Source organism: Tauraco erythrolophus, chromosome 21 (assembly GCF_009769465.1).
Source record: "Tauraco erythrolophus isolate bTauEry1 chromosome 21, bTauEry1.pri, whole genome shotgun sequence".
Taxonomy (NCBI): Eukaryota; Metazoa; Chordata; class Aves; order Musophagiformes; family Musophagidae; genus Tauraco; species Tauraco erythrolophus.
The window spans coordinates 12,663,048-12,731,732 of record NC_141485.1 but is presented as its reverse complement, the minus strand read 5'-3'; the positions used below and the strand labels follow the sequence as shown (position 1 = coordinate 12,731,732).

At 53.6% G+C, this 68,685-nt stretch overlaps 1 protein-coding gene across 3 annotated transcripts; it reads left to right on the top strand.

The window, feature by feature from the left end:
- Nucleotides 1–9,365: 9,365 nt before the first annotated feature.
- Nucleotides 9,366–62,599, top strand: ATP2A3 (ATPase sarcoplasmic/endoplasmic reticulum Ca2+ transporting 3). 3 transcript variants are annotated; one of them, XM_086624851.1, is made up of 22 exons: nucleotides 9,366–9,483; nucleotides 30,451–30,468; nucleotides 30,905–30,987; nucleotides 33,888–33,992; nucleotides 34,738–34,876; nucleotides 37,964–38,044; nucleotides 39,054–39,139; nucleotides 39,678–40,142; nucleotides 44,652–44,740; nucleotides 46,602–46,704; nucleotides 46,952–47,083; nucleotides 49,370–49,495; nucleotides 50,542–50,760; nucleotides 51,241–51,576; nucleotides 51,669–51,889; nucleotides 52,634–52,836; nucleotides 52,938–53,023; nucleotides 53,659–53,792; nucleotides 54,207–54,324; nucleotides 54,961–55,078; nucleotides 57,037–57,109; nucleotides 62,115–62,599. In XM_086624851.1, the coding sequence occupies exons 1-22, from the start codon at nucleotides 9,366–9,368 to the stop codon at nucleotides 62,185–62,187; spliced, it is 3,126 nt and encodes a 1,041-aa protein (XP_086480977.1). In that variant the 3' UTR covers nucleotides 62,188–62,599. The 3 variants fall into 3 exon arrangements, with proteins under 3 accessions (XP_086480977.1, XP_086480976.1, XP_086480974.1); XM_086624850.1 differs by having other exon boundaries at nucleotides 62,112–62,599; XM_086624848.1 differs by lacking the exon at nucleotides 62,115–62,599 and having other exon boundaries at nucleotides 57,037–57,212.
- Nucleotides 62,600–68,685: the final 6,086 nt, after the last annotated feature.

Genomic DNA, 68,685 nt, shown 5'->3' with positions numbered 1-68,685 from the left:
TTTTTTTGGCTAAAAAAAGCACCAGTAAAGCCATTGCCATATTCTCCTGATTTGCAGAGAAATTCGCAGCCCGAACTGTCTGTCCCAAAGTTGCACAGAAATGTGCTGGGTTGGTTTTTTTTTCTCTTGGGCTTCCCTGCCTCAAAGTGGAGGGGTTGGGGAGGTTTATCTGCTTTTCCTTTGTTCGGCGCTCCCGAAAGAGAAAGAGGAAGGAAACCCGCCGTTGCTCAGCCTCACGCTCGGTTAAAAATAGCGGGGCTGGCCATGCCGGGGCTGCCGGCCGCGCCACGGGGCGCTCCCAGCCCCGCCGCCGAAAATGTGCCACTGAATGTCCCCTTTGGCACCTTTCAGATGGTTTGGAGGTGGTGAAGAGTGTGTAGGATGCTCACTGCCCAGCAAAGCTCAGCTCCGGGCTGCGCTCGGGTTTTATTTTCCATCCTGGTGAATCACGTCCAAGGTCCCTTCCTCAGCGTCAGGCTCCGATGTGCGCAGGGGAATCTTCACGGCTGAGGAGCTGAATCTCGCGTGTCCCAGCTCCCTCCTCCTGCTGTGAGGAGGGCGTCCCGCTAGCCCATGCACAGGGCCTGGCTCCCAATGCTTTTCATTTTTATTATTAATTATTTTTAATTTTAATTTTTGGTTTTATTTTTAATTTTAATTTATCTTTATTTTTATACTTATTTTTAATCTTAATCTTTATTTTTATTTCTATCATCATTTTTATATTTTATTTTTATTTTTATGTTTACTTTTTATATTTATCTTTAATTTTAAATTTTTATCTTTTTTTATTTAAAAAAATTCAGATTTTAGATTTTTTTTACGTTTCATTTTCTTTTATTTTTATTTTCCCCTGTGCAGTTTGGCTGCTGTCTGAGATCAAGGCATTTTCAGCAAGGCCTTGGTGGCTCACAGGGGGACAGGTGGCAGGAGGAGCTGGTGCAGAGCAGGGACCAGCCTTCAGCATTGCTCAGCGCCAGCAGCCGCTCCCCAATCTCCTAGGAAACTGCGGGAAAGACTTGGTGCAGCCACGAAATCCCCGGTTTCCCCATTTCCCACCCTCCAGACCTGGGAACCAGCCTTAAAAAGAAATTACACAGGAAAAAAAAAAACAACATCTCCAACAAATCCTCCCACGCATTGTCGAATGCCGACGTCCCCTTCACTTCCAAAAAGGCTGCTCAACGCTGCCACGGGCACCTTCCTCCCAGCCCCACGGCACCCACCCCTCCGCGGGGTGCAGGAGGGACGAGGACACCCCTCCAGGCAGCGCCGCGGCCAGTTTGTGCTGCGGGTCGCGTCGCTCCGGCTGGAGGGGCCACCTCATAGATTCATAGATTTCTAGGTTGGAAAAGACCTTAGAGATCATCCAGTCCAACCATCCCTAATCCTCATTAAACCATATCCCTAAGTAGTTCATCCACCCTATTCTTAAACACATCCAGGGATGGGGACTCAACCACCTCCCTGGGCAGCCTATTCCAGTGGCTGACAGCCCTTTCAGAGAAGAAATACTTCCTAACATCCAACCTGAATCTCCCCTGACTAAGCTTATACCCATTTCCTCTTGTTCTATCACCCAACACTGATGTAAAGAGCCCTTCCCCTAACTCCCCACCATCTTTTCTCAAGTATTTATAGGCCGTAATCAGGTCTCCCCTCAGCCTCCTCTTCTCCAGGCTAAACAGCCCCAACTCCCTCAGCCGCTCCCCGTAAGTTTTATTTTCCAGCCCCTTGACCAGTTTAGTCGCCCTTCTCTGGACTCGCTCCAGGAGCTCAATATCTCTCTTAAAGCGAGGGGCCCAAAACTGGGCACAATATTCCAGGTGCGGCCTCACCAGTGCCGAGTACAGGGGCAGGATCACTTCCCTGCTCCTGCTGGTCACACTATTCTTGATACACACCAGTATCCCATTGGCCTTTTTGGCCACCTGGGCACACTGCTGGCTCATATCAAGCTGGTAGTCAACCAACACCCCCAGGTCCTTCTCCGCCAGGCAGCTCTCCAGCCACTCCTCCCCGAGCCTGTAGCGATGCTTGGGGTTTTTATACCCCAAGTGAAGGACTCTGCCCTTGGCCTTATTAAAGCTCATGCCATTGGCCTCAGCCCAACGATCCAGTCTGTTCAAATCCCTCTGAAGGGCCTCCCTACCCTCGAGCAGATCGACACAGCCTCCCAGCTTGGTGTCGTCCGCAAATTTACTGAGGGCACATTCAATCCCTTCATCCAGGTCATTGACAAAGATGTTAAACAGAACTGGACCCAGCACTGAGCCCTGGGGAACCCCACTGGTGCCCGGCCTCCAGCTGGATTTAGCCCCATTTACCACCACTCTTTGGGCCCGGCCATCCAGCCAGTTTTTAACCCAAAGGAGGGTGTGCCTGTCCAGGCCAGCAGTTACCAGTTTCTCAACCAGAACACTATGAGAAACTGTATCAAAGGCTTTACTGAGGTCAAGGAAAACTACATCCACAGCCCGTCCCTCGTCAACCAGGTGGGTCACCCTGTCATAGAAGGTGATCAGGTTTGATTGGCAAGACCTGCCTTTCATAAACCCATGTTGACTGGGCCTGATCACCCGGTTAACCTGTATGTGCTCACTAATAGCACTCAGGATAACCTGTTCCATGACTTTGCCCGTCACCGAGGTCAGGCTGACAGGCCTGTAGTTCCCCGGATCCTCCTTCCGCCCTTTTTTGTAAATGGGGGTAACACCCGCCAGCCTCCAGTCCAGCGGAACTTCCCCAGTGAGCCAAGACTGCCCAAAGATAATGGACAGGGGTTTGGCAATGACATCCGCCAGCTCTCTCAGGACTCTCGGGTGGATACCATCAGGCCCCATAGACTTGTGGGCATCCAGGCGAAGGAGCAGATCCTTGACCCGTTCCTCTTGGATCACAGGAGCTTCAATCTGCTCTCCCTCCCTGCACTCAGACACCGAAGGCCAGCTCACCTGGGAACTGCTGACCTTATTATGAAAGACTGAGGCAAAGAAGGCACTAAGGACCTCAGCCTTGTCTTCATCCCTAGTGACTAACGTACCCCCTGAGTCCAGTAGGGGCTGGAGGTGATCTTTAGCCCTCCTTTTGTTATTAATATATTTATAGAAAGACTTTTTGTTGTCCCTTACAGAGCAGGCTAGTCTAAGTTCCAAGTGGGCTTTTGCCCCCCTGATTATCTCCCTACATGCCCTAACTTCCTCCCTGTATTGATTCCTGGATGCCTGCCCATTCTTCCAAGACTTATAGACATCCCTTTTTCTTTTGAGATGTTCCCAAATCTCCTTTGTCATCCAAGCTGGTTTTCTACCCCGGCGGCTCGACTTCCGGCACACAGGGACAGCTCGCTCCTGTGCCTCCAGAATTTCCTTTTTGAGTAGTAACCATCCCTCCTGCGCCCCCTTACCCTTGAGAGCTGTCTCCCATTGGACTTTATTAACCAGACTTCTAAACAGCCCAAAGTCAGCTCTCCCAAAGTCCAGCTTGGCCGTTTTAGTGCTCCCCCTCCTAACTTCCCCTAGAATTGAGAATTCTATTATCTCGTGGTCACTATGGCCCAGGCATCCTCCAACCTTCACATCTCCCACAAGACCTTCTCTGTTCACAAACAGCAGGTCTAGGGGAGCATCTTCTCTAGTTGGTTCACTGACCAGTTGTGATAGGAAGTTGTCCTCCACACACTCCAGGAATCGCCTAGACTGTTTTCTAACTGCCGTGTTATACTTCCAACAGACATCAGGCAGGTTAAAGTCACCCATAAGGACAAGGGCTAGTGAGCGCGAGACTTCCCCCAGTTGTTTAAAGAATAGCTCATCAGGCTTTGAAGCCACCACGATGGGTTTGCCCAACGGTGGACAATTCCCACTTGTTGGGAAAGAGAAAAGGCGCCGCAGCTGTGAAGGAATCATGGCAAAACCCCTGGGCTGGCAGCAGAGCACCCGGCATGCCCACCAGCCTCACCCTCCCCGTGGGGAACGTCGCAGCTCCACGGATAGCCAGAACTGTTCATTCTGCCTGGTTAGAGCCAGATCAGTTTTTCCATTTTTTGCGCTGGAGGGAAACATGGAGGGAGATTGGGGAGATTGTGGGTGTAGTGAGAGGGTGGCATTAACCCCCCAGGGTGGCAGCCCAGCCCCAGGCGCGCGCAGGCCTCCGGGCAGGCTCGGCACAGCCTCAGACCCTCCTCTTGGGTTATTTGCTTTCGCTGTTTCCTAAACTCCAGCAAAAACCTCGGGAATGACACAGTGACACATCACAAAAGCAGGTGTTTGGAATTTTTTTCCAGGGGGTATTTTGGATCAGAGGAAAATCCATGTGAGTGTCAGAGCGAGGGGCACGGTGTTCCTCTTCAGTGGAGATTAATGTATTTTCCTACTTTTGAAAGGGATCAGAATACAGGGGGTTTTTTTAAAAAAAATAATTGCCCAATACTGGTCTGGATTCGTACACAGAGTCTCCTGAGTGTGCTGCTGCCGTCTGCGGGGAAAATGCCAGGGAGTTTGGGAATGCTGCGGGATTCTCGCTCACATCCTGCCCGGTGGACCTTGGGTGATTGCTCCAGAAATGCCCCAGCTTAGGAAAGCCCCATTTCCAGCTGAATTACAGACACAGCCATGGAAGCAGAGGCAACCTCAACGCATACACTTTATTGCCCGACACCAGGAAGCCAGTTCCTTGTAGCCATTCGCGGCAGCAGCAGAGCTGGAGAAGAGGGTGACCGCCCTGTGCATCACCTCCCAACAGAAAAGCCGTGTCCGTACGGCCCATTCCTCCTCATTTTCTCCAGACGTAACCCCCCCGCCTGCCTCAAAATCCTGTGCTGGCCAAGTGGTTCCAGGATCTCCAGCTCTCCGCAGCCACAGCCCCAGGTGGACTCTGCAGAGTTGGGACCACCACAGCCCCATCCTGCAAATCTGCATGGTCTCCAGCGGGATGCACAGCAGGGCTGGTACTTCCCTGACACCTTCAATGGCTGCGTTCGTGCTCCGAGGAACCGAATCCCGATGGTAACCATGCTCTTACCCCACCTGAAGGTGCACGGGATGCTTGGCAGAGGGTCTGTATTTCCAGCGAGGGTGGAAATACCAGAGCTCCAGCCCTGAGCACCGTGGCAGTGAGGATCGGGGTTTCAGTGTAATCTCTCTGGATCCAGCCCTTGGGGAGCAGGATCGGCCCGCGGCTGCTGGCAGTCCTGGCTGAGGGATTAAAAATAACCCCCTAAGCCTGGCTCCGAAAGGTCGGCCGGCGTGTAATATTTAGAAGAGCCTCAAACTGTTATTTCAAGGAGTATTATTACTATTATTTTTTTCTTCATAGGAAAAGCAAATATCAAAGCTGCTGTGGCAAAAAAAAACAAACAGCCGTTCCCGGGTCTCCCTGGGGATGGGGATTCACCGCACGTGAACTGAGGGGATGCAGTGGGAGGAAGCCTGGGAGTGGGATGGTGAGTGGCACTGGCACTGGCACCTTTAATGAATGGATGGCCTCATGTGTGATAGCCCCAGGGCCCGGGGAAGGTGCTGGGGCTGCACCTGGGCTGCTGCCCGTAACCCCAGGTGGGTTTCTGAAGGTGAGAGGTGTCGGCAGGATAGACCTGCACCTCCTGGTGTGGCATTAGCCTCTCTCTTTGGGGCGGTTAACCCTGACTTTGTTCTTTTTAGGCTCCCAGCACCCCTCCTGGGAGCACCCAGCACAGACGGGCTGCTGTCCCAGCCTTCCCAGCAAACATCATTTTTCCCTCGTCTCTGAGGAAAGCAAAGTGGAGACAAAAGATTAATCTTCCACAGACTGTAAAATTCTCAGGGCGACGAGCGTGGCGTGGGCTCAGCGTCGCTGGCTGCATTTCTGCTGCCTCCGATGGGTTCTGGAGCTGCTCTGGCCATCCCGCTCCCCTCACCCCCGGCCCAGGAGCACAGCAGCGCGAAGCCAAAGCTTCCAGCAGAATTGGTCCTAATTTCCTCTTGGAGAAACAAGATCAAAATCAAAACCAGCTGTGGACTTCCATGCCTTGAATGCACTCGGGCATCACTATGGGCCCTGCTCTGCCTCCTACACCACAGCCATGGCTACAAAGCCTCCGCAGAAGCTTGGGAGGTGTTAAACTCCCCCCTTTTCTTCTTTTTATGACCCTCTTAAGCTTGTCCACCTCCAAAAATTATTACCGTGGGGGAAGCCAAGATAAATAAGGAGGTTTGCCTTTCATCTCAGGGCTCACGTTCCGCAGAAGGGAATCCCCCAAGTCTGGGCGGCTGCCAGGGATGAAGCCTCGCTCTCCCCAGCCCAGCTTGCTCCAGTGGCCACGGGCCCTTCACTTCCAATATTGAGATTGTTTTTGCTCCAGACCATTTTCCTTCACTGCTCATTGTTGGACTACCTAATTCATGGCTCCAAGTCGCTAATAATTTTAATGGATCGGTTAATTATAGGCGAGTTGGATGGTGCTGCCTATTACTAGGGCTGCCAGGTGTTGCCTTGGTAGCTCTGTTCTCAATCACTCCCAACTTTGTCAAAGCTTACCTTTTGGAGCTGGGACATCGTCTTCTCACTCTCTCCCAGTACAAGGACTGGCATCACCTGGTGAAACTGAGAAGAGCAGGAACAACAGGAGTGGGTCTTCACACGGTGCTGAGCAGAGCTGCAGGATGCTCTGCCTGGGGGCACAGCGTGGGCAGGAGGTGGCACGACCTCGAGGGCGACTGAGACAAGGGCTTGGAGGTTAGTGAATGAAGTGCTCAACGCTGGGAGGATGCTAGTGGGAAACACCATAGGTGCCTGCCCATGCCTTGCCCGGTGATAGGGGCTCAGGGTTGGGGGAGTCACTGCTGGGGAGCCACTGCCAGGCTGGAGGGACTCATGGTCTGAACCACTGTGGCAGCAGAACATGACAAAGGTGTCAGGAGATGCTGGGGAGAAATATGAAGGTTTTCTGGTTGTACATACAAGGTCATGGAACTTGACCTTGGTGTGTCTTGCCTCTGTTCTTCACCTGCACAATGAGCATTAAATCAGACCCCCACCTCCTCGAGTGCAGGTGCAGGTGGTTTGTCAGGCTGTGGTGTTGGGAATTCCCTAAATCACACCCAGGAGGACACCAAGAACTCTCTTCCAAAACCCCCCTTGCTCTAGGGGCAGCACATCTGCCCTGAGATGGGGAACAAGGATTGGGCAGGTGCCCTGCAGCGGGGTCCCACCCCTGCCACTGGCTGGATGATGCTGGAGTCTGCTCCAACCCCCAGCTAAAGCATCTGCTTTGAGGGCAGTTTCTGAGTTTTCGGGATGATCTATTGCATTAAGTCCTCCACGCACCTTCTTGAGGGCACATCGTTTGTTAATACCATCAGATCGCATTGGTTCTCCCCAGGCGCCTGGTGGAACTGCTCAGCCCTGTGAGCTGGAGACCCCCGGGCAGACCCCGGCCAAGCACAGCACTATTGCCCAGGGGGCTCAGCAGCAGAAACATCGCTTTTCCCCCAAAAAAAGGTCATGAGAGGCAGATGAATACAACGACAGAGCTTGAAGTGAGGCCAGCCCACAGGGCTGGAACTGTGCTTCCTGCAGCACCGCCTGGGGGGGGGGCCGCAGGCGGCAAGTTGGCGAGAGCACCCCTCCTCCTCCCACGCGTTGGCTGCGGTGAACTGAGAAAAAAATTAGTTTAATGACCTAAAAAAAATGCACCTATGTTTCCTTCAGGACCTCCGCTCCAGCGGGAGCTGCAAAACATTGTCTATAAATGAACCTACATAGAAATAAATAAGCCAGAGCTCCTCCCCGAGATGTCTGCTGCCACTTCCTTGCGCTCGCCGCCATCTCCGGGCTCTGCTTTGGGTATGTTTCTGCAGAAATTGAGTTCGTCACCCCCCTAGCTGTCTCACCTCTCAGCCTGTTCCTGCTTCCCATGGCTGGAGAGCCGCACTGGTTGCTGTCAGCTTCTTCCAGCAGCGGCTGCAGTGGGAAAACTGGAAGTACCTGAAAAGTCAGAAGTTGGTGTTGACGTGGGGACAGTGGCTGGGAGCGAGTTTTGGCTGGGTCACAGAAAAACTGCTTGATTTAGGGGCACCACGTGGAAAAATCCTGCAGATTGGGGTGCAGTGGTTGTCCTTAGCTGGGTTGCACCCATGGATTTTAGGGGCAATCCTCCTTTTCCAGATCAGGGTAACTCCCCACGTTGCTGCTGCTGGTCTCTGCTGCATGGGGGATCTGCTAGAAACAGTCATTTAAGTAGCTTGTTCTGAGCACGTGTTGCAAAAGAGGGATGTAAAGCGCTCATGTTGTGTAACCAGGGCACTTGCTGCTCTGGAGCCGAGCAGGAAGGGGCTGGAGACCTGGTTAAAAAAGGGTGGCGAGAGGGATCGAGGCCAGCCCTGCTGTGCTGGATTGTTGGAAAAACATGAGTGTCTCCAGCACAAGCCTGTTGGCTCCAGCGCGGATGCTCTGCCTTGTGCCGTGGGGACGAGGAGCACCCAGCGGTGTGCAGTGTGATGCCCTGGGGTGTCCAGGGCACCCACAGTGAGCCTGATGCTCGGGTTTTACCACGTGCAAGGTGCCCCGGTTCCTTCCTGCGTCTCCCCATGGTGACATTTTATGTTTCGTGTTTCGAAAGACACAGGCAGCGCAGCACAGCTGCCTCGCTCTGGATACGGTGCATCCGTGGGGACAGTGGCAGTGGTGGTTTTAACAAGTGTCAGGCAGCAGATTTCTGTTTCTGGGGACCCCGCTGCCATTGGACACTGCCCCTGATCCCTCAGAGGGACCCGGCCCCGGCCCTGGGCTGCTTCCAACAGGGCAGGAGCAGTGGAGCCCAACGCTGGGCCGTGCTCCGCTGGGAAAGGGGCGACGGAGGGGACACGCTTTGCCTGGCGGGAGCTGAGCAACCTCTACCCGTATCTCCCAGCACCTGAAGGAGCAACTAGCGACCTGGGGATGCTTCCCCTCGGGCAGGAAGGTTTCCCTAGCCGCCAGCATCACTTCGGAGAAGTTTGGAAATAATTTAAAGAAAAATATTACAAAGCAGGGGGGAAAGAGGCACTTTTGGAGTGGCCCAGCCTGGGCTGCGACGGGGCAGGCGCGGGAGTCCGGGGGGCACCCCCACTTCGTTCCATCCCCCCGCAAGGCCAGCGCGCTCCCCGAGGCTGCCCCGCGGGGGGCGGCGCTGGGCGCGGGCGGGCGCAGCGGCCCCGGGGGAGGCGGGGGAAGCGGCGGACAGGGCGGTGCCGCCGGGAGGAGGCGGGTCTGGCGGCGGGGAGCCCCTTCCCGCGGCGGGCGGAGAGGTGCCGAGGCAGCGCCGTGCGAGCGGCGGCCCGTGTGCCCTCCGTGCGCCCCCCGCCCAGCAGCCCTCCCCCCAGCTGGGCCCGGGCCGCCGCCGGGGCATGGAGGCGGCGCACAGCCTCCCGGTGCTCGACGTCCTCCGCCGCTTCGCTGTAACCGAGAGCTGCGGGCTCAGCCCGGAGCAGGTCCGCCGCAACCGGGAGAAGTACGGCCCCAATGGTTAGTGCGACGGGATGGAACGGGACGAGACGGCGGGATGCTGCCAGTGGGGACGGGAGGGACCGGGGAGCCCGCGGGGAGCGGGATGCGGCAGCACCGACGGGACAGCGGCATCCCGCCGGGGGCGGCTGGGACCCTTTGTCGAGACCCTCCCCGCCCGGACCGGGACCGGGGAGGGCCAGGGTGCTGCCCTGGGTTCCCCTCGGAGCATCCTCTCCCCGCCCCGGGGGTTGCGGAGAAGCCGCGGGGATTTGCAGCGGACACCTGTTGAGTAGGGGGTGTCTGCCGGCTTCGGTGGAGGGGTGATTACTGGGGGTACGGGCAGCACCGACAGTTAGCGGTGGTGTTAATTCCTCCGGCGGTGTCTGAGAGCGGGGAGGGACGTGGGTATGAGGCGGGGGAAGTTTCCCCGTTGCCTGTGGGTGAAGGAAGGAAGCCCCAAAATCGGGGTGAGGGGTGGCCGGGGGGGGGGGGGCACCCTTGCTCCCTGCTCGTCGCAGCCCTTGGCTGGGCTGTGGGTGTGGAGGAGGAGGAAGGGGTGGCGGGGGAGGTGGAGTGCAGGGGGTGTGTGGCTTTGCTGCGGGCCGTGCTGCCCCGGAGAACCCTCTTCAAGCAGGTGGGTATCTCCTTGCTTTTGATAGGAAGAATTTTTAAACTCGTGATTTATAAGTGCTCAGCGTGCGCGGTAGGGATGCGCTGCGCTGCCCAAAATTACCCAAGTAGATAGTGGTGGTGGTTGGTGAGGCTGTGAGGGGACACGGGTGGTTAACTCTGTATGCAGAAACTGGAGGGTTTTCGGGCGAGTTTGCTCCAGTGCTCTGGAGCAGCAGGTCCTTGCTCGAAATGGTGCAAGGAGCTAAGTGTGGAAACTCCCTCCAGAGTTGGAGCATGTTGCATCTGCTTTTCACTTCATCCTCATGGACGAGGCTAAGGAAAGCCTGCCTAGGTGCTGATGGGATCGCGGTCTGCGTCCTTATTCCTTGGGAACGCTGTGTTGGGTGGGATGGGAGAGCTGTGCCTCCTCCAGGCAAACCCTGCGAGCAGCAATTCTGTGTGCTGGGCTGTGCTCGGAGTCCCCCTTCCCACCCACTGTCCTCGGACCGGGCAGCTTCTGCTCTGTTCCCTGGGTCAGCGTGGTTAGGGCGGGATTGGGAACTCTTACCATGGAGCATCTACACAAGACGTGAGCAGTGGAGCAGCACACCTGCCCCTGCCTGACCTGACTTTGGAGGAGGGCAGCTGGGACCCATCTGGTGAGCCAGGAGGGGAGTGAACCCTCTGCTTTGGGGGGCTGAATGCAAAATGCATCCTTCACAGAGGGGTGTGCCGGGCTGATTTCAAGGTGTACTTGCTCCCAACATTTCTGCACCGTCCTGCGGGCACGACGGGCCGTATGGGCGGGCTGTGCTGTGCAGCAGCGTGTCACCTACAGGCATCACCGTCGCGGGGCTCACGGTGGCTTTATCCTCCTGTTTGTCCAAGTGAATCATCGTTGCTGAGTCAGGCACATTGGCTACTTGTTGACACCAGGGTCTGCCTTGAAAAAGGGAGCTTCAAAGTATGACGTAGGTGCAAAGCAAAGAGCGGTGGCAATTAGGTTGTCTATTTTTTTTTCCTTCTTCCTTCTGCCTCTTTCAAGCAACAGCTCTGTGCTTGCCTCTCTCTGCAGTTTTGCTTCCTGTACACCGTGGTGCTTCGTTTCTTGCAGGCTGTTGATGTGCAAGAGCTTCTGTCTTTGGGATATCCCATGGCTTTCACCTTCAAAGCAGAGCTCTGCCTCTCCTGTACAGCGCAGCTCGCAGTGACATGCACGGACGTTGAGAAATGTGTGGGCAGCACAATCATCAGGGAAAACACGGTCGAAGATTTTTAAGAATTCTGATTTTTTTGTGATTTTTGTGCAGTATTTCAATTTTTCTTGCGGCACAAGTATGATACGGACAGATTAGCACAGCTTAAAATCATGCAGAACAAGACCCTGTGCAGTTTGTTTGGTTTAAAACCTCCATGTTAAGCAAATAGGCTTTTTTTCCAGCACAGTGAGAACTTGCAGGTTGCATTGCAGCGGCAGGAGCCGGGGTGCCCTTGGGTGCCCCGTTTGGGAGAGCTGCTGCAGGTGAGGGTGCTGTGGGGAGCAGCGTGGGACGGCGAGCTGGGCTGGTGCCGGAGTGCGGGTCTTGAAGATGACCCGTATTAACCTGCCTTTTAGTTTAGGTGTGGATTAAACTCAGGCAGCAGAAGTGCAGAGCAGTTTGGTGACTCGCTTGAGCTCACACAGAAGGGGGAAGAAAATTCAAATCTTGCATGGCGAGACATGTTGAACAGATCTTCAGCTCCAGCAAGTTTCATTTTCGCACCCTCCTGTCTCACATTCATTCATTTCCCTCTAAACCTGAAATCAAACTGCCAGTACGGTCATGAATCACGATCTAAAATACATCATCTTTCTTAAAAACTGCTTCCCGACGTACTTGAGAGAGCTGCTGGCTGCTTTTTTTTTTTTTATTTGTGTTGGTGCATTTAAAAAATACGAGCTGCAATGAGCTCCAACGTTAAGTGAGAAGCAGTGGCCGTTGGCATGTTTTATATTGAAAAAAGTATATATTTTTTTGACGGGAGTATTCTTTTGGAGCCTAAAATTGCTTTTTCAGTTCCAGTGCTTGCATTTACATTTGCAGGAGGAAACAGAGCAATACTGATTATTTAATATCTCCAGTTCGTGGCTTGGCAGCCAAGCAGTGAGATATAGATTACTGGACTGGAAGGAGATATTTCTCCGTTAGGAAGAGCTCGTGTTCTAGTTTCAGATCTGTCATCGGTGCTGTCAGCATGGTCCTTTCGTTTGCCAAGGAAACTAGAGAAGCCGCAGAACGTTTTGGTCTCACCATGGCGATTCTTAAAAAGCTCCTGAATCTCCAAAGTCAGTTTTAACTAACAAACACTTTGGATGCTCCACGTGTGCTGGGCAGGCGCTTCCCTATCCCTCCTCCCAGCACTGAGCTCCACAGGTTGCTTTTAGACCATAACACTTGGAAAAAAAATTAAAATACAAGGGCAAAAAATGTGCATCTCTTATTTTATAACAGATTGAGCAGGAGGATTCAGGCTGGAAACATTTTTCTTTCTAAATTTAAAAACCAGGGGCACAATTTACCCTGAAAAGATTTTGGTTTTGCCAAGGAATGACAGATGCAAACAAGAGTTGCCTCGTGGACAGTCAAGTGATTTTTCCGTTTTAAATATAACGCTGATTTCTCTCTTCTAAATGGATTTCCACGTGTAAAGGAGCATACGTTTCAGGCAGGATATTGCCAGCGTTAATGCATATGCATAATTTTATTTGCTTCATTGCTAACCTAAATGGACTGTGAATGTCAGCGGAGTCAAGCGCTGGGCTGGTCACAGCATAGGGGCCTTTAGCTCTTCTTGCATTTCAGCTCTTGACTCCAAAGCAAAAGCCCAGCTGCTGGCTGCGGTCGGAAACGCCACCGGGCAGGATTGGACCCTGCCCATCAGCCCTCCTTGATCCCCTCCTCTACCCTGGCTGCTCCTGGGGCTGACCCCCCATTGTGGTACCTGATGCTCCTCAAAACCTCCCCACGGCAAGGTGTGATGCTAACAGCATCCATGTGCTGCTTGAAGTGTTATTTGGACCAGCTTCAGCACCGGGCGACCTCACAGCCCACAAGGAAATCAGGTTTTCTTTTATAGCACACCTCTCCATGAGCTTTGTTTCAGGGTCTTGGAACCCTCGTGTATTTTTGCCCGTGTGTGCCTGAGCCTGCCTGGGCAGGAGGAGGAGGAGGAGGAGATATCCCTGAGCCTGAATCCAGCCCGGGATGTGTTGCCGCTCTCCCGAAACCCACCAAGGCTCATTCACGAGGACCCTTCTGCTCTTTGGCGTGAGCACGAGTCTGAGCCCCTGTTTTGCCAGAAGCAGCAGCAAAAACCACGGATGTATTATTTATTTCCGTCCTTTTCCCAGCCTACAGCCAGGGCTCTGTGTGTATACGTCTGTCGGCGTACACGCGTGCGTCTGTGTATACGTCCATCAGCACACGCGTGTACCCGCACGCGCCCCTGCGCGTACTGGAATTGCAGTGCGTTACTTACCACCCGATGAGCTGCCGGCGGTTGCTAACCAGCCGGGGTTACGCTCCAACCCTCTCTTGATAATAAGGAAAATAATAAAAGGAAAGAAAATTTTTATTTCATGCTGAAATGTTGGAGATGCCGGTAAGGAGAGGAAAAGCAGCATTTTCTGACTCATCTAACTCTGCGCTCTGTTCCTCGGCGCATCGCCCACCTTTTCCACCCCCGAAACACACGCTGAACCGTCTGATTCATAAACATGCTACAGGGTTTGGTTGGTTTTTTGCTTCTCCTCCAAATCCTTTCCCTTAGGAGAAATGCTGAGGCATTGAAACCTTGTGAGCACCTTCAAATTTGGGGAGAGACTAGACAAAATTTTCCTAATTGGGCAAGAGGAAACTCAGGGTTTTTATCCCTGTGCTGTCCTCTGAGGTTACCCACTTACATACCTACCTTTAAAAAAACCAAAAAGGTGAATAAAGGGCAATGTTCAGAAGAACTGATGTCTGCTCTTAAAATGCTGCAGGATCCAGGGAGGGAGAATTTCAGGGCGAGGGGTGACAGGGGCTGTGCTGGTGGGGAAAGGATTTTGTGTGCGGGTCTCCTGTGTACCCCTGGGGCTAGTCCTCCCTGTTGCATGAGTGTTGTTTCATTAATATTTGTATTTCATTAATATTTGTGTGTCATTGCTGGTTTTAAAGCTGGGGGTGCTGGAGCTGGTGCTACAAAACACTGATTTAGGAGGAGTCAGATGTTGGCTTAAGATGCGCCATTTCCAGAAAGAAGCTGGTGGGGGTCCACCAAAAACACCATCAGCAGCAAAATACTCCCCTTCCCCCGCACTGATCCTCAGCCTGGGGTTTCGGGTGCCTGTTTCGACCTCCCCACTCCAGCCGAGCGTTTTTGGCCGACCTGGTGTGGTCCTCGCCATTGCCGCGTGGCCACACATCTGCTCTTTGCCTTTTCTAATAGTCAGATCCGATTTTAAGCTATTGAGTCACGTTTCCATGGTCATCGCCCTCCAGAGTAAATCTCTGAAAAATACTGTTGATATTTATGTTGCAAGTATGGTGGGTTTTTTATTTATTTTTAAAGCTGCTCCTCAAAACCATTTTTCTTGAGTAAAAAGCATCACCTGACGCCTGGTGTTGCTTTTCCTTTCTTCCTACTGAGGAGAATTTTAATTTTTGAGAAGCGTCCAAGTCACTGCCTTTTCGCTCTGCCTTTGATCTCCTCCTGCAAAGAGGATGGTGTGAAAGCAGGAGGCTCCTGGCTGCTGCTGAACCAGCCCCATGCTGCGGGTCGGGTCTGTCCTGGCACATCCACAGCCGGACGGTGCGTCTGGCCCCGACCACCACGTAAATCCCTGCTCGGTGCCTGAAATGGCAGATGCCGGTGTGGAGCAGGGCGACTTCGGGCAACTTCAAGCGGATGGTGGTTGTTTTCTGGTGGTGAGGGCTGCTCTGTGCAGCACTCGAGAGCTGGGGAGAGCGCAGCCAACCCTTGCCCTCCCCGATGCTCGGAACCTCTGCCGAGAGCAGTGATCCCAGTGCCCTCCTGCGGTCTGCACCGGGGTCTGAACTGGTTATCGAAAGGCATCAGAAACCTCGTGGGGCTGGTGCGGCTGCACACAATCCTGAGGTGCTTTCATTTTCCTGGTCCTGAAAATTGAGTTTGGGGTTTGGTTGTTTGGGTTTTTTTTCATAGAGTTATAGAATGGTTTGGGTTAGAAGGGACCTCAAAGATCATCTCGTTCCAACCCCCGCTGCCATGGGCAGGGACACCCTCCACTACACCAGGTTGCCCAAAGCCTCATCCAACCTGGCCTTGAACACTTCCAGGGATGGGGCAGCCACAGCTTCTCTGGGCAACCCGTTCCAGTGCCTCACCACCCTCTGAGTGAAAAATTTCTTTTTTAGATCTAGTCTAAATCTCCCCTCTTTCAGTTTAAAGCCATTGCCCTGTGTCCTGTCACTACACACCCTTGTCAACAGTCCCTCTCCAGCTTTCCTGTAGCCCCTTTAGGTACTGGAAGGCTGCTAGAAGGTCTCCCCAGAGCCTTCTCTTCTCCAGACTGAACAGCTCCAACTGTCTCAGCCTGTCTCCATAGGAGAGGTGCTCCAGCCCTCGCATCATCTTCGTGGCCCTCCAACATGACCTTCTCCAAGAGCTCCATGTCCTTCTTGTGTTGGGGACCCCAGAGCTGAACACAGCACTGCAGGGGGGTCTCAGGAGAGCAGAGCAGAGGGGCAGAATCCCGCCCTCGACCTGCTGCTCACGCTGCTTTGGATGCAGCCCAGGACACGGTTGCCTTTCTGGGCTGCCAGCGCACGGTGCCGGCTCATGTTGAGCTTCTCACCCACCAACACCCCAAGTCCTTCTCCTCAGGGCTGCTCTCAATCCATTCTCTGCCCAGCCTGTACTTGTGCTTGGGATTGCCCCGACCCACGTGCAGGGCCTTGCACTTGGCCTTGTTGAACTTCATGAGGTTCTCACAGGCCCACCTCTCCAGCCTGTCCAGGTCCCTCTGGATGGCATCCCTTCCCTCCAGCGTGTCCACAACACCACACAACTTGGTGTCATCTGCAAACTTGCTGAGGGTGCACTCAATCCCACTGCCCATGTCGCCAATGAAGATGTTAAATAGCACTGGCCCCAACACCGACCCCTGAGGAACACCAGAGTGTTTTCATTTATTCAGACCTCTGAAGGAGCCAGCCTTGCTTTTCCTCCTACGCGCAGTATTGGCTGAGTCAGTTGGGATGCTGATGTTCATCCAAAATGTTTTTTTAGGGTTATTCTTTGTAAACCATGAGCCAGATGTTGAGTGGTTGCATCCTGTGCCTCTCACCCAGCTGGTCCAGCCCCAGTTCCAGGAAGGGGCTCATCCCCATGAGGCACTGCAGTGTCTGAACCAGCCGCAAAATCCTTCCTGTGATCCATCGAGCTCAACTGGTGGGTCAGTGGATGCCCCATCCCTACTAATGTTTTCAGGGCTGTTGAAAGGAGTGTTAAGAAGTTATGAGCAACACCTGGGCTGTACTCCATGGGGGGGTTAGGGCAGTGAAAGCAGAATGGCAAACCCCTTTGGTGTGGCTGAAGCAGGGGTCTGGGTGCTGACGTTGCACAAGGATGCTCTAGAAGTCCTGTTTAAGTGTAATTTTTTCCCCTAAAAGTCCATGCGGGTGGTTGGGCAGCCCTGGCATGCAGGGCAGCATCCCTGCTGGGACCTTGGCTCCCACACTGGCTGCTGTGGGGTGGGTTGGTGGACGGGCTGGCGGAGCAGTCTGGAGGACAGTGCACTTGGGATTAGGATGGGGACTGGGAGCCAAGCTGCTGGGCTGACCTTTTCCAGGAGCGTTGCTGGCGCTTGCGGTCCCAGTTACAGGGTTCAAATATTAAGGCAGGCTGTGATCAATAGAAAAAGATGGGGTGTTTCTACTTCCTTTTTTATCTTTTCTTTCTTTTTTCCTATTTTCCTTTTCCCCCCATTTTTTTTCTCCCCTTCCCCCGATTTTCACATAACCTTCATGGATGAACTCCCGTCACATCTCAGATGGAGTGCAGGCAGCTCCCCCCAGTCAGCGGGTACCCCTCGGGCAGGAGAAGCAGCTGATGCTGGGGAGACTGGGAGAACTGGGGAAGGCGAGAAGGATGGAGGAGAGGAGGCCACGGCCGCTCCGGATGGGCCGGTGGCAGCAGCATGGGGCCAGCTGGGGCTCAGTCCGACCCGGTGCAATATTAACACTCAGCAAAACCCGGAAAGCACCAGCCTCCCCCATCCCGCCTCTGTTTCTTATTGCACATCTGATTTTTTGTTTTTTTGATGTTGTGACTCTTGATCTTTTTTTATATCTCAGTGTTGGTACCATCGGAGGTAGAAAGTCTAACAGTAACCTATATTAAAAAAAAATCAATTACCGAGCGCTCGGAGGAGCTGCTGCCTGCCCCGATTACCTCGCTGGGAACCAGGTAGCTGAGATCTGGGTGGGGAGTGTAGAAACGTTGAAGAACCGGAGCCAAAAAGCAATAGAGAAAATTGTGGTTACTTGAGTATTTCCATGACGTGAGCCTGCGCCGGAGGTTCCTCCGTGGGCGGTTAACCCTTCGCGGGCAGGGCTGCAGGCAGCTGCCTGCTCCGCCAGCGTCCGAGCGGCGCGTAGGTGGTGATGAGCAACGCCGGGACAGGAGGCTCGTTGTTCCTGTTAGGATTAGCGCCGTTAATGCTAACGGGTGTTTTTCCAAGCTGTGGCTTGGTGGGTATCTTGCCTGCGTGGAGCCAGTTGTCTCCTGAAAGGAGAGTCGGATTCGAGTCCAAAGTGTTGCTCTTTTGAAGAGAAGTTGAATTAATCCTCGCCAGCAATTAACCTCCTGTCTATAACTGGTATTTGCTGGGTTTCTGTGGGAACCTCCCAGTTTTTGAGGTTTGGCTGCTCGTTATCACCCCATAAAAGCCTTTTCTCCTTCTTGCCCACAGAGGTGTTAAATCGGAAGCCGGGCGGTGGTTTGGTAGCGATCCCGTCTGCTGCCCCGAACGGGGTCCATGCCCGTGTGCCGCCTGGCCTCAGCACGGCCCCAGGCATCAGGCTGCTCCAGGTGTCTTTGTGACCTGCTGTAGCTGAAATCTGGAATCTCGTACCTCTTGTAGGTGTCTCTCCTCTGATCATCAAAATCCTCCTCAAACTTAAATGTTCAGCAACCTGCTGGATGTGCGAGTCCTGGCTTCAGCACCTGCGCTCCCATGTGAACCCATTTGAGATTATAGATGCATTTATATATGTGTATGTCTCATTTGAAATTATATATATGTCCCATTTGTCATTATTTATCTCATTTGTAATTATGTGTCCTTTCTGAGATTATATATGTCCTTTTTGAGATTATATGTCCTATTTGTGATTATATGTGTCCTATTTGTGATAATATATATGTCCCATTTGAGATTTTTTTGTATGTATCTCCTCCATTTGAGATTTTTTTGTATATGTCTCTTTCACAATTGAGATTACATGTATATATATCTCCTATTTGAGATTTTTGTTATATATATACACATATATAATTTATTTTTTTCCCCCCACACTACCATTTGCAAGTCACCGTGAGACACCTTTGAATAAAAGACCCATTTCTGGAGCGGAACCAAAATACAGGCAATAAAAAGATGGCTTTTCCCCGGCAGGAGCTGACAGGTCTGTGCTGATGGGTGAAGGCACTTGAGGACAAGTGACACTGTGCTGGTGGTTCGGCCCAGCACGTGGCAGGGTCACCATCAGCGTCAGGGGTGCAATGTTTTGGGGAGGAAATCCGCTTCTTGCTCTTGCGTGTCCCCTGTGCCCCTGGATTCCTGTGCGCCGTAGTTTTGCTGCGGGTGTTTCCTGCCGTTTAACCACGCCGGGTATTTTAAGCAGGGGAGCGGGGGGCGGGGAGGGATGTGAGTTAATTTGGACCCAAGGTAAGTGTTGTCTTGGCGTCCTTGTCCTGGTGGGGGACACGGTGCTGGGGCAGCCCCAGTGCTGACAGGTTTTGCTCCGTCGCGGTGAAACCACCACCAGTGGGTCTGTGTGGCCCCAAAGCCACTGGCCGTGGCTGTGCTGCTCCCACGCATGGGGTGGGAAAGTTGTCCCTGCACTGGGACCAGTCCCCATGGCCAGCCCGTGACCAGTCCCCACGGCCAGCCCATGTCCTGGGGATGCATGGCCAAAATGTCTTTTTTTTTTTTTTTTTGGTTTTTCCTTTTTTACTCTTTTTTCTCTCCCTCTCCTCTCCTTTTTTTTGTTTTTTCTTTTTTGTTTTCTTTCTTTTTTGTTTTCTTTCTTTTTTGTTTTCTTTCTTTTTTGTTTTCTTTCTTTTTTGTTTTCTTTCTTTTTTGTTTTCTTTCTTTTTTGTTTTTTTCTTTTTTGTTTTCTTTCTTTTTTGTTTTCTTTCTTTTTTGTTTTCTTTCTTTTTTGTTTTCTTTCTTTTTTGTTTTCTTTCTTTTTTGTTTTCTTTCTTTTTTGTTTTCTTTCTTTTTTTGTTGTTGTTTTCTTTTTTTTGTTGTTTTTTTTTTTGTTTTTTTTTGTTTTTCCATCTTATTGGAGAAAATCCCTGGAGTCACAGAGCCGCCCTCTGAGCAAACACAAGGGCTGTGTTTTGTGTGTTACATATTTGCTCTATTATATGGGGGGTTTTGTTTGGTTGGTTGGTATTTTCTTCTGGTTTGGAAACAGTTTTTCTTGCATTTGTCGCTGATAAAAATCAGTTGATTTTTGGGAGGGGTGCATGGGCGATTCTCCATTCTGCTTACTTTGCCATGGGGAGCAAAGCACGGAGATCCTCGAGGAGAAACTCAAACCAGCCAAGCAGTGACTCCGGCCCCTCCAGCAGCTGGGATGGCCGAATCTCCAGGGATTTGCCCTGTAAAACATGGACTCAGGGGGTTTTGCTGAGCAGGCAGTGCCCATCACCGGGAGATGGGCAGCTGGGGTTGGGATAACTCTCCCGAATAGGCACTTTACCTGTCGGTTTGCACTATTTTTTTTTTTTTTTCCCTTTTTCAGCCTCCGAGTCAACAGAAATGCTAAAATAAGGAAAATGTGGGGAGTGAGTGGAAAAATAAAACCTAAAAAAGGCCAGCTGGGCAATGCGGGGTGGGAGAGGGGAAGTGAGGGAGCTGCATCCCTGTGCCTCCCGCTCCGGCTGCCGCAGAGGGTTCCCTGCAGGGCACTGCAGCCCTTGAGTTTTTGTAGGTTTTTTGGGCTTTTGTACGCTTTTGGAGGTCAAGGAGCTTCTGTTGGCTCTGGGTAAATTCCTCCTTCCATCGGAAGAGCAGTGGCGTTCCCATCTGCTCCCCTGGGAGGGGAATCCTGCGGGGACTCAGGAGGAGACAGGGCTGCTCCGCAGTGCCCACTCGGGCTTGTTTGGGCGCTCCCATCTTATGTTTAAAAGCCCAATTCAAATTATTCTTTAATTTTTCACCATTTTTTGACATAAATGTATATAGATATCTATGTATATATGCATAGATATAAAATATTTCATCCTTATACGCAAACATATAAGGTATTGTGTGTATATACATGTCTATATATAAAATATTTCATCTTCATAGACACGCACGCAGATATTATGCATAGTTGAAAGGAGATTATGCAAAAAGCCTAGATGGGATTCCTGTTTCCAGGGATCTCTGAGTATCTCCCTCCGGGAAAGGAACTGGATCAATGATGTGTGATCTCTGGGGAGTTCATCCATGAAAAATATTCATTGCCCAACTCACCCCTTTTTCCCATTCAGAAGAACAGATCTTTTCTATCCAACAGAAATTTTTTTCTTCTGATATAATCTAAACTAAGGGCAGCGTAGACTTCATTTTCCATGAAAACCCATCCAAGAGGATTGCTGAAAATAGACCGTGGTCTGAGAACAGACACCAGAAAAAGCAAGTGTGTGTGTGGGGGGCAACCAGGTCAGCTGGAGCAAGGAGTTCTGCAAAAAAAAATACAAAATAATCATCTCAGTTTGGGTTAATTGGGTTGCAAAGCAGCTCGTTAGCCCCTGTGTGGGTCAGGATGGGAGGACACCCCACCCTGGCGATACACCAGCCGCGTTTTATCAGTCTGGTTTTTATTTACCAGCAGATGGGCAATGAGTTGAGATGCTGTGTTCAAACTTTCATATTTCACAATGGTTTGTCGTGGTAGAGGTATTTCCTCCAGAAAACAAACAAATGGAGTAAGAAACCCCAAATCTCAATCCCCTCCAGACCTTTAGAAACCCCAAACCTCAATCAACCTCCAATCCGGGTTGACTCTTCCCGGTCCCAAGCTCAGGGTAGGGTCTTCTTCCAACCCGGCATATAAAGTTCAGGTTTTCCTGAACCATAAATACACAGCCCGACTCGTGCGCCGGGATTAAGATATCGAGTGAGATATCAATTAAGAGACCAGCTTTTGGAGCAGAGAGAGGGAGCAGCTTCCTCATCTTGGCAGAGAAGGGGAGAAAGTGCTGCTTGGATTTAAATGCAATATCTTGTCATTCTTTTCTTTTCTTTTCTTTTTCCTTTCCCTTTCCCTTTCCCTTTCCCTTTCCCTTGCCCTGTCCCGTTCCCTTTCTCTTTTCCGTTTCCATGTGCCCGTTCCCTTTCCCTTTCCCTTTCCCTTTTCCCTTTCCCTTTCCCTTTCCCTTTCCCTTTCCCTTTCCCTTTCCCTTTCTTTTTATTTTTTTAATGTTGGTTACTGGTTTTGGGGCTTTGCTTTTAGGGGGTTTCATCTTGCAAACCCCTATGGATTGGCTCTTGCCGGTGTCCCAGGAGGCGGTGGTGACCCTGGGAGGGGTCCACGCTGGTTGCAACTCAGTCCAAAACCGGCCATGTGCAAGATGTCGAGCAAAAAAAAAGTGGCAAAGCAAACAAATTGCTGTGCTGTGCCATGAGTGCTGTGGGGTGAGCCCCTTTTTGGGGAAAGGGAGGAAGTTTGGTGGTGTTTTGTGCCGGCAGGTTAAGGCAGGAGGTGGGGTGGGATGTCAAAGAGCTTCCCCTCCTGCTGAGGGCTGGTTTGGGGTGCCAGGGTTTGGTGTCGAACACGAGGTGGGCGCCATGCGGCGAAAAAGCTGGGGTTGAAGGGGGGGAAGGTGAGCCCCCTTGCCCGCTCCTGGAGAGGTGGCTATCGAGTTCTTATGCTGAGAGCCCCGGGCCAGCAGGTCCCCGGGCCCTGCGGGTGCGGGGGGAAAGAATCGTCCCCTGAGCAGGGATGCTGCTGGCAGGATGGACCGGAGCCGCTTGGCCGTGGCAACTGGGAGCCACTCACGCTTCCTGCAGCAGTTGGCTAGGAGAATACTTCAGTTATGTTTATTATTTGTTATTATTCTTAATTTTTATAATTTCTTAATTTTATTTTAATTTTTAATCTTTTTTAATTGTTTTTTTTTTTTTTTTTTATTATTTATTTTATTGTTGTATTTTGCACACCATGCAAGTGTGAGCCTCAGTGGTTCCTTATAGCTCCATCAAAGATACTTGACTCAGTGTAAACCAAGTCCTCGGGGAAGCAGTTTTGGGGGATGCTGATTTTGCTGTGTGCTGAGCAGCATCTCTCCTCCATGAGCAAACGCGTCTATTTTGAAAATGTATCCTGTTTTGAAAATGCATCCTGTTCTCATTTTCTTACCTGCCTTTTCAGCCCCAATATCCCTTTTTTCTATTTTTTAGGAAAAAAAACAAACCCTCAAACACTGTCCCACCTTGCTCTTTTCTCTCAGAATTCATCTGAAAGGCGTAGCTCAATTTTTGATGCTGAAATTTCTCCCTGGGGACATTTGAAGCCTCCCAGGGCTGTGTGCATTTTCCCGGTGCCAGGCAGGGATGGACAGCCAAGCCGACCTGGCATCGCCGCCTCCGCGTCTTTGGTTTTCTAAACTGTTCCCCAGCGCTGCCAGGAAAGTGTTATTAAATTTTGTGTCGCTGGGTGCTGGCCTGGCTGCGAGTGACCCGTGCGTGGCCATCCGTCGTGCCTGGAGGGGCTACAGATTCACCGTAGCCTTTTACTGTGGTTGGTGCTTTTCTGCCGCCACAGTGCATCGGAGGGGTTTTGGCTCCGGGTGGCACCTGGGCATCTCACTTGCGATGCGGTGAGCGGCCAAGGGTGGGTTTTTCACCTGAAAAGGGTGTAAAAAAGGTTACTGTCCACAAAACCCCGATTTACTTAACACTTACCACCGGAGTAGCAATGGGAAATTAGCTGAAAAAGTAGTTTTAGGACAGCAAAGAAGGAAAGAAAAGGAAATCTGTAGGATGCAAGAAGAGGATGTGCTGACGTTGCCGCCTGCCCCTTGGTCAGGGTTGTGGCGATTCCGGCAGAAGGTTCCCAAATGCAGCAGAGTCGTTCCCTCGCTTTTCCCTGAGGTTATGGAAAAGGTCTGCTTGAAGCAGAGGTAAGGAGAAGCTAAAAAACCCTCAAAACTAAAAAAAACAACCCCAAACTCCAGCTTAAGCTTTATTTTGCTTAAGTTCAAGTAGTGGTTTTAGTTATTTATTTTTTTTCTTTTTCTAAAACCTGTTGCTATTTAAATGCAGATTTTTAGCTTTTCCACCCAGGAGTCAGAGTTGGAAATTCTTTCCACTGCGTTGGTGCAAGAGGGAACAAACTGCTTTTAGTTTGCTCAAATAATCCATCCCAGGCTGGAGCCGCGGGTTTCCTCCGCCCTGCTCCCAAAACGAGCCGAGAATCCACTGTGGATGCCGATGGGGACAGGGATGCGGGGATGAGGCCACCGCTTGCAGCCCCATTTCCCCAGGGTTTTTCCTCTAAATTTCCCCAAAACTTTATTCTCACAGATGACACGTGGGTCCCAGAGCTGCAGCCTGAGCGGTGGCTTCGTTTTGGGGGTGAAAGGGGCAAAATCTTCTTCCCTTGTTTTTCTAACATTAAGAAAAGGAGGTGGGTTCTTGATGGGGAAACAGTTTGCTTTTTACCTTGGCACTGGAGGAGGATGCTCGGGGCCAGCCGGGCTTCGTGGCCCCGTGCCAGGACCCCCTGCACCGTGTGGTGGAGAGAAGCTCATGCTATGCAAGATTTGGGGATAAGTCTTTCCCAAGGATAAAAGAAGGGAGGTTGGGGGTGGGATGGGCATATTTTTCCTTATTTATTTCGCACAGCTCCTTGGACCACGGGTCCGATGCTGCGCTCCCACCTCCCTCCCCGTTCCTCTCTACCTGGGCAGCGGGACGAGGTGGTGGTGGCCTATCCTTCAGCACGGGAACGTGCTGATTTTCTGGGGAAAAAGAGATACCGCAGGGCTGGATTTGCACGGTGCGTCGCTGCTGTTGAGGGGCACATCCAGGATGACCGCGTTTCATATTCCCTGACCTGCTGCGATAAGCTTCGCTGGCCAGAAAAGGAGAAAATGAGCCTTTGAGCTTCTCCCCTCCACCCACATTTGGGGGTGTCCAAATGCCTGAATTCCCCCCTGGCACCCTGTCACCATCCTGGAGGGGCCGACGGCATTGGGCTGGGTTCAGTCTGGTGGGTTTGGCAGAGCAGCGCGAGGGTAGGGCGAGCAGTCAGTCTGGAGCCCTGTGACCCAAACCAGAAGTTTTTCAGGCTAGTTTCGTTGTCAGCCATTTACAGCATCTGGGTGCCAACCAGAAAACCAGTTGGATTGTTTCACCCTAGAGCATCGCCTGGAAAACAGCGAGGATGTTTCCAGCCCTTAAACTTCTACGTACCATCCTCCTGTGCCGCCCTGCCAGCCCTCGCCTGCCCCGCGCTGCCACTGTCCCCAGCGCTTCCTCTGGCCCCAAATCTGCTTATTTTTGGGGCTGTGGATCCCCCAGCTGGGAGGAACACCGGGATTTTGCAAAACATGAGCAGGGACGAGCGTCAGGGAGCGCCAGGAACAGCAAACCACCAGTGTTTGCTGTGGGAGGGGGGATCGTATCTCGTCCCTTGTGCATTCCTGCCACCTTTCGAAGCAGCCCCGAGTGAGCGGCTGCCGTGAGCTGCCAGTGTAACCAAAACTTGCCCGGCGCGCCAGAAAAAGCAGCTGCGAGGTGGTAAGAAAATAAGGTGCCGGGGACTGGAGGTGCTTCCCCTACCCGCGGCACACCCACGGCCACCACCGCCTTCGCTTGGCAGGGAAGGAAAAGTGCCCGTGGCTTTGGGACCAGCTCCTGGGAGGTGACATGGGGAAGAGTCAGATCCTGGGAGTGGGTCATGGTGCAAAGCAAAGCTTGGCCGTGGCTGCCCGGCACGAGGACGGGGACGTTGCCAGGGCCATGCCCGCACCTGTGAGGGCCTTTTTAATGCTGTTTCCTCGGGTCGCAGGGGCTCGGTGCAGCTGGAGATGCTGGTTGCTGCAGCCCAGTGGGCTCACGTGCACGTGCCCACCCAGGGATGGGATTTCCACGCGTGGGTGGTTGGGGTGCGCGAGCCCCCGCTCTGCCCCTCCCCGCGCGCCAACGTGGCTGTGGCTCCGCTGGCCCTGCCCTCGCCTTCGCCTCGGCCCTGCTCGCTGGGATCGGGGCGAGTGCGCCCCACTGCCGTGGGGAAGCCCAGGCGAGACACGAGGTGCTGGACGGTGCCCAGGGGTGCCGCAGCAGTCGGGGAGCCTCAGGGCAAGGCTGCACATAAGGCAAAGCTGTGCGGGTGGATGTAAGGAACAGACAGCCGAGGCACGGAGATAACTCGGCTTCGTCCTCTGTGGACGTCGGGCAGTGTTAGCACCGTTAGGCTCAGAGTGTTTGTCAGCCCAGGTAACACCAAAATCCCCGGAATTACGTGGCAAACGCTGTTTGTTTACACTTCTGCAGCTCAAGGTGACGAGCGGCTTCACACCCGCATCCCCAGGCAGGAATTGCACCGAGGCAGTGATGGGCTGAACGCGCTTTAAACCGACCCGGCAAAGCCCCCGGCGGTTGTGCGCCTGGCGGTTTGTGCAATCCAGCAGTTCCGCAGAGCGCCGGGGATGTGCGGCGGTGCCAGCTGTCACCGGGGATGAAGCAGAGCAGATGTCCCTCTGGGATGGGATCCTTCCAGCGCAGCCAGTGCTGGGAAAGGCAGCCAGTTAAAATAACAATTTATTTGGGCCAGTGGAAGGATCCTAGAGCGGCCCTGCCTGGGCTCCTGCTTTGTGTCACGGGAGGGGGGCTGCTGTCCACCCTGGACATGTTTTAAGGGTTTTTGTATTCTTTTCACTGATTTCTTGGGCTCTTTTTCCTGCCTGTTGGCAAAGTCTGGGAATTGGATGCGTCCCTTGTGTTGCTCATCCATTTCCCCTTCCCTGCATAAGGAAAAAGAAATCTAAAGTCAGGAAAAAAAAAATAATAAAATGAGTTTGCAGTCCGGAAACACGGCTTGAAGGAGGTTAGTTGGAGCAGAGGGCTGGGCCCAGGCATGGTGCTCACTGTTACCCCCGTGCCGCACACCGTGCCGTTACTCTTCCTGCATCGCTTGGTGGCAGAAGTGTTTCCCATCAGGGAAATCTGATATTATCCTGGGAAAGCTCCTGCAACAGTGGAGAAAACACTATTTCAGTGTTCACCTTGCAAGATGTTTGCTGCTGAGTGTGCACCGGGGTTTGCTTTGCCACACGCCAGCCTGGGAGGAAGCATCGCCTCGTGCCTCAGTTTCCCCAAAAGCAGAGCAGGATACTTTACCTCAGTGCGTGGCGGAAAAATGCCAGCTGCTCCAGGGATTGTCGATCCTGTTACAGCAGGAGGAACTGAAACGTTTCCTTAAAGCCACCCTGATGCCACCCTGTCATGTTTTATTTGTTTGCTTTGGCCCGGGGAGCGGGGCAGGGTCTGCGGGGGGGCAGCACCCGCCTCGCTCCTGGGTGGCACCCACGTTTATTTACCTTTTCATCCCCTGATTCCTGGGTCCTGTTGTGTCGCGGGCGCCAGCCCATGGGCTGCCAGTCCTGTTTGAGTTGGCAGGAGCTGGAGATTAACCGGCTGAAATACGCTGACGCCAGCCCCGGGGTGGCCGGGCTCCTCGCGTGCCCTTAGAGCGTCTCGTACAGTGGCGGAGCCAGGGCTGCCTACTCTGCCCGATAATGCACGGGAGGACACACTCTTCCGCTGTTGGGAATGGCCCTGTCACCCCTAGGGGTTGCCACCCGACACCCATCACCCTCTGCTTTCCTGGCTCTGCTCTCCAAAGCCTTGACGCAGAAGCGCGGGAGCAGAGAAACTGCGGATGTGCACCAGGACCGCTCGGCTCGGGAAGCTGGAAATTGATGGTGCGAGTGGGTGGCCCCATTTTGGGATGCTCTGAGCAACCGTTCTCGCGTTCTGCCCTTGGGGCTGTTCCTGCATCCATGCGCCAGAGCAGGGTCTCCGTGCCCTGAGCCACCCACCAAAGAAAGGAGCTGTTCAGGTGCCAGCCAGGAGTTTCCGTTTCAGCCTGTCTGCACTCCCTGCCCCAAGGGAACGGCAGATTTGGGATTTTGCTGGTTCCCTGCCTGTGGTGCATTTCCCAGCCGGGTGGGACACGGCAGTGCCGCAGTTTGGCGGAGCCACGCCAGCTCTGCTGCCCTGCCCGGTGCCACGGTGCTGACACACGTAAAACTTGGGTTTTGGCGAGTAGCAAACCCTCTTATTTCTAGGGAGACCTTGGAAGTGAGAGGGAGAGGCTTCAGCCCCAAACATCCCTGTTTTCTGTTGGTTTTTGATTGATCCAGCCCCTAAAAAATGAGTTCATTGTGACTTTCTGCCTTTTTCTCTGGGTATTTGGTATTTGATGGGTGCTGAGCTGCCAAGTGAAGAGCGGTGGAAGGAGTCACGGATGGCAGGGGAGGTGCCTGGTTCTCAGTATACTCAAAATCGGGGGTTTTTGGGGAGGCACTTGAAGCAGCACCACTGACATTCAGGATTTGGCAGCAGCAATGGCTCAATGTTGCTGTGCCGCCGGCGGTACTTCAGCTGGCTGCCCTGCTGCGTGACCTTCCTCCTGTGTTCACCCAAACCCCTTCTTGTGCTTTAAAGCAAGAGCTTGTGCAACGTCCCTGCTCTGCAAACGGCACTGCTGCGGCTCGTCGTGCAGCCGCCATGCGGCAGGAGCACTAAGAGGATTGAGATGTTTCGGGTGGCTGCTTGGAGTGGAAAGTCACCCCTGGGCACAGCCGAGACCTGCGGGAGCCCCAGCACCTGCCTGCCCCCAGCCCTCTCGCCTTACACGTTTGCATCCTTAGAACGGAGCCCGGATGGAAATAGCAGCAGCAGATCTCTTCTACTTGTCATTTCTGTGGCTCTCAGGGCCGGGGAGAGGAAGGCGGGGGTGGAGAGGAGCCGGCTGCAGAAGGGAGAAAAGCCACTTTCCTTCTGACACGCTCCGCAGAGTGATTCGAAATGTTGAAGCCACTCCAAGATTATTTTTTTTTTTGCTAGAAGAATAATTATGGGTGTTATGTACTGGGCTGCCCGTTTCTGGCGATGGCAGGGGACCCGGGGAGCCTTAGCTGGGAGGGCCGTGGGTTTAGAGCAGCTTGTAGCGAGCGTGTCGGTGAGCACTGAGGAGCTGGGGCCGTTGGAGCGTAAACACGTTCAGGCGTCTTGTTTTCACTCGTTCGCTCAGCGAAGGTGGGTTTGGTTTTGGTTGGGTTTTTTGTGGTGGGTTTTTTTTTTTTCATTTCTCTGAATGAAAATAGATGATGGAAACAGCTGAGCAGGTTTCGCTTCCTGCTCTCTCTTAGGGCTCTGTGCTGGGGGTGATTGGAGACAACCCCCCCGTTTGGTCCAGCGATGGGCCGTCAGTGTGTCTGCCTTTGCCTGACTCCTCTTGAACTTCAGCCGGTCCCTTATTCCCTCCCAGAAACACAGGAGTTGCAGGAACATCTGGTTCTGTTGTCGCCCCCTGGGACAGAGGCAGGTGACAGGCAGTGGAGGCTTCGCGATGGCTCTTCAGGAAGTTTCTCCCTGAATTTTTTCCCCGTTGGGATGTTTGGGGTTGGGGTTTTCCGGCTGCTCCCCTCCTGCCCCAGAGCACCAAAGGATGGAGGTGGTGGGTACCCTGCCCTGATGCCGTGTCACCTTGGTGCTGATGCCGCCGCCGTCCCTTGCAGCGTGGTGCCGTGCCTTCGCGCCACCAGCCCTCACCAGCACAGCCCTCCTGAGGCTTTGTTGATTCATGGCTGTGGCTTGGGTTTCTCCACCTCCAGCAAGTCTTGGATTTCCTTTTCCGGGAGGAAAAGTATGCAGTGGCCGTACTTCCCTGCCTCAGGCTGAGGTTTTGCTCCAGCTGCCAGCTCCCCTGGGAGCAGCTCAAATGGAGACGAGCGCCCATCAGCAGCCGAAACCAGGGTGGGGGTCAGTCCTGAACCCTCCCTGGGTGCAGAGCCTTGCAGTCCTCGGCCAAACGGCAGGGCCAGCACGTCCCTTACCACGTAGGTGAGGGAGCTGGAGTGGCGCCCTTGGTGGATACCGGGGTCTGTGCATCACCCGGGGGACCCTGCAGTGCACATGACTTGCGAAGGTAGCGGTCATCCTGCGAGGACGTGAAGGTCTCGGGGAGCCCGTGGGGTTTTTTCAGGTCATGCAGGTGGCTGGGCTCAGGTTTGGCTGGGAGCAGTGTAGATGGAGGCTCTGCACCCACTGAGGTGGATTTGGGAAGACGGCTTGGACACCCCTGAGCATCGGCTTTGGATTTTGTTCATGGAGCGGCGCAGGCTATGAAGTAAAACTGGGTAATAGAGACGTGGTCTGACAGTGCCAGTGTCCAGTGGTGTTGCTCACCAGCCTGGGCTGCGGCACCAAGGACGCTGTTGCATCCTCCACAGCCAGGAGGAAATGGCCTGCCTCTTGTAGGCAGGGTCGGTACCTTGAGTTGAGTAGTTAATTAGTAGTTCATTATCTCAACTCAGTCCAGCTGGGTAAGAATGATTGGTGCCATACAGTGGGGCCAGATGGGGTTTCTGGCAGAGTGTTTTATAGGATGGTCGGACCTCTGCGACCTGGATTTGGAGAGGGCAGCTCCTGAGGAGTACATTTTTAGGTAGGATGAGTACAGGAACAAATGCTGCCGGAGCTGCTCACCACAGGGAAATGATGTTTCCCTGGTGCAGGAGCATCCAGTGCTGCTTACATGGGGTCAGACTGTGAAGTTCGAGGACAACCAAGGCCAGGTTGGATGAGGCTTTGAGCAACCAAAGTCAGTCCATGGCAGGGATGTTGGAACCAGATGATCGTTGATGTCCCTTCCAACCCAAACCATTCTATGATTCTATAAGCTGCCTTGATGTAGGAATATGTGCAGAACAAGTGGCATTTTGGGGTACTGAATGGGCTGCCGGGGCATAAGGGAAAGGATGGCTAATCTGAGCCCAAATCACTAATTAATCTTTTTATTTTTACCATTTTTTTGACTTTGTTACACTCGCTGGGCTGACAATGGAAACCCATAGAGCTCCCTGCAGAAGAAGGTAAGTCATGGGTGGGGGTGGGTACATGCCTTGAGTCTTGGTGGAGGGTGCTGGGGATGAGAAGAGGGGAGTCTGGGGGGTCTTTTAATCTTGGTTTTAATCCCAAGGAGAGCTGTGCTGACAGCAGTGCTTTCCTCTGACTGTAGAGCTACCAGCTGTGAATAGAAACACAGAGGACTCGGTTTCTGTAGATAAAACCAGATGTAGTAAAACCAGGCTAATGCCAGAAATGGAGATGTTTAATAGTAGAGAGAACAATCCCCTGTTGCAGCGCTGGGTGTCCTCAAGGATGCCCACGGCTGGCGGGCACTGGAGCAGCTGGGCTGCAAGTGGGGATGGGGTCCTGTTGCTCTTGATGGCCTCAGTGATCTGAACCACCTGTCTGCTGGGGTTTCCTTGAGCTCTGACTGTGCTTGGCTTCATGTTTTCCCACCAGGAAAGTCCCTCTGGGAGTTGGTGCTGGAGCAGTTTGAAGATCTCCTCGTCCGCATCCTTTTGATGGCAGCTTTTCTGTCCTTTGTAAGTACCGCAGGCTGGGGGCCGGGCACCTGCCCGGGCATGTGCAGCGGCCAGAGAGCAAAGGAGTCAGAGGAAGGTGCACGTTGGGTGAAGGAGATGCTGCAGCAGCACAGTGGTTTTCCAGGGCATAGTGACAACATCTTTGTTCCTACTTAAAAGACGAGACTGTTGGATTTTTCAGTAATGCTGATCCATCCAAAAGTGATGCTGAACAGCTACCTGGGCTGCTTTCTGTGCCCCAAGACCGTAGCAGACAAATGTGGAAAAGGTCTACGGAAAGGTTCAGTCCTGGGCAGGTTTTGGTGGGATGCCAGCTGGGATGGGTAGTGGCCCTGGGCACCGGACAGGGTTAGGGTTTGGAGAGGGGCTGCCGAAGGCATGTGAGGGCTGCCCAAAGCTTTCGGTCCTGGGCTGCTTTTTCCTGTGATCCGTAGCTTTTTGTTGTCATTTGCAGACCCTACCTGAGATCGGGCAGGTCCTTTGGATGTATCTCTATCTCATTGCAAGATTTTTATCAACAGTGTTTCCTGTGTTTTGAAGTTAGACGGTACTTTTGTTCCTGTCTCTTGTGTTTCCCTCTTAAATGCATTATATGTGTTCCCTGCATCATTTGTGCTGTGTCAGCTTTCCTGCCCCAGCTACGTGCAGCCATGACCATGGCCTGTGCTCAGGCTCTTTGCTGAGTTGGGACCCAAACTGCCTATTTGCAAGTCCCTTCTCTGTTTTTAATTCTTACCAGTTGCTTTTCAATCCCGTTTTCCTTCCAGTAAAGTCTGTCTTGTGCCTCAACTTGTGTAGATGGTAAAACAGAAAGGGAAAATTACTCCATTCTTTACTTTTTCCTTGGATATTTTTGAAAGTATTAAACGTCAGCACAATCAGATCCATATCAGGATCCACTGGAGCAGAGGACACTGTGTGTGACAGGTGGAGATGTGCACGTTCACAGTGCAGATCCATTGCTGGTGTCATGGCCCAGCCGTGTGTCCTTGGGGTTGTGCTAGTGCTGGGGGGGGGGGTCCCAGCACCACCTCCTCGTGTGCCTGCAGAGGCTGCCGGGACATTGCTTGCCGTTTCCTTGGCAGAGTGCTGGGTGCTGAGAGGCAAGGGCAGCGCTTCAGGCGCCTGAAGCCGACTCACAAACTCCTCGTACCGCCGTCACCTTGGCTGGGTGCCGGCAGCGGGGCAGGCACCTGCCTACGGCATGCGCACCCATGCAGGGAGGCAAAGACGGGGCCGGGAGCGATTCCAAACCCCCGTGCGGCTGCCGTCCTCAGAGTGGAGTCTCCCTCCTGGAGCCCTTCTGCTCATTTTTCAATGAAAAAATGAAAATCCAATCTGTTGGTTGTTGGTTTTGTTGTTTCCCTGCCACTGGAGCTGCCGGTGTGGGACCTCCAGGAAGGTACCATCCAGCTTCTGCTTCTCCAGAGGGTGTTACTGCTCATCTTCCAATGTGTCCTTCCAGTGGTGTATCTCCAGCGGGACTCTTCTCCCGCCTTCGCCAGGCGGGAGGCTGCATCCCTGCATGCCTTTCCCAAGAGGAGCCGTGATTCATCCAGCAGCACCTCCTGCCAGCCCAGAGCAGCATCTCCTCCCCGGGATGTTCAGGCAAAGTCAGCCGGCAGCGGGTGCATCACCGGGCTCGGCAAGCCGGCGCCCGCAAGTGCTACTGACCTCCTTCACACTTAATGATGCCGAGAGGTGATGTGGGATTAGCAAAACTCACCATCCCCATGGTGAGCAAAGCTGCTTTCATGGGTGGCACTGAGAAACTGCAATTCCAGCCCCTTTGTACGTGCACACCGGGGTGCCCTGGAAGAGCCCATCAGCAGCAGCACCTCGCTCCCCAGTTGCTCATTTGAGCCGTATATGAGGTGCCCAAGTACTGAGCTGTTAGCACAGTTTTGCCCATGATCTACCTCAGGAGCAATTCTGGAGAATTACTTATTTTTTGAGTATACTCGGGGTGTTTGGCAGTGGGACGGCAAAGCCGAGCCTCCTGCCCCGTCCTTCCGGATACAACTCATGGGGTGATAAGGAGGGGGGCTGGTACCTTGCGAGGTTCGATACGTTCCCAGAACGTCAGGCAGCGGCCCGTTTGTTGGTGGATTCGCAGAGCTCTTGCAGTCCCCTGGATGGCTGGCTCTGCTGCGGCGGCTCTGCTGGTCGGACAAGCAGGCGTGAATGCTGGTGTCGGAGGTGCTCTGTGCCGGTGCCTCTGCCGTGGAGCAGCGAGGCGTTGCCATGTTGACGCAGCATGGGTCGACAAACGTTAAATAGAGTGAAAATATTTCTGTGTGTGCGCTTCATTGGCGTTGTGGTATGAGGGCTTCGTGGGATGAAGAGGGGGCTCGGGGTGGTAGGAGGCCACGAGGTCAGTTCCTGCTCTGCAGAGCTGCTCTTACTGCGTCAGTTACTCGTGTTGCATCACTGAGCGTCAGCCCGGGACGGGCTTCTCAAAGGCTGCCCGTGCTGCAGGTGGCGACCGCCGGCTGCCCAGCCGTGTCTGGCAGTGTCTGTTTGAGAAGCGGGCAGTGCTGCCCACTCTCCCTGCTTGTCTGCTCGTGGCGGCGATCTGCCCACAGGTGGGCTAAACAATAGATGCTCTCCTGGTGTAAATGCTCATCCGGTCTTTGCGTGGCCGTTTGCTCTGGCCCTGCTCGTTCTGTGCATTAGGTTTTCCCCAGCAGAAGAGTGGAGGCACCTGAGTGAAGCACCGGCAGTGGGATATGGCAAGTCCACGCTTTAAGCGAGCCACGTGGGGCCAGCTGCCACTCTGGGTTGTCTTCTCTCCAGCAAAGACCACGTGTTGGTTGGCTCTTGTTTCTGTCCTGCTTCTTGAAGTGTTGGCGCTTGTTGTTTCAGCCATGGTGTGGTCCTTCTCTTCTCTCGCCTACCAGATCCTGGCCTGGTTTGAAGAAGGAGAGGAGACCACAACAGCATTCGTGGAGCCCATAGTCATCATCATGATCCTGATCGCCAATGCCGTGGTAGGCGTGTGGCAGGTAAGTGACAGCCTCCCCCCAACCTGCCCTGCGGGTCTCTGCTCCACACGGCTGAGACACTTCAGTCAAAGGTCTGGTTGCTTCTTGCCATTGGAAACTCACTTCTCAAAGGTTCAATTGTGGTGTTGGTTGTGCTGCCCTGTGCCCCATTGCAGATGCTCAGCTGCTGGCTGCCTCTTGTCTCCTTCCTTCCGTCCTTCTTCCTTCCTTCAGTCGTTCTTTGGCAACTTTTGCAATTTGGCATTTAGGATCTCACACTTATTTGCCATCCAAGCAAACGCTGCTTGTCTCCTGGCTGCGGCCAAATGTGTTTTCCAAGGAAGCTTTTTGCCCTGTCCATCAGAAAGCCACCATGGCTGCTGCCCCTTGCCTTGCCGCATCCGTCCTGCGGAACCAGCTGATGCTCCTCCTCTTGTACATATTCGCTTTATTTATCTGCAGCTTGATCTGAGGTGGGGTTGCTCAACGGGGAAAATATCTGGGTGGGATATGCCACTTCCCAAACCATGAATAAGGAAATCAAGCCCAAAGCTCCATGCAGTGTCCAGGACCTGGTGTGATTTAAGCTGGTGGAGACCATTTCAGAGCAGCCGAAGAAGACGTGGCACTTGCCCCATCCACGGTGCAAACGGATACCAGAGCCAGAGCTGGGGTTTGGGTGCTCCTGTCTTTGCAGTGGTGGGGAAGGACCCTGGCGGCATCAGCAACCCCACCACTGGCAGCTCTGCTTCTCCTCTGCTTGCAGGAGAGAAACGCTGAGAGCGCCATCGAAGCCTTGAAGGAGTACGAGCCTGAGATGGGGAAGGTGATCCGTGCTGACCGCAGCGGTGTGCAGCGGATCCGTGCCCGCGACATCGTGCCCGGGGACATCGTGGAGGTGGCAGGTAGGGTGCCATCACCCCAGGGCATGGAGTGGGATGGGGAGGTGGTGCTGGCTGTGGGGGCTTCAGTGACGGGCACCCTGTGGTCCTTGTGGTGCGGGGGCTCTGCCGTGGCATCTGGACACATCTCCTCCGGGGCCATGGCCGCTGAGTCGCCGCGTTGTTCTGCACTTAAAATTTTAGTTTCTCTTTTCAAATCCAGAACGGTGACATGATTTGGGCCAAAGTCGGGGCTCACCAGCCTGCCAAGGCTTCGCCCCGAGCGAGAGATGGTAGAGAATGGCAGAAAAGGGAGAAAAAAAAGAAAAGAAGTGTCTGTTTCTGGCACAGGTTTTGTGCCTCGGGAGAGTTTCCCTGTTTTCCGGAAGAACTGGAAGAACTTTTTATTTTCCGCCAGTATTTCCTTGCTCTGGAAGCGGCTGAGGCACGGGTGAAGGGCTCATGTTGGGTGCCGCAGGCAGCGGTGCTGGGTGCTGGTCCTGCATGGGCAGGCGTCCTGGGGAGCGGGGTTTGTTATTCGGGGAGGGAAGAGGACCGGCTGCAGGGTGCTTTTGCCTCCTCTGGTTGGGTTGTCCCCCCCCAGCCCTTCTGTCAGGGTTTTGCGTTGGGCGAAGGGTGGCTGGGGATCCTCTGCCTGCCCCACCAGCATCAGAGAGGATGTATCTGTTATCCTGTTTTGTTCGCTCGTTAAACGATGCTGTAAACCCCCAGAGCCGCAAAACTAATCCTCTCCTTTCCTCCCTGTGGCCCTGCTCGTGGAAACACACTGCAATCCCTCCCACCCCGCTGGTGTTTATGTCTTCCAGTTGGGCTTCAGCTGGAAGATGAACATAAAAATACCGCGGGGAGGATGAAGCGGAGGAGTGCTGGCCAGATCCTCAGCTGGACGAGCTGGCGGCGCTCCTGAGCCAGCTCCGGCAACGCGCTCCAGCTGCTGACCTGGCCTTTAACTGAGGGAATTAATTATTAAATTAATTTTTTTTTTTTTTTCCCCAAATCAAGTGCTTACTGCCTGCCCACCCGCGGCTGAATGTTACTTTTTTAATGGCACGATCAGCGTCGTGACCGGGAGGGAAAGGAATTTGCAAATTATTAGCAAATCAATTAGCAAATTGTGGGTTTAGGGGTTATATGTGCCGTGCAAGTCTCCGGTGATGCTGTCGGGCTAGCGACCCCAGAGCGGGTGCTACCCCCATGGCGGTGGCACTGTCACCTACATGATGGCAGCAAGATTCGTCATCTGTGGGGTGAGCTAATACTTGCAAACCCCCCAAATTTCCCGAGCTCTTTGCCCCCTTTGCGGTGCTCCAGCATCCTTGAGCAGCTGCAAAATCTGCGGGAAACATTTTGGGGGGGTGTCTGTGAGTCCCTGTGCTTAGTATCCCCCAGCGAAACCCCCAAAAATGGGCACGAGGGGCAGCGGGGCAGGTCTGGCCGCACAGCAGATGTTACACTCCGCATCCCAGAGCGCTGGGATCTGCAGCTGGAATAACTGGCTGGGCGGGGGAGCGGTGCCAGCCCCGCCTCCTGCTGTGCTAGAGGCAGGGGTGGGGGTTGGTTTTTTACGAGCCCCCGGAGGAAGCGCTCGTTAAAGTCTGGGATTTGAGATGCTCGTTAGCGGCCAGGCCAGCAGCGTTGTGTAACGTGCTGTCAGGCGACGCGAGCCAGGCCTCCTTCTGCCTCAGTGTTTCCGAAGCGCTGGAGCACGGTTGTGTCCTGCCGATAAGGGAGCAGGAGGAAGAGACGGGAGGAAGAAACCCAGCGGGAAAAGCAGCTTTAAAGGATTTTTTTTTTTAAGGAAGCGCACGTGCCTTGGTGGATGGGGACCAGTGGCTGCTGGTTGATGGGGCTGCTTTTGCCCATAACCGCCGTGCCATGCCAGGAGATCCACGGACAGCTCTTTGTCTCGGCCGCAAAAGGTCTTCCAGCATCAACAGTTTCCACTCGGCCCATGGAGCCTTGGAATGGGGTCAAGAGAGGTGTTGAGGCTGAGGCTGCTCCAAAATGGGGAGGTTTTGGGTTTTTTTTGCAGAAAAGAGGCAAGCTGAGGGTGCTGGGGGGCTGTTTTGCAGGGAAGAGGAGAGGCGGGATGTGGTGGGGCAGCAGGCGAGGCCACACCGGGCTCGGGCTAGGGAGCGCCGGGCGTGACACTCGCTGCCCGAGGACCACGCGCCTGCACCGCTGACCGCGGCCGCCCCGCGCCGAAAAGAGGAGAAAAGATACCGGTCCCCCCGGCCGCTCCCTGGCAGCAGCGGGGCCGCAGATGCTCGCTGCCCGGGACGGGTAAGGGGGTCCCAGCGTGTCGCTGCGGAGGCGCAGCCGCGGCGGGCGGGATGCAGGGACTCGCTTACGTGCCCTGTGTGCCCGCGGCCCTGTGCGCGGCTCCTGCCTGCGCCACGTGTCCTGCAGATCCTGCTCCCAGCCATGGGTGGCTTTGCTGGGTGGCGATGGGCAGGGCTGGCAGGCGGGTCACCTGCCCCAGCAGCAACCCTGGGCAGCAGATTCCAAAATTCGGGCAGCCGAATTTTGCGGAGGGAGATGAGGCTTGAAAGGTGCGGTGGGTCTGCGGGAGGGGGCGGGGAGCATCTAGCACGGGGCGAGTCACCCCCTTGGCCTCAGCACTGCTGCCCGCTCCCTGGGCTGGCTGCTCTCATGCGAGGTCGTCCCCGAAAATTAGAAATTCCTCAAAGTCCTGGTTGCAACTGATAGTGCCTCTTCCCAACTTTCTTTTTTTGGTGTTTAAATTTTATGAAATAAGCTTTAAACGCAGAACGCCAGGGCAGGACCCCGGGTTACCACGGGCCGTACCCCTCATTGCCACGGGCTGGGTGCTGCCGTGCGCCTGTGCCTGGTAGGGACAAATCACCTTGTAGGTGATTTGCAGGAAGAGCCAGTCCCTGTCTTGGAGACTGGGCATCTCATATAGAAAATGCGGGGGGACAGCAGAAACCGAGGGGCAAACCGGTGACCCCGAGCCGTGGGCCAGAGCCCAGCTGTGCCGGTGCGTTTGGAGTTTGCCGTCCCCATTCCCTGGGGCGGCAGGTGCTGCCGGCCATGTCTGACGGAGCTGCTTTGCTTTTACCCTTGTAGTTGGCGACAAGGTGCCGGCGGACATCCGGATCATCGAAATCCGGTCCACCACCCTGCGGGTCGACCAGTCCATCCTCACAGGTAGGTGCGGGCATGATGGGGTGGCAGTGGCTGCTGAAGGCAGAGCTGTCCCTTGACCATCTTCCCAGAGCCAAATTTGGGGACTGGTACTGTGCTAAGCACTTTGCTGGGGTGGGAAACAGGTGCAAGAACGAGATGGAGGACCTGGGGATGTCCCAGCATCATGGCATAAGCCAGGCGTGCCCGGTGCTCGGGCATCCCTCCTGCAGAACACACAGCACAGGGGGATTCACGAGGGGCTGCTCAGCCCACGCACTCCCCATGTGGCTGTCACACGGTGACTGCTGGTGCATGAGGCCTTGGGACTTCAGGGAGAGGTAACAATATTTGGGGCTTTTTTTTTTTTAAGCACTGAAAAAGCCCATGAAGCTGATAATTGTGATAGTTCAAAAATTCTCCCTCTGCTGTCAGGGAAAACCGGTGAATGATCAGCCGATAAAAAGGGCTTCCAGTAGTTCAGCCCTCGTGCGTGATTTTGTAAAGGCACCGAGTTAGGAGATGGCAGCAGGAAAGGAAAAGCAATCAGAAAAATTATTAAAAATACAGGAAAAGGAGCCCAGTGTCCTTGGCAAATGCCTTGACATTAACTTAGTTCTCCGCGGGCAAAAGGAGATGCAGCAGAAGGGCAAACCTGCAGAGACCAAGACACAGCCCTTCAGCAGAAGGGCTTTGGGCACCTTTCCTGTGCTGCTGCCCTGCGAACCCCGCCACACCGTGCCAACCTGCCCTGCCAGCCTGCGACTCCCTGGCACAGGGGCTCAGCCCCATCCCGCCAGGCCGTACGGGAGCTTGTGGCCGTTAGCGATCCACACGGGTCGCTCTTCTGCAGCCCTCGTCTTCTGAGTGCCTCGGCCCGGCTTGGACATCCCCGTGACAGGTGTTTTGGTGGTTTCGTGGCAAAGTGCTGCTTCAAGAAGGCGTAGGGGTTGTGACGCAGGCTCAGGACAGCGGGGAGCAGAGGCTGGAGAAGGGACACAAGTGGTTCATCTCTCTCCTCTTGTCTTGGCAGGGGAGTCTGTGTCGGTGATCAAACACGCTGACCCCATCCCCGACCCTCGGGCTGTCAACCAGGACAAGAAGAACATGCTTTTCTCCGTAAGTCCCTTCACCTGCCCCCACTTCTCCTGTGGTTTTGCAAAGAGCCACCAAGTGAAGAGGGTGATGGATCCAGGAGGTCTCTGAGCAGGGAGCAGTGAGTGTGTGCATGAGAAAGACTGAATCGGCAAGAAAAAGACCCAAATCCATAAAAATGAGAACCTGCTTCCATGGGATTTCATTTATGGTGTGGCACATGATGCTCTTAAATGCCTTGGCTGATCTCCGTGGGTTTTCCATCAGGTAGGATGCATCATGGATGGGGAGAAGGTTTATGGTTCAGCACGGAGCTATTGCAAGTTTGGGTTTCCTCCTTGCTCGTGCTCCTCTTGGGAAGAAGCTGAGTTCTTGAGGAGTGACAGAGCTCTCAGGTGGGGTCTCCAGCTGCTTTAGGATGTGTTTATATAAAATCTCAGGATGTCTTATTTTTCTCTTAACCAAGATCTCGTGTTCTCCTTTCACAAGCCACTCATTTCCCTGCTCAGGCCAAGAGGTTTCATGCCCATATATCCACTCTGACCCTTTTCTTCCCTCCCAGGGCACCAACATCGCAGCTGGGAAGGCCGTAGGGGTTGTCATTGCGACAGGGGTGTACACCGAGATTGGGAAGATCCGAAACCAGATGGTGGAGACAGAGCCCGAGAAGACCCCATTGCAGCAGAAGCTGGATGAGTTCAGCCAGCAGCTCTCCAAAGTGATCTTCCTGGTGTGCATCGCTGTCTGGGTCATCAACATCAGCCACTTCAGTGACCCTGTCCATGGGGGCTCCTGGTTTCGGGGGGCCATCTACTATTTCAAGATTTCGGTGGCACTGGCGGTGGCTGCCATTCCCGAGGGCCTCCCAGCTGTCATCACCACCTGCCTGGCGCTGGGCACGCGCCGCATGGCCAAGAAGAATGCCATCGTCCGGAGCCTGCCCTCGGTGGAGACCCTGGGCTGCACCTCCGTCATCTGCTCTGACAAGACCGGCACCCTCACCACCAACCAGATGTCCGTCTGCCGGGTGAGTGCCGGGGGCATTTCGGGGTGCAGGGGGGATGCTCTGTAAGCCCCGGCATTGCTCCATCCCCATCCTGGGGTGATGGACTTTGCTGTCCTCACCAGACCTGTTTCATGTTAGGAATTTGAAAGTGAGCATGGAAGATGGTCTATAGGAAGCACTGAGTTTCCTCTCCCCCTCACCAGGGTCAGTAAGGTTTATGGCTTCTCTTAATGTGGTTGTAATTAGGAAACTCACGTTTATGAGCGCACCTTTGGAGGTGCCATGGTGAAGATTCGTTTCAGGGCTCCTTCTCCACAGTGTTGCTTCCTGCTAGGATGTGGTGCTGAGATAGAGCTCCTGGAGAAGCCAATGCAGTTAGCCTCCTCTGCTCTTTTTCCTGTTTCCCCCTTGTTTTTAATCAAACCAGTGAGAAATCCTGGACCACGTGAGATTACAAAGCCTGGACCTGTGAGGCCAAAACTTGGAGGGTCTGTGCAACGCATGGGTCCAGCCATGACGAGCTCATGCAGAAATCCAGAGGTTAAGAGAAAAAAATGCCTGTGACCTGGTGAAACAGCACTTCGATTGCCCATCCTCACTTGGCAGAAAATCTGCGATCCGCAGCCATGTGCACCTGGGCTTGGACCAAAAGACACTTGTGATGGAGGGAGTCCTGGGGTGGTTTGGTGAAGAGGTTGAAGGCTCCTGGTCTACCAGAGAGCTTTGCTCCCACGTGCTCGGCCGTATGGGGAGGTGACTTGTCAGGAACGCATGGACCATCTGAGTACTTCTCAGTTTCCCCATTAATCCTCAAGTCTCAGGAAAGCTTTATTTTCTTTCACGGCCTTGGCATGTCAGTTTTATAGGAGAACCTTGGAAAATATGTTGCTGTGGGGAAAAATGGACCTGGCCACTGTCCCTCCTCTCTGACGCTCATGTAGTGGGGGGAGAAGCCGTGACTGCGCTGCAAGCTGGCCACGGGCTTTGGCCACTGCTTTGCTCAGCACAAACTCCGGATGCCTGGAAATGTCTGATATTTCCTCCCTGTAAATGGTTTAAATTGAGGCACCACTGGAACGAGGCAGTGACCGAGCTGCCCACGTCTGGCACAAGGTTCCAGACCAGCCCATGGTTTCCACCAGCCCATTGTCTGCCCCAGTGATGCAGGGAAGCGAGTGATGGGCAACGCCGGCATTGGGAGGTCTCTTTAGTTCTGCAGAAGGAGAGGTAGGACATGACTGTGCCTTCCCCAAACCGTTTCCTACTGGAGGATCTGCTCCTTGGACTTGGGCAGAGGTGCCACCACCATCTCCCACAGTGCGGTGCGGTCGGGAGAGGCAGGATTAGCAATGCTGGGACAGGGAGAGGGCAGGAGGGTGATGGCGTGGGGCAGTGGCACACAGGAGGTTCATTCAATGTCATCTTGAATGAACTCAGCGACTTTGCAATAAAAATAATTTAAATTTGAAATTCTGGGTACCCCCCACCCCATCGCCCCACGGCCCCTTTCCCATACCTGTGTGGTTCACTTGGCTGAAGCCTGACTCCTGGAGGGTGACACCGAGAGCGGGGCCGGCCTCGGGACACGCAGCCACGGCTGTTAAACATTAACGGATGGGGATTCCCATGTGGACGCAGGTGGTGCCAACACTGCCGGTGGCTCTGCCAAGCAGCGGGTGGGTAAATATTTGCGCTGGGTGGCTGATGGCGTGTCCTGGACAAGCTCCTGCACCAAGCAGCCAGCTCAGCTGCGGGCGTGCAAAAGCCACGAAAGCCTATCAATAACCTGGAAAAATGCATTAATTGAGGATGATTTAATTACCATTTAATTTGGACGAGCGCAGCTTGTTTTACGCTGCCGAGCAGTGCTTGCCCTTTGCGTCTTGCTGCCGATGTCAGGTCTGTAGAGCTGTAGAGGGACTCGTGAAAGGCTTCGAGTCTGTTTTAAAACTCCCTTTTTAAGGGCTGCGTCACCCGCTCCGGGTCCCACTTGGCACCCAGGACTCGTGGCCAGGGTGCCAGCTGAGCCAGCTCCACAGGATGCTTATGGGTGCCATGCGGTCAGCACAGGCGAAGCGGTGCCCCCCAAACGCTCATGGGGGGTGAGTGCCCAGGGAAGGGCTTTGTGCTGCAGGCCTCATCTGTCTGGGGTGGTCGAGAATTTGGTGCTTCTGCTCTGGCCTTGAGTCAGCCAGAGGTTACATAGAATCATAGAACAGTTTGGGTTGGAAGGGACCTTAAAGATCGTCTAGTTCCAGCCCCCCTGCCATGGGCAGGGACACCCTCCACTACACCAAGTTGCTCAAAGCCTCATCCAGCCTGGCCCATTGTTATTTAGAGTATTTTTATGATGGGAACCCTTTACCTATCCTCTTTAAGGATTAAGACCCAGCTATTTCCTTCGGGCTGCAAACCTGCCCCCCTTTCCAGCCTGGAAATGTGCCGAAACATCATGCCAAAAATCTACGAACACCTTTGCGCTGCCCCGGCTGCCCCCTCGCTCTGCCAGTCGTGCCGCGAGCCGAGGAGCAGGCAGGAAATCTGATAGAAACTCTGGTTGCTGTGGGTTACGCAGCACCTTTTTTAAATAGGCACGGAAAAATAAAGGGCCTGGAGTGATATTTTCATTCCCTCCCCACCCCCCCCTCTTTTTTTTAATAAGAAAGTTGCTATTGTGCAATTAGTCATTGTTTTGTTTGAAAACAAACAAGCCCGTATCAGGGAAAACCACCGGTGGCTGGGGGGGATGCTTTTAGATTTTTTTAATAAATAAGAGTCTGGGTGGTGTTTCTGAGTGCAGGAGTCCATTTTCTGAAGTGCCCGGGAGATTTTGGCTCTCTGCATGGCCGGTGGCGTTGAACATCTCAAAAAGAGGTGAGAGATGCTCAACCTTCAAAGGTCCCTTTCAGTGTTGCAGAAGCCTTCGCTTCAGGAGATTTCAGGCACACTTTGCCTCTGTTCCTGGAGTGCGGCGTCTTGGGGCAATTAAATCACTGAGGGAGATGGTGACGTGTTTTGGCTCTTTATCTTGGTCCGTCATGTGTTGGCATTTGCAGCTCCTGCTAGAGGAGCTTGGTGCCTCGGCGGAGGGTCCGGGATGTCCTGAGTCTCTTCTGCAACCCATTGGCTTGTGCTTTTCTCCGAAACCTTTCAGGAATCCAGAGGGACCCTGAGGGCAGGCTCTGGGAAAGGGGCTGAGGGCAACAGCCCAGCAAAGGGGGTGTCTGCAGGGAGCCAAGGGGCCGGGGGGAGCTTCCTTTGGGCTCAGAAGTATTTATATAGGAGACGTACACTTTGGACCTCCTGCTTTGATTTGCCCAAACCTGTAAAAATGAAGTTGAGAAAATCCACCGAGGTGTCCCAGAGCTAAACCTGCCATAAATGTCCTTCCTTGAACTTGACCTTTCTTCCTTGGCTTGGCCCTGAGCTGCACAGGAAGGTCTCACACCCACCAGCCAATGTGGCCGCACTCGTGGGGTGTCCTTGTATAATTCACAATAATTAATAATAATAGTAAATTAACCTCTGTTAGTTGCCAGAAGACGCAGGGAGGGGAGAGGAGTGGATGGCACCCGGAGCTGTTGCATCGTTGGTGCTGAGCGCCGCCTCCTGATTTCTCCAGCATCTGTTGCTTCCCTCTCCTGGAGAACATCTCAAATAACCAGAGGAAAATAAATAGGGGAAAAAAAGCATGATTTGAGATGGGGAAGGGTAGGGACAGTTTTGCCCACACCCAGTTTCATCTCTCCTGGCTGCTCCCCGAAGGCAAGCACAGCCGGGGAAACGCATCCATCAAGCCAGTTTTATTTATTTATTAATTATGTTACTTTTTGGCTTCAGTGTGGGTCATAAATAATGACAAAGCAGAAATGAGCATCGCCGAACTGTTGCCCTGGCTGGGAACGGGTGCTGCTCATGCTGCCGAAGGGTGGGCTGTGCAGAGGGGGCTTGGCAGAGCTCGGGGAGAAGGGGGATTTTTACTGGATTTTTGGTTTTTGGGGGTTTGTTGCTCTCACTATAGCAGGAAGAGAGAAACTGGAAGGAGTTTGAAAGGTAAAAAATCACTGAAGCTAGAGCATGGGAGACTTTTACAGCTCCCCAGGGTTTTATTATGGAGCTGCCATAGTGCTGGAGCCGAGCTGGGATCCCTGTAACACAATGAGGTGGTGGCTGAGTCCTGGCTGGGAACGGGCGGTGGGGGCAGTCGGTCAGATCCTGCCCCGTGAAGGCTTTCCAGGTGGCTGGGACAGGAGCAGAAACTCGGACCTGGCTCCTTCTCTGCTCCAAGAAAAACACAGGCAGCTTCTTAGGAACTCAGCACCTCTCCTCTCCAATGGAAGCAAGGGGGTGGAGGAGGCAAACATGAAAAAGGAGAGCTGGAAGGATTCGGGGATGGACAGGAGTGGTGGGCACCCGGGGAGGGGGCTGTTGCTGGGACAGTACTGGCTGGAGGGTCTCCAGGCTGGGTGCGTGGCTTGTGCCGAAAAAATAACTGCCTAACGCTCTGCTGTGGTCTCTCCCCCTTTGCAGATGTTTATTATGGAGAAGGTGGAGGGTGCCCAGTGCAGCCTGCACGAGTTCAGCGTCACCGGCTCCACCTACACCCCCGAGGGACAGATGTGAGTGCAGGTCCCCTCTTCATCACGGGTGACACGGGGTGGCCCTGGGCTGGCAGCATGGTCGGGGGCAGGCGGGAGGGTTGAGCTCGTGGCCACGGCTGGGGGATCCCAGGGTCACCCCTCACTAGCTGGGGACGAAGCAGGGTTTTCTCTGGTGGTTTGAGGCCAGGCTGAACCCTGCCTGGAGATCATGGAATGGTTTGAGTTGGGAGGGACCGTAAAGATCATCTCATTCCAACTCCCCTGCCATGGGAAGGGACACCTTCCACTACACCAGGTTGCTCAAAGCCCCATCCAACCTGGCCTTGAACACTTCCAGGGATGGGTCATTCACCGTTCTCTTCTCCAGGCTGAACAGCCCCAACTCTCTCAGCCTGTTTCCATAGCAGAGGTGCTTCAGCCTTTGGATCATCTTTGTGGCCTCCTCTGGACCCGCTCCAACAGCTCCATGTCCTTCTGATGTTGGAGATCCCAGAGCTGAATGCAGCACTGTGGGGGTGGGTCTCAATGAGAGCAGAGCAGAGGGGCAGAATCCCCACCCTGGACCTGCTGCCCACGCTGCTTTGGATGCAGCCCAGGACACGGTTGGCTTTCTGGGCTGCCAGCGCACGGTGCCGGCTCATGTTGAGTTTCTCATCAACTCGCACTCCCAGGTCCTTCTCTTCCGTGCTGCTCTCAATCCATTCTCCACCCATCCTGTACCTGTGCTTGGGATTGGCCCGACCCACGTGCAGGACCCTGGGACATAACCCCCCATCCCTTCCCAGCAATATCCAGGGGATCACACACTGCAAAAACTGTCCCCGGTATTTCCACCTTCCCAGACATCCAGACCCAGCCCAGGGCGCCCGCAGGCTTCTTCCCCTGCCCACGAGCTGGGGCTGGGCAGCTCCCTCGGGACGGGATGCCGCGGCTCTCCCCTGCCTGCTCAGCCCAGCACGGCTCCGTGTCCCGCATCAAACAGATTTTTCAGATTTTCTTTGCCGCTCCCTGTTTTCCACTCCCGAGCTGTAACAAGGGCTCCAAAATGTTCTTTCCATTGGGAACCAGCAGTGGAATAAACTGATCCTAATAAATGCCTGACAAATTATTTTTCCAGCAAGCGGATGCCTGGCTGGGTTTATACAGCTCTAGCCTGCAGTCACCTCTCCTGGAGTCAGGGTAATTTTTTATTTCCCCGGAAAACCACCGCTGCCGCTTCTGCCACGGGGCAGCGGGTGAGAAGCAGCGTCTGGCTCGGCTGGTGTGTGCAGGGCTGCTCCTTCCAGTGGCGCTGCTGCTCCCGTACACAGCAAACAGCTGCTGTTTAGGAAGCAAAGGCCACAGTTTGCTGCTCGCTTGGAAACAGCCGCACCAATGCAGTTGTTAAATTTTTTTCTGCCGCTTTTAAATGCTCCCTTGGGTGCCCACCGGCTCGCCAGAGCATGAAGCAGCAACCCAGGGAGAAGGGACTTGCCACTGGCCCCACAGCTCCTCTGGGTCCCCAGCACTGGAGACCACTGGGGGAATGAACACTCAATTGAATTTCTTTGCCCCTTTTCTCGTCCATCATCTTCTTCAGCAGCCCTTTGGCAGCCCCTGCTTTCAGGTCCAATGCTCTTTTTTGCTCCTCTGCACCCTCTTTATTCCAGGGTGCTTCCAGAGTTTATTTGCCTCCTGTGATATTTTATTTGCGGCTAATCCTGCCCCGTTTGATAAATCACAAAACACAAACCCAAGTGTTTATTGCCCAGCCCAGGGCTTTAACTGGGCTCTTCCTTGCTCTTTTCAGAAGTTTTACAAGAGATGTATAGGAGAAGCTAAGTGTTATTTGACTGCGTAAGCTGGTGTAAGGCTTTGGGGGACTGTTTTCTCCCTGCAGCCTGAAGGACGAACAGCCAGTGTGGTGCGGGCAGTACGACGGGCTGGTGGAGCTGGCCACCATCTGTGCCCTCTGCAACGACTCCTCGCTGGACTACAACGAGGTGCGGGGGAGGCACCCGGGCCGGGGCGGTGTCAGGGCCCAGCAATACTCTTCCCTGAGCTTTGGGCCACGTCGGGGCAAAGCCAGTGGAGGTTTGGCCCTCGGGATCCCCTTCCTTAGCTTCAACTCATCCCAAGGCAATGGGAGCCCTGGGATGGTGCAGCGAGTGACAGCATCCCTAGTTGGGGCAACAGGAAGAGGATGAGCTCTAAAGTTTAAGCTCCATGTTTTTTTTTTCTGCCCTCTAGTCCAAAAAAGTCTACGAGAAGGTGGGGGAAGCCACTGAAACAGCCCTGACGTGCCTGGTGGAGAAGATGAATGTCTTCAACACTGACACCAGCAAACTCTCCAAGGTGGAGCGAGCCAACGCCTGCAATTCGGTGAGCAGGGGGCCTGGTGAGCTCCGGGGACGGGGGGGTAGAAGGGAGGGGAGGGCTTTGGGACAGGGGATGGGAGGGAGGGGAAGGCTTTGGGACAACTGTTATTTCAGCAATAATCACTCACGATGCTCTAAGGGACTGACCTGCCATAAGGATGCAATTTCCTGGCTCGCAGGGGGCTGATGTTTGGAGCAGACAGTGCAATGGCCCTGGGGGGGCTGATGCCACAGGCCTTGGGACTAACCTGGGTCCAGGTGGAGCTTCGGGTGATCCCTGAGGGTCAAACTCAGCCCAGTCCCTGCTCAGCTGGGAAAGACCCTCCTGGTGATGGCCTGAGCCTCCGACTGCAGATAAGGAGGTTTGGAGTCGTGGAGCTCCACAGCAAATCTTTAGGTGCCCGGTTTGCACGGAGCAGCTATCCTCCATAGCGTGGACCAAACCCTGTACCCTGGAGCCATGCCTGCCTGAACAAGGCTGGCTCTTTGGAAACATCTATTTTTGACATGAAAATATCCTGTGCTGGCTGTTCCCCTCCTGCTCCAGCTCTCCAGTATCTCCCTGTCCTCCTGGTGAAAACACGCTTTATTCCATGTCTGGATTTACTTGGCTTTGGTATAGTGCTGTTAGATCTTATAACGCCTTTGCTTGCTCAAAGGAAGGGCTCTCTGTTTTGGCATTTCTTCCCCAGATAGGTCTGAGCAGATCGTAATAAATCCCCTGACTCCTTTCTGATAAGGGTGATGGAATTTCCCAGCCATACATCGGTCTGGCAGCTCCGTTACGGTGCCCATCGCTTCCCTTCCACTCAGGAGCCAGGCTGGATTCAGTCACTGGTGCTTCTCTCCCTACTCTTGTGTTTGGGCAGGGACAAAAAAAACCCTTCCTTGGGCTTTCCTGGCAGCATTTCTTCACTGCTGCTTGATTTTGCTCCCAGTGGTTCTGGGCGTTGACATCTCCGGTGGGATCTGGGGGTTTCCGCAGCGGCTGGTGTTCCCGCTGTCCCTGCAGCTGCACTGGGCACGCAGTGCCCACAGGGACAGCACCGCTTCGCTGGGCACAAAGCCTCCCGCCTGTGTGTGGTCCCTGCACTTGTACCCCGTGCTGCGTTCGGCCTTCCAGAGCTGCTCAGTGTTCGCCTGGCACATCCCCAGGCAGTGGCCGCGTTTTTCGTGGTCAAACCCCCTTTGCACATCTCTCCAGCTCCCGCTTGCTGCTCTGGAGCAGTAGGAGCATCCTTTTACCTTTGAACTTGTGAGGTTTTACCCCGAAAGGAGTTTTCTTTTCCTTTGCCCCCTTCCCTGATTTATTCAGATTTAAGTTGCTGTAGAAGCCCTGTGCGAAACGCTGCTCGTGTCCCCATCGCAAGCACCACCCTCCTGGCAACAAAAAATAATAACCATATAGGCAGGTGAGCCATGCAGAGCAAGGCTGGCACCAACATCCCTGCTGCCCTCTCCCTGAGATAATATGGATCAGCCCCAGGTGCCTGCTCATTAAATGGGCGTTTTGGGACAAGATGTGTCCCCCCAGAGCCAGGCTCAGCCGTCGCAATAATAGAATCATAGAACAGTTTGTGTTGGGAGGGACCTCAAAGGTCATCTAGTTCCAACCTCCCTGCCATGGGCAGGGACACCCTCCACTACACCAGGTTGCCCAAAGCCTCATCCAACCTGGCCTTGAACACTTCCAGGGATGGGGCAGCCACAGCTCCTCTGGGCAACCTGTGCCAGTGTCTCACCACCCTCAATGTAAAAAATTTCTTCCTTATATCTAGTCTAAATCTCCCCTCTTTCAGTTTAAATCCATTGCCCCGTGTCCTGTCACTACATGCCCTTGTCAAAAGTCCCTCTCCAGCTTTTTGTAGCCCCTTTAGGTACTGGAAGGCTGCTATAAGATCACCCTGGAGCCTTCTCTTCCCCAGGCTGAATTCAGGGTGGGATGTGATTCCCCTTCCTGCAGAAGGGAAGAGTCTCCCCCACCTCTCTGGCAAACACAGCTTTATCTTAAGATGCAGCAGCTGTTTGGCTCCCAGTGTGGGATCGATGAAATAAAGGTCTGGCACGTGCTGTGGGCTGGGCAGCAACGGTGTCATCAGAGGGGTTCAAATCCTCCTGAAAAACTGCGCAGGGAAAGCTCCTTCTGCTTCTTGCATTGTTCCATCCCTCCTCCCTCTTCTCCTCCCATCACTGGTGCTGTGCAGGCTCCGCAGGGTTGTTAGCCAAGGTGGAGAGCACTGGCTGCTGTGTCCCTGTTGTGTCCTGGCTCAGCCCCACGCTGTCCCCGCAGGTGATCAAGCAGCTGATGAGGAAAGATTGCACCCTCGAGTTCTCCCGCGACCGCAAGTCCATGTCGGTGTACTGCACGCCCACCGGCCCTGGCCACAACTCTGCCGGCAGCAAGATGTTTGTCAAGGTAAGGGGAGAAGGTCCTCAGCACCCTTCAGGGTCCTCCTTCTGCAGGATTTGGCCCTTACTGCAGCAGGCAGCAATGCTTTGCAGTTTGTCACCTCCTGTAGCTGTCCAGGGGTCCGGTAGCCGGCAGGTGGAGTCGTGTGGTCAGGGAGGAGGGCAGACTTTGCAGGACTGATAGGGAAAAAAGGAGGTAAAATTATTTAGAGGGAGGAAAAGGTGCTGAGGGTGCTGGGGCCAGGGGAGAACAGCCCCTGAGCCAACTTGGGCACTTGCCTTTATTAAGCGCTTGGACCCTCTGAGCTCCAGTAATGACCAAAGGGTCGTGTCCAGCTTTCCACTGTAACCAGAAATAATAAGTTTTAAAGGGCATTTTCTTCCCAAGAGAAGAGATGTGGCAGGAATTTCACACCACTGGCTCTGAGAAGTTTTGTATATTGTTGTTTCCACTGGGAGATCTGGGTGGGTGAACGCTGTCCTCCAGGTCGGGTCGGGACCCTCCGGAGCCATTGCAGCTGTGGTCCTGCTGGTTTCTGGGTGAGCTTTTTTAAGAGGAGCAGTAGAAGAATTGTAAGTTTTTTATTAAAAAGCAACGTCGAGAATCCTTTGTATGGTCAGAAGGGATGGGGCGAGGTGCTGCAGTGCTGAAGGACGAATTGCAAAGGCATCACGAGCATCCACTGAGCATCCCGCATTTTTACAGCCCCAGTCTCCTCCAGGTCTGAGCTGGGATTTGTGGTGCAGGAGTATCTCAGGCAGATGTGTAGGTTTGGCAGGAGCCAGACAGTCGCCCCACAGAGCAAATCCTACTGCCTGGACTTGACCTGGCTTCGTCCTTGCCAGCCGCAGTCCCCAAGCGTTCAGTCAGAAGCTGCCATCTAGTGCACTCAGCCACCGTGTCGGGATGGGTGTGGTAGAGTTTTGGGGAGGTTTCCTCCTCCTTGGCCCAAACTTGGTGCCATCCCTCCCTCCAGCACTTCCTTTGGTGCTGGCGAGGGTTGCTCGTCCTCCGGGTTAGTTCCAGCCCCTAAGCCCTCACCTCCTCCCCAGGGCGCCCCAGAAAGCGTGATCGAGCGCTGCACCCATGTCCGCGTGGGCACTGCCAAGGTCCCGCTGACGGCCCCGGTGCGAGAGAAGATCCTGGGCAGGATCCGGGACTGGGGCATGGGCATCGACACGCTGCGCTGCCTGGCGCTGGCCACCCACGATGCGCCCGTCCGCAGGGAGACCATGGAGCTGCATGACTCTGCTGCCTTTGTCCACTACGAGGTACGGCTCCGGGGACTTTCTCCAGGAGTTTTTTCCTTATTCTCAAAGTTTTCCCACCCACTTCCAGCTGCCCCAGCAATATTTTCTCCCAGGTTTCTCTGTGGGCGGTGCAATGGCTCAGCTCCTCCTCTGCAAACCCTGGTGCAGAGCTGCATGCAGCGGGGCTGGTCCCACGGCCAACAGCTCCGTCCCACTGGGTGTCCACCCCCGTGGGATGACCCCTGAAATGGGCTGGGGACCACTGAGAGGGACGGGGAGGAGGGGAGAGAAGCGAAAAGGTGTGAGGAGCAGCAGAGGGGATGGGAGCGCCCCATTGCATTGGGGCTACAGGGCGCGTCCATGGAGCTGTAGGTAGGAAACCTCCTGAAAGCTTCCTGCCAGGGGAAATCCTCGTGCCCGGGGTGTTTTCACAGCAGGGAGGGAAGTGGCTGCATCCCTGGGGGTTAATGGGGGTCTGGGGCTGTTGTCGTCCCCCTCCAGAACAACCTGACCTTCGTGGGCTGCGTGGGGATGCTGGATCCTCCCCGCAAGGAGGTCACCTCCTCCATCGAGATGTGCCGCAAGGCCGGCATCCGCGTCATCATGATCACTGGTGACAACAAAGGCACGGCAGTGGCCATCTGCCGCAGGATTGGCATCTTCTCCGAGAGCGAGGACGTGGCCGGCAAAGCCTACACGGGCCGGGAGTTCGATGAGCTGCCTGCCGAGGCGCAGCGGCAGGCGTGCCGCAATGCCCGCTGCTTCGCCCGCGTGGAGCCAGCACACAAGTCCCGCATCGTCGAGTACCTCCAGTCCTTCCACGAAATCACTGCCATGGTGAGTCCTCCAGGGACGCCCCACCACCCCCCAGCCCCCTCCTCTCCCCCTGGCCCAATCCCTCGCACCCCGTTAATCATGGCTTCGTGCAGACGGGCGATGGCGTCAATGACGCCCCGGCCCTGAAGAAAGCGGAGATTGGCATCGCCATGGGGTCGGGCACGGCCGTCGCCAAGTCAGCCGCCGAGATGGTGCTCTCCGACGACAACTTCTCCACCATCGTGTCAGCCGTCGAAGAGGGCAGGGCCATTTACAACAACATGAAGCAGTTCATCCGCTATCTCATCTCCTCCAACGTTGGCGAGGTCGTTTGGTGAGAACCTCCCACACCAGGCACCACACTGCAGGGAGCAGCAGTGGGGACATATCCCCCGGGGCGGGTGTCCTGTCTATGTCCCCTGCCCCTGCCAGCGTGCGATGCCCAAAATTGTAGCCTGGGTACCAAACGGAGCCACTGTGCCATGTCTCCTTCCCCAGGGACAGGGAGGGTTTCTTGTGTAGTTTTATAGTCACGCCACCCCCAGTGCCATTTGGTTAATGCGTTGCTGATTGAAGCCCACACCAGCATCTAAGATGGGTGCAGATATTTGTGCACAGGCTGTTGTCACCAGGTCGCACCAATGCACTTCGCATCAGGTCCTGGGCACCGCTCCTGCTCCCTCTCCCCTGCCCATCCCTCCCGGTAAATCAGCGCCATCCTCAGCAATGCGGGCACAGCCTTGGCATCACTTGGGCGTCCTTTGCCCCTGAGTTTTATCAGGGGAGTTTGTACTGGGAACAGGAATCCGTGTGGTCGTGGGGACATCAAGGGTTGAGTTTTGACGGCAAAGTGAATTTAATAGAAACAGGAACAAATTTGAGCTGCAAAATTCAGGCCTAGACTTCAGGTTCCTGACTTAGGGGCTGCAGGTTCACCTGCAGGACTTTGGGTGACTATTTGGTTTGGGCTGTTTGGACCCAAAGTACCTGCTTGCTCTCCCCTTGCACAACACAGACACTTTCTCTGGCTACCCAGAGCTCATCTAATTCAGCATCTCTGTTTTTTTTCCCCCTGCAGCATCTTCCTGACAGCCATCCTGGGCTTGCCCGAGGCCCTCATCCCTGTGCAGCTGCTGTGGGTCAACCTGGTGACAGATGGGCTGCCGGCCACTGCACTGGGCTTTAACCCCCCTGACCTGGACATCATGGACAAGCTGCCCCGCAACCCCAAGGAGCCCCTCATCAGTGGCTGGCTCTTCTTCCGCTACCTGGCCATCGGAGGTGAGCCCCCATGGGTGCAGGACAAAGATGGCCATGGGGTGCCATGGGGCAGGGGACTTCTCGCTGGGTGCTGGGGTTAAAGGTGTCTCTCTCGGCCACAGTGTACGTGGGCCTGGCCACGGTGGGTGCAGCGACATGGTGGTTCTTATATGACGCCGAGGGACCGCAGGTCTCCTTCCATCAGCTGGTGAGTCGTGAGGGGAACGGGCCAACATGTTGAGCAGGTGGGTGAGGGCATGGATTCAGGCATGGGTTCAGGTGTCAGGGCTTTTCCTCTACCTTTCTTCTGTGGTTATTGTAGCATTCCTAAATTCCTGATGGAAAAGATGTTAATTTTTAAAAAGTAAAGCAAATTTTTTCCCTCAGGCTTGTGTTTCCAGCCTTGCTTCTACCAGCAACCAGCTTGATCCAAACAAGCTGAAAGAAGCTTCTGAACCTGATCCCACATTGAAAGGGATTGATTTTTACGTTACCGTAGGTCTGAACAAGGTGGTGGGAAAGCGGGTGCCATGGCACTCCAGTGTCACGTGCAACGGAAGATGGAGTTTCGATGGAGATGCGTGTGTGCTCAAACACTTTATTAACTGCACGTGAAAATCTCTAAGCCGCTGTCCAGCCATAACCCCAAAGCCCCAGCCACGGCAGAAGCTGGGTCACTTCAGAGTTTTATTCATTACTCTGAACCGTGGGATATTTAATGGCACATCTAGTAATTGAGGTTCACCATGTGTCCCCCAACCAGTCGACCTCTTCCTCCTCTTTCCTGCCTTTTCTATGCTGCTGCTCTGCCCTGTATTTACCAGCGGTTTCCTGTGCCGACAGAGGAACTTCATGAGGTGCACTGAGGACAACCCCATCTTTGAAGGAATCGACTGTGAGATCTTTGAGTCCCGATACCCGACCACGATGGCTCTGTCCGTGCTGGTGACAATCGAAATGTGCAATGCTCTGAACAGGTAGGGTGGCCGCAGGACTTCTCCGTGTGCTCTACGCGTGACCGATTTTGCGTAGGATCTCTTGAAGTGTCCATTGGTGGGCTGAGGGCTTCACTTTGACTGAGCAGAGCCCTTTGGAGTGTCCTTGCGGGGGATTGGTGGGCTCACTGTAAATAAACCCTTCCAAGCCCGTGTGCTGCTGTCGATAGCGGTGGAGGAAGGACTGGATCCGCATCCGTTAGTGGTTTGACCCTGTTAATGACTGGTTGCGTTGAGATGGGTGCCTGGATCCAAACCACAGCAAAGCCTGAAGCTGAACAGTCTGGAAGAGGAGGGCTATAGTGTACAGCCTTGGAGAGCAGAGGGAACCCCCAGCTTGGGCAGATGCGGGCAGCAGGAGCCATCGGGGCTAACGCTGTTCCCTCGCTTTCGCAGTGTCTCCGAGAACCAGTCACTGCTGCGGATGCCACCATGGCTCAACATCTGGCTGCTGGGGGCCATCATCATGTCCATGGCTCTGCACTTCCTCATCCTCTACGTCAAGCCCATGCCTGTGAGTGCCCTGTGCCACCTCCGCACACAGCCCAGGGGGCTCCTCCTATGGGCGAGGACATCCCTGGAGTGGTCTTTGGGTCTGGGAGCTTCAGGGATGGTTGTCCCCAGCATGTGCCCTCAGGACCAGGTCCTGTGACTCAAACCAACATGGGGACTGGGACATGGACCCTGCCCCAATGAGTCTTTACTTAAGTCAGAAGGTCTCCTTATAGGCAACACAATGGGGTATGGATATCTCGGCTCCTTTTGGAAGCGTCGCCTTCCCTTGCAGGCCAAGGCTGGTGGTGCCTTGGTTGATGCCTCAGGGTGCTTAACATGAAGGAGGTCACTGTGCCCAGGAGGTTATATTGTCCTTTGTCCCCTGCATGCACATACAGTCCTACTTTGTGCCTCACTTTCCTCATCTGCAGGAGAGATGAAGGATGTCCTTTTTTTGACTGATATTGGCCAAAAGCCACGTTGGGATCATCACAGACCTTGAAGAAATCCTGTTCTCTGGGCTGTCTGGATCCTCCGTCCTTGTACCTGGGGTGACCCTTTCTCAACCTGTGCCTTACAACAACCTGACCTTTAAACCAACCAAAAAATCCCACCTCCTTCCCTGTTGATGTGTCCAATCCTTTCTGCCTTGCAGCTCATCTTCCAGGTCACCCCGCTGAGCTGGCCGCAGTGGGTGGTTGTCATGAAGATCTCCCTGCCCGTTATCCTACTGGATGAAGGACTCAAGTACCTTTCCCGCAACCATCTGGACGGTGAGCACGGTCTACACCACATCAGGTTGTGTTTTGTCCATCGTGCTTTGCTTGGGGCTCGTGGTGGCTTCAAGGACACCTCGCTCACCTCATCCGCTCACGTGGTGCCTGCACCTGCATGTTTGCTGTGAAAAAAGGACTTTTTCTCCTACCCCCTTCCTTCCAGGGTGCCACGCCAGGCGGAGCAGTTGGTACTTGAAATGCTCCCTTGGGAGCTGGATCCCTCCATAAATCTGCCACGTGTGTTTGTCCAGCTCCTCTCGAACCTCTGGGAACTGGCTCCCTTCTCTTAGAAAGCAAAACAGATCAACACTGGTTTCGAACAGGAATCCTTCATTTTTTCCCCTTGATTTTCCACCCTCTATGGCCGTCCTTATCTTGGTATTTGCTGAGAGCTGAATGTGTCATAAACTGTTCTTGATGAGATTGTCCTTCGGCGGCACCTCCCAGTATCCATCCTGTGACGCAGGCGGAGGAGAAGCAGCTCCCGTGACACCAGGGCAGCTGTTCCCGTGCGCTCCCGGGCCGCGCACTGTAAATCACGGCACGTGTTCGGGCAGCCCTCCAAGGAGGCGATGCCATCTTTGCTTTCGTTTCTTGCAAAAAAATGTTGTTGTGGGTGATATCTTGGTGCTGAGCTAAACCTGCAGGTTCTCCTGGCAGCGGCTGCGGGGCTGTGGCTGCCAAGCGATGCCATGACTGCTGCGGGGCTGGCCCCTCTCCAGAGAAACTCATCTGATTCATTTTTTTGGGTGCGTTTGCCCTGGCAATGACATCAGGGTGAAGAAGGGTGGGAGAGGCACCATTCTTGCCCAGGGAAGATGTAGTGGTCCCAGGGGACAGATGAGCAACCTGAACGTGGAGACTGGGTGTCCTTCACAGCATCACCTTGCTCAGACCTTTTTTCTCCCTTTAACAATCCCCCTTCTTTTGCCTTCACCCTTCACTAATGACCCAAGAAAACCATGTGAAGCCACTCGTGTTGCAGGGCTGAAGGCGGGTCCATGCTGAAGGCAGGTCTGTCCAGCCCTGGCAGGGCGGGGTTTGGGGCATCATAACAGCCCTGGTTGTTTTTTCATGGAGCAGAACCATTCAAAAAGCTGGAAATTCAGGATGGGAAATAATTTAAAGCAGGGAATGATCACAAACTGGTTGCACTCCCCATCACCGGCTCCCGGTGCACTTGAGGTGCTGCCAGCAGCTTTCCCTTCTGCAGCGAGCAGGTCCATAACCATAGTGATTTCTCAGCAAAGCCTCCACTGAGAAACGGAGGCTCAGGGGCTCCTGTTTTTACAGACCAGATAGAAATTGTTTCTCGCTGATTTTTATTGAATTGTTGCATCTCTCAAGAGCCTGATGGGTGCTCTGCATCACCCGGGCTTGCTTTATCCTATGATTACAAGCCTGGAGCAGTAATTTTATGGCGTGGCACCGGGCCAGGGCGTAGGAGAGCTGGTTTAATTCCTGGCTGTTGCATCCCATGCATGTCCCCTTCGCGTCACCATCTGTGGTCTGGGAAGGAGTCTTTCTTTCTCCCACACTTGTATTTCTCTGCAAAAACGCAGCGCTGTTGGAGGAAGGGCTTTTCTTTGGCTCCGCCAGCGCAGTTCTGAGCACAGCAGGGTTTCTGGCAGACATGGTATCTTCTCAAGTCCCATCATATCAGCTCAAAGTGTCTCCTCTTCCCATGCCATGCTCCCAGTGTGCCAGGTCCTCTGAGCTGCCCTCATCCCCATGGCCATGGTGCTGCTGATGCTCATGGGTCACTCTGTGTCTCATCCAGCGAGGGTTTCCCATGCTGTTCAATCATGGCTACAGGGTGAAATCACGCTTAAATCATCACGTTTGAAAGAAATAATTGAAACCCTGCATCTTCCCAATTCCTCCAGGCTTTGAAAAGCAAAGAAAAAACCTTCAAAAAGCCACTTTTAAATGTGGTATTGTGATTTTTTTACCAGGCATTCTCAGGACAGTAAGACACACGTGGAGCGGGGAGCACCGGTTGAAAACCTGCAGGACTCCAGAGCAAGGGTTGGCTTTCTTATGTGTCTCATCCCCAAACGTCGTATTCCCATGTTTCTGCCAAAGTCTTGGTCATGTGCGGTGGGGACCTGCTCAGACCGCGTCCGGGTGAATGTGGCTTGGAAAACCAGCCGATAATGGAGCCCAGGGACTCCGCACCCAGACAGGGTCTCCTTTCCCACGCTGGCATCTGGGGTTTGTTTCAAAATAAGGTCTAAAAAGACCACGAAGCAGCCAGCATGGCAGTTTAGTCCAGACCACTGCTTGGCCTCTGCAAGACAGTCCTTGGGGATGGTCTCCAGTGTGGGACCTTCTGAGGCCAAAGGGATGGCCAAGGGTGTTCAGTTGCTGGATGCAAATGTATAGCTGGGAGTTCTGCTGATTCAGGTTTTGCATGGAAAAGTTTCTCCTTTGATCAGATCTAGATAAGTCGTGTTTCCATTGCGCTGGGTTTTCTTTGTCCTTGAAGTGGCAGGAAGCTGAAACTCTTCAGTTTTCGCAGTGGTCTCAGTGTTTTACTTTCATCTTCCCATCACCCCGGTAACTTCCAGCCTCTCATCTTGCATGCTTTGCATGTATTGCTGTCGTCATCCATCTCTGGTCCCTCTGAGGTTTGTCCTGTCTCGGTTTTGGGATGCAACGTGAGTGTGAGACAGCAAGTGGAAGTGCAGGGCTGAGCTAGGTTGACTTGGTGGGACTCGCAGATGTTCTGGTCAGGAGTGTGAAGGTGTTCTCCAAGGCCCTCGCATGGGTCTGTCACACAGATATAGGGTGTCAGGCTTTCAAGGTCTCACCACCCTCAAGAACCTCTCACCCTGGTATTTTTAGTATTTGCTGTCCTCTGTGTGTTTAAGTGTCTTCCTCTTTGAGCACCTTGGCATGCAGGAGGAAGGTTTTCAGGCATCTGTGCCAAGACCTTGCAGAAGTCTCTTTTCTGAGTCGTTCTCAAAAGGTACAAAATCCAGACGGGACACTGAGATAACCTTGGTGCTTGTGTCTCTCTGTGCACTGTCAGCCTGCTGCCCTGGCCACCCTGCTCCCCTCCTGCCTTCCTGCCCCATCCCTGGGCCTCCTCCCCTTCAACACCTCCAAGCAAACCCATCACAGGTGTCAGTGTTGCCACCATGGTGTTTTCACTTGTTTTCAGCACATTAAGCAGCAGGTCCTGCTTGGGTGCTTGAGCCTCACTGTTTCTCACCTGTGCTGTGGTAGAAGCAGGGGCAAGTCAAGAAGCGGGTGCTTTCTGCAATGCAACTACGCGACCACCTAGGCAGGAGAGGTGAGCCTGTGTGAAACTCATGAAGTTCAACAAGGCCAAGTGCAAGGTCCTGCACCTGGGTCAGGGCAACCCCAAGCACAAGTACAGGCTGGGCAGAGAATGGATTGAGAGCAAAAGGACTTGGGAGTGCTGGTGGGTGAGAAGCTCAACACGAGCCGGCACCGTGCGCTGACAGCCCAGAAAGCCAACCGTGTCCTGGGCTGTATCAAAAGCAGCGTGGCCAGCAGGTCGAGGGAGGGGATTCTGCCCCTCTGCTCTGCTTTCATTGAGACCCTCCCGCACAGTGCTGCATTCAGCTCTAGGATCTCCAACATCAGAAGGACATGGAGCTGTTGGAGCAGGTCCAGAGGAGACCACGGAGATGATCTGAGGGCTGGAGCACCTCTGCTATGGAGACAGGCTGAGAGAGTTGGGGCTGTTGAGCCTGGAGAAGAGAAGGCTCCGGGGAGACCTTCCAGCACCTTCCAGTACCTAAAGGGGCTACAAGAAAGCTGGAGAGGGGCTTTGGACAAGGGTATATGGTGATAAGACACGGGGCAATGGCTTTAAACTGAAAGAGGGGAGATTTCGATTAGATCTAAGGAAGAAATTCTTCCCTCTGAGGGTGGTGAGGCACTGGAACGGGTTGCCTAGAGAAGTTGTGGATGCCCCATCCCTGGAAGTGTTCAAGGCCAGGTTGGATGAGGCTTTGGTCAACCTGGTGTAGTGAAGGGTGTCCCTGCCCATGGTAGGGGGGTTGGAACGAGATGATCTTTAAGGTCTCTCTCAACCCAAACCGTTCATGATTCTGTGATGATTCTATGACTGTCCCAACAGCAGCAGAGTCACTGAAAATTAGAAGTTTTGGTAAACAAGAATTGCCTTGACGTGTTTTGTAGCAGATTAGCGTTTATGCAGCTGTTTGTCCGTATGCCCGGTGAGAATGGCCACTGCTGGGCGATCATGCAGGAGCTGTGGGGTGGTGGCTGTCCCACTGGTGTCTGTCCCCGCCGGGTGCCCGTCCCCTCCTTGGCAGGCAGCACCATGTCCCGCAGCCTCCTGCCGCCGGAGCCAAGATGGCGCCCTTGGCTGAGCGCCTCTACCGCCGAGGTAGCTTTGGCCTCTTATCTGCAAAGTTGGCAACAGCTTCGTGCTCTGACACCCTCCCAGTGGAGCGCAGCTGGCAGAGGGGCTGCACAGTGACAAGTGCCTCCTGCTCCCTACCAGGGCCAGCCAGGGCTCCGCATCCCTCCGAGACCTGCAGGGACCAGAACCTCTGTGTCCCATCACAAAAAACCCACAGCACGTAGCGGAAAGGAGCTTCCAACCCTCGTCTGCCCCACGCACCTGCACCTGGCGCCGAGGGCAGCCCCCCGAAAGCGCCCCCGGGAGCACGGGGGCTGTGGCAGCTGCCCGCTTTCCCTGCCGTGGCAGAGAGCCGGGAGCGAGCACCGGCGGCTGCGGCTGCCCTTGTAGGGTAATGTCTGCTCGGAGCTACCTTGGCCGGGCGCTGGCGCCGGGGCAGGAATGTGTCCCCACGGGCCGAGTCGTTCGCCTGAGCTGCAGTGTGCTCGGAAGGAGAGCGGCACTGCACCTTTTGGTGCCGGAATCTCTCCAGATAGGATTTTTACAGCTCTGCTCCTTTGCTTTTTATGGATTTTTATTTTCCCCTCTCTCCTGTCGTTTTTTTTCCTGTGCGTGCACATGCTGTGCGTTAGAGATGGAAGAGCAGAGGGAAGCTCTCTGTGCTGCTGTATTGCCAAGGGGTGGGAGGAGGGTTTCCTTTCGTTTTTAATCCCAGGTTCTGGGGTCTCGGCTAAATCTTGGGGTGCCCTGGTGCAACGGGGGAGATGTGCAATTTTCCAAACTACGAGGGCTGCAGTATTTCCCTTGGTGGAGGGAGTGATGCGGGCTGGTGGCTGGAGCCTGCATCCCTCCAGCATCACCTTTTACAGGAACCCGTAAAGAGGAAATTCAAAAGCAATAAGGAAAAAGTCTCCCCAAAAGCCTGGGCTGTCATGGTGGAGAGTGGATCTTGTCAGAGATCATAGAATCATAGAATGGTTTGGGTTAGAAGGGACCTCAAAGATCATCTCGTTCCAACCCCCCTGCCATGGGCAGGGACACCCTCCACTACACCAGGTTGCCCAAAGCCTCATCCAACCTGGCCTTGAACACCTCCAGGGATGGGGCAGCCACAGCTTCTCTGGGCAACCGTACGGCAGGATGGGACAGGAAGGGGACAACATCAGGGTGAGGTGTTAGGAGAAGCACTGGGGCTGGCAAATAACCACTGGTGTGTCACCGGCGGGGACGGTTCAGCTGCTGAAGAGACACCCCTGTGACACAGAGGAGATGAATTTTGATCGTTATGATGAGATTTAATGCAGCGCGGTTGCCAGCATCCCTCCTCAGCGGTGCAGCCCGTAGCGCAGACGGATGCTGCCGTTGCAGCCATCAGTTTTATCTTGGGCCACGAGGGCCAGGTGCTCCAGCCAGCGCTGGGAAGAAATTTTGGCAGCAGTTGCGAAAAAGTTTTCCCTCTCTCTCTCCACTGTTATTTATGAGTTCCCCTGGCAGGGTGGCAGCGCAGGCAGCCGGCCGCCCCAGGCAGGACCCTGGTTTATCAAGGGCACAATTAATGGCAGTCTCCTGCGAGATGTCGTTGGTGATGCATGCAGCGATGAAAGATAGAGAAACGGGGTCGAAAGATTCATGATAAGTGATTTTTCTTAACTCTTCTCAGAAAGTGCTGCCTTGTGGATTGTTTTCTTAGAATAAAAACTGTTCTGGGCAGCCAGAGCTGGCAGTGGAGTCTGTCCCACCCCCGGGCTGAAGAGCAGCCGCTGCCTCAGGGGGCCCAGGGATGCTGCTTATTGACTCCTTGAAAACTGAGGATCTACTTGGTGTGAGTCAAGCTCGGGCAGAGATTTCAAGACTGAGCACTGTAATTTTCTGATTTTCCTTCAGGCCACATGTTGCCTATTACCTTCCATGTCCGATTCCATCCATGGAGAGGAGGGAGAAGGGCAGCCCTGGGGCTGGGCAGTGGCTGCAGTGTGTAGATTGGTCCTTGCTAGTTGTTTTGGAGGTACATATGGATGTAAATACATATATATAGCGTGTGTAATTGGTGTCAGCTTACGGAGCGATGCCATCCATCTGTCTGTGGCGGCGACAGTAAACTGATCCAGTAAATTGATCTTTCTCCATGGAGCATTGAGGAGCTGATAGTGGGTGATTTCTTCTCCAGCTCTCCAAACCCTCCCTCCTGTTTTCCCCACATTCCCCTATGATCCCTCCTGATGATATTTAGTCAGCCAGACCCTCTGTCTTTCCTTTCTCTTAAACTCCAGCACTAGAGCCAGGGTTTTGGATAGCATTTTGCTCCTTTGCTGTGAGGCAGTGAGCTGCCTCCTCCCTGCACTGCTGCCTTTCCCTGGGCGCTCCCTGATGCTCTTGTTAGGAGTAGTAACAAGGGATCCCCACCTGCTCGTCTTCCCATTGTTCTTGCCCCCACGGCTCTGACTCATCCCTTTTCCTGCATCCCCTTCCTCGCCCAGGGACCAGCATCCTCCTCCTTGTGAGCTGCTGCAGCTGCGGTCAGGCCAGATCTGCACAGACAGGATCCCATGTCTCTCCTGGGATCAACCCAGGAGCAACCTCTCTTGATAACAAAACCAGGGAGCTGGTTTGCTTTTGAACTCTCACCAATACGTTTTCTCCTCTTTTTTTTTTTCCCCTTCATTTCAGGAGAAGAGGACAAGAAATGAATGACACGAAGGAAACTCTCCTCACTAAAGGATCCCTAACTTGTAACTCAGACTGAAGTCTTGCATGCGTGACCATCACTGGAAGCCAGCAGGACATGCATGTGTCCAACTGTCAGACAAATGCGGGTGAATCATCGAAAAGAAAAATACCTATTTTTGTTTTGTTCCATAGCTTTCTTTTTCCTGTACATAACAGTGCAATTACTGGACAGCTGGCGTAGGGTTTGGGGATGGAGCTGTATGGACCCAGGTCGTCGTAACGCGGTTCCTTGGGGATTTAGTCCTGCAAAATTTGAGACCCTCTTTCCAATTTTCACCTTGAGGGGGTGAGCTCAGGCAAGACGTCCTTCACGGGAGATCAAGGAGGGCATCAGGATTTTAGGCAATACACTGAGCGTGGGTGGGAGGCTGTGTCTCCTGGCTGGGCAGGATGCATGAGGGCAGCTCGTGGGGCCGGGAAGGGTTTGGCAGTGGGTGAGGGCAGGGGAGGGAGGCAAGGGGGCCATGGGTTGGGGTCACTGACCCTCAGTGATGTCCACATTGTCAGTGAGTGTGTCGCTGTGGCAGCTGAAAATAGCTTGGTGGTGCGACCGGTAGTGGTGTGGATCTCGTGGATGCGTGTTTTACATCGAAGTCGGGTGCATGTGTTGGAAAGTGAAGTTCTCCCTATTTATCGCGCTGTCCTGTTTGATCCCTGTGTTGTGGGAAGCCCTGCACCTTCTCAGGCTCATCCGACACCAAAGCGCGACGTAGCCTGGTCTGTTATCCGACGTCCGACGTCCCGTTAGGTTCCATCTGCTCTATTTAAGCCATAGCTGTCTTCCTCGTAGGGGCAACCATTTAAAACAAAGCATGGGGATGACCGACTTTGCGTTCCTCATGTCTACTGCTCCCTTCTGGTCACTCTTCCTGTGCTCTGTTGAATTTTAACCATTTCCCTAGCAGGAGTAGAGCTGAAGTCCTCAGGAGCATATCTGTGAGTGTGTGTCCTCTGCCTTGGAGGACATGGCTGTCTTGCACGGGGCATCCTTGACACCAGTGATCCGCCTTTGAGACGGGAATGAATGTATGCTTGTACATAACATAGTCCTTCTCCGTGAGCACTGTTTGTCATGGCATCCTTTTTGATAAGGCACTGACTTTATTTGATCATCTTGGGATTTTTCTGCATCAGGAGCAGCAAGAGTTTGTGGATCAGGAGTGGATTCTGGGATCCAGTAAATTGATCTTTCTCCATGGAGCATTGAGGAGCCGATAGCGGGTGATTTCTTCTCCAGCTCTCCAAACCCTCCCTCCTGTTTTCCCCACGTTCCCCTATGATCCCTCCTGATGATATTTAGTCAGCCAGACCCTCTGTCTTTCCTTTCTCTTTAACTGCAGCACTAGAGCCAGGGTTTTGGATAGCGTTTTGCTCCTTTGCTGGTTTGTTCTTTTTTTTTTTTACTTTTTGCCTCTTAAAATGCTTCTGGTGCTTTTCTGCTTCTCTTTTGCCTGGGCAGGAGCTACTCTTCCTCTGTACAGTAGGTGCCAAACATCATCCTTCCTTTCTTTTCTCCATCACCAGCATTGAAGACGAGCAGAGCCGCCAGACCAATGGGAATGTACAGAATTGTTATACTACTGAGATGATTTAATTGTACAGAAAACCTTGCATGACATGTCATTACTGTATTTAATATATAATGTATTCAAGGAATTTTAATATGAAGCTCTTCAAAAAAAGATCTTTATAGATACTCTGTGGTTAGATTGTTGCTGATTACTATTTTTTTTAATATTATTATACTTTGTCTTGAGGAAGTTTTGGTTTTCAAATGTGTTATGTCTAATTGATTTAATTGGTGATCTCATGGGGCAACCCGTTTCTCTTGAAAGATTCTCACCGTGGCTGAGGCTCACCTTGGCGCAGAGGACCAGGGCAATGACCCAGGTACTGCTTAAGCCTTCAAAACGAGGCTTCTGCAAGACTCATGCCATAGAAGTGTGATGTGCCCTTCCCCAAAAGGTTGGTTTCACCTTGGGTTAGTATAGATCACCTCCAGCTCCCTGGGCAGGGAAAGAACTAGTGGGAACTTAATCTGGTACCAGCTCAGTGACTTCAGAGGAAATTGTTTCTGCGTCTCCCTGAGGCTGAAAGCCAGTTTGAGAGAGGCTGGGCCAATTTCAGAGCATCCCGGACCCATTCACAGGGTCTAGCGGGGCTTTCGGCTGCCCACTGGCATCTCCCTGGGACATGGTGGCCTCGGTCCATTGTCCCTGCGGGGACTTGCTTGGTCCATCCGCTCCGTGTTGCACCACCGGAGTTACCCTGGTTTCCCTAGGCTGAAGGTCTGGTGTAGAATTATTAATTTTACCCTTAAGGTCTGGTGTAGGATTATTAATTTTAGCCAAATATGTAGGTATGTGTGGAGGAGTTTCTCATGTAAAGGTCCTACTAGTGAGTACTGAATGACAGATGGGAGTCTCCAACGTAAGGAGATGTAAAAGGAAAAATAAATAAATAAAAGCTTTGCTTCAGGGCAGAGATGAAATAAAGAAATTTTCACTTGCTAGTAAATTCCTTCTGGAAACTTTGGCTTCATCTCACCTGGCAGCAGAGGGGTGGGGGTGGTGATACCAGGCATCCTTCTGAACCCACTAACAGAAAGGCTGTTGTGAAGAGCTGCTGGGTTTGTTACCTTACCGTGGACGGAGATGCCACCACGCTGCAGCAAGCCTGGGTGGTGCCAGTCTGTTTGTGCAGTCGTTGGGTCGCAATTAATAGTTACCAAACTCCAAAGCCATCACGGGCAAGAAACCAGAGCTGTGGCCCAGCCACAGGCTGCTTCTTTCCAGCAGCTGCAAATTGCATTTGCCGTTACATCGTAAGCCTCTAGACTGGCCTAGGAAATAGTGCAGGAGACCTGGAGTGGCATCACCCTTGCCAAGAGGGACCAGTTTGGCATGTCCCTGTTTCCCCTTCAGAACGGTTGGCTACATCTCTCTCTTTCCTCCTGTCCTTTAACTATTCAGAATCCAGGTTTCACTCCGTGCCTTTTTGATTACAGAGGCTTATAGTTCAAATATTTTAACGAAGTAGAAAAATATCCGTAGATCTTATTATTTTTCCTTTATGCTTCGGTGAAGGGTCAGGATAAATCCTGGAGTGGTTATTTATTGCATGGGTGTCACCTGCTGCGTGCTGGGCGCTTTTACAGGCTGGAGCATGTTCTTTTGCAAACTTGGAGATCCCAGAGCTGAGACCGTCACTTTGGGATCGGGTCTTGTGTCTCATTGAGGCATCCGACTGTGTGCAGTACATGGGAGATGGGCACTGGGTGGCTGTTTTGCCCAAGAGCTTGTTAAAAAAGGCAGTTTAGGGGCAAAGCCTGTGGGACCCTTGCTTTTTTGACAGCAGAGTTTAGGAATGATTTCCTTTTGAGTTTTGTTTTGATGATGCTGCCTGGCATGTTCAAAGTTTTTAAGCAAAACTTAGGTCTTTCCAACAAGACCTTTAGCATCTGTGGGCTGCTGGGACAAATCCTGCCTGGCGCAGGGAAGCAGCGAGGTGAGATGCATAGCGGAGGACGCGCCAGGATGGCGGCGCAGGGTTGTCCACAAGCACTTTATACTCCTTTCTCAGGGGCCGGGCACTGCGCTGGGTATGGCCAAGGCAGGAGGTGAAGGTCCTGTGTCCCTGGAGTGAGCACCCGGGGAGAGGTCAGCTTTGGGCAGCAGCTGTGACAAGTCTTTTGTGCTGTTTTGGGGTGTTGCGTCATCATGGCCAGTTGCTGGATGAGCTCTTGTCCCTGCAGCATGTGAGCCTGTTAGGAGGCGTGTTGGAAAAGGAGAAAGAGAGATGGTCTTCAAAGCAAAGAAGTTTCACATCGATGGTTTGTTTCTGCCACATGGCTGCTGTACAGCTCAGGGTCTGGATGAGTTTTTTTGGGTTGTGTGTTTGAGACTTTGGTACTGTGAAGGTTTCGTACGTGTGTTTCTGATGCTCTGCTCAGCCAAGGCTGGATGGTACCACCGGGCACCGGAGAAGCCGGGAGGAGGAGGAGCAGGCTTTGCTGGAAGGGCTGGGGGACTTGATTCCTGCAACAGCATCAGTTGGGGATCGAAGCGGAGTCTGTGCTCATGGTGTGGGTGGCAGAAGTAGCCAGAGGAGTAATAGGACAGTTTGGCAGCAATGTTTGGTCCACTCTTTTGTCCATCAAGTGCAGCTTCCCCTTCAGGGCCCTGCTCCACAAACACTCACCACGCAATCGCTGTGCAGGGGCTCAGGCTAACACTGTTCTAGTTAGTGGGAGACGCCCATGAACTTCAATGAGCTCGAGACCATGAAACACAGGAGTTCCCAGTACCAGCTGCTGAGACTTACTGTGACTTTTGGTCCACACCTGACATGGCCATCACCATGTATAAACAACACCAAACATTCAGTTGTCCCTGTTCTGTCCCACTTGGACTCTTTTTTTCCTTACCTTTGCAGTTCCACTTTGTGGCAGGGCATGCCCCCAGCAAGGAGACCAGGAGAAGGGCTTCATTCCTGTGAACGGCACAGTTTGGGTTTGGGTTTGCAGGACTGCAGTGGGGAGGGGGACACACAGGGTACGTGGTGTTCCCCGGTCCTCTTGGTGCCATCCAGCTTTTGGTGTGAGTAGGGCATTAAATGAGCCTCAATCTGTGAGTACCTGGAGCGATGGGAACATGGGCACCGCCGGCTGGTGTCCGAGCTGGGTCAAGCTGGGCACTGGGGACCAAGAGGAGGGCGGCTGCTGAGCTGCCAGCAAGTGCCCGCAGTGGCTTTGAATATCAGGAATATCCTGATATTTTTTTTAATATGAGATGCCTGGACAGCCAAATCTATGAAATCTCTGAGTTTGTGCTTCATAAAAGGTAAATCGTTATATGCTGGGATAGGGGATGGGAGGGTGTTATGTGAGGGGTAGAACTGAAAGAAACAAGGTTTCCTATTTTATTATATGAGAGATATTTTTCCACCAAATTACTACTTCCTGAATCGCGTCCTTTGTCCGACTGTAAATAGCCAGGTGTGTCGGGAAGATGTGGGAAGGCTCCTCGTGGTCACAGCCGTACGATCCACTCTGTTCACACGATATCGGACCGATTTGTTTTATACTTACGAAATTACAGAAATAAAAGCAATTTTACTGGATGACTCTGGGGTTTTTGTTGTTTTTTGTTGTTGATGTTTTATTAATTATTTTTCTTTTTGCTTTTCTTACCCTGTTTGTCGCTGGTTTGGGGGACATTTGGGAGCCCACGGAGCTGTACGGCAGTGCCTGAGGGCATTCTTCAGCCGTAAAAGGAGTTGTGCTCACCAGAACAGGATTTCTTGTGGGTTTTCAGAGCAGCCAAACTAGAAATGGAGCTGAGCTTGTCTCTGGCATGGGACGACAAAGGCGAAATGAAAGGAGTGGCATGATATGACTGTTGGGAATTTTTTTAAGTACCAGCTAATTCGCTCTTGGGGCACAAGAATACAAATAACAGTGCTAATTTTGACTGTATCCAGAATAGTCCTCATCTTATCTCCCCTTGCCGAGAGAGGAGGTTTAAATAAGCCCTGCAATGATCTCCGCAAGAAGTAATTATTAAATAAATAATAATTAAATAACTTGGCCTCCACTGAGGGATGGCACAGGGCCTTGGGGCCATGCATTTCCATCTCTGTGTCGCCCAGAGCTCTGCCCACAGTCATGTTTTGAGCGGAAAATCCTGATGGAGCTGGGGGTTGTGTTTTGGAGCAAATCTGGGTTCATGGCAACATCTGCCCATGGTGCGTTTTTTCTGGGCTGTGGCCCCGTGTGCCCCTTCCTGATGCTACGAGCAGGAGAAAGGTGCTGCACGGGGTAACCCAAAACCTTTGGGACCCAAAGGGAGTTACAAAGAGGGACGTGGGGCACCCAGGCAAACGCTGATTTTTGGAAAGGGCCATTACTTGGGCCTCTGCTTTCCAAATGCAGACCTGGTCTCCAGTGTGGGCACATGAGGGCCACCGCTGCCATGGCTGGAGGTGACCCTCAGGCTGGTCCCCCCATACCAGCCGCCCCTGAGGACGCAGTGCTGTCTCAGCACATAGCGGTGAAGGCAAAAACTCCCCAAATTCTCCACCTGATGTTTTGCATCAGTCCCTGGACCACTGGCGACCATCACTGCTGGGGCTATGTGGGTCTTTCAGAGGCATGATTCAGAAAACAGATGTTACCCAAAAAAAGCCAGCCCCAAGGGTGTCTATACCCCATGACAACTGTTGAGCTGGCCCATGGGATGTCCATGCCACACTCCCAGGAGCTGCGATGGGAACAGGATGGCTGAGGCTCTTCAGTACCCCCAGCACCTCGGGTTCATGTGTTTGCTTTGGCGTTGGCTGAACCACTGCTGAGGAATTGCCAAGGAGTCGTGCTGCCGCTGCAACTGGGGATGGAAACGCCACTTCTGTGGAGTGAGTACCACCAAAAACATCTGCCTGCGACGGGGCATCGCAGCGTGGGACGGGCACAGAGCGGAGCCAGCCCTGCTGGGAAGGAGCGAAGAGAGGTCAAGGA

Bases quoted from the DNA above. Each gene is read 5' to 3' on its own strand.
- ATP2A3 (XM_086624848.1), top strand. From the start codon at position 9,366: ATGGAGGCGGCGCACAGCCTCCCGGTGCTCGACGTCCTCCGCCGCTTC. The intron at 38,045-39,053 runs GTAGGTGCGGGC...TTGTCTTGGCAG, and splicing joins CGACCAGTCCATCCTCACAG to GGGAGTCTGTGTCGGTGATC. The intron at 53,024-53,658 runs GTGAGTCGTGAG...CTGTGCCGACAG, and splicing joins AGGTCTCCTTCCATCAGCTG to AGGAACTTCATGAGGTGCAC.